Below are 72,089 nucleotides of genomic sequence, written 5' to 3' on the forward strand. Positions count from 1 at the left end.
CAGGAGAGAGTGGTGTCCTGTAAACTGAGAGAATACAGACTATCAAGGCAGCAAGAAGGTCAAAGTCTATGAAGTGTCAAAGAGGTCACGGAAAATGACTATTGAGAAAAGACTACTGCATTTCACAACTAGGAAATCGTTAACTTTGGATAATGCTGGAAGCCAGACTGTAAGAGTGAGAGGAGAGAAAATGGAGGCACCTATTATAGATAACCTTCTAGATGAGTTTAGTTCAAAAGGGCAGAAGAGAGATTGGATGAGAGACAGCAGGGATGGAAGAATCAAGTGATGTTTTTTTTCAGGATAGGGAAGACATGGGCATGTTGGCAGGCAGTAGGAAATGAGCCAGCAGCCATCTGACATTTCCCACCCCTGTCTTGCTGGAAAAGTCCCTGGCTCTAGTCATCATGTCATCATCTCCATTTCCTCCTCACAGCAGCTTTGGACCCAACCCTCAGAATGATTCCATTGTATGAGTTTTTGCCCTGACCAGGCTTCCATGCCACTTTTTGGCAATCTTACAATTGTGTTGCTTGTCCCATTAGAATGTATGCTCCTTGAAAACTTGCTTTTCTTGCATTTTCTTGCACTGATACCATGCCTGAAATAGTAAGTACTCAATTCATTAATGTTTTTGAAAATGATTTTGAAAATTTGCTTAGACTTACTCTATTATTCTGACTCACACAAAATTTAGTGCTGCTTAGTAAAAGTACTAAATTAACTCCATTTTAAGACCTATAACTAGTGTGTAATTTAGTCCCAGAAAGTTGGTTGGGGCACCTAGAGGTTAAGTGATTTCCCATGGTCACATAGCTATAGGCAGTTAAGTGTCACAGATGGGATTTAATCCAGGCATTCCTGACTACAAGGTAGGACCTCTATGTACCACTGGAAGCCCTTTCTCCAAATGGCTAATTAAATCTAATTAAATTAAGCAATGAGAAATGAAGGCAATGATGCCAAGATTCTGCCCTACTCCAAAAAGCTTAATAATATTAAGCAGGCTACAAGTACCAGATTATATTAAGGATGGTACTGAACATTGCACTAAAAGAAAAAGTGGTAAACTTCTGATTAAATATTTCTGCTTAATACTGAGCATGCAGAGAGGTGGAAGTTAAATGTTTTGTGACCTTGTCCTATCAGAAGATGATAATTTTTAAAAAGCATGGAGTGCAAGTAGGTAAGACTGTATTTAAAAAATAATTTAGTGCATTGTTGGCACGCAATATTAATTAATACATATATCATTACAAGTCCAGTAAACCAAGCAGTATTTAAGCAAGAGGCAGTATTGGATGGTGGACAGAGTGCCAGTCTGGGAGCAAGAAAGACTTGTCAACAAGCAAGTCACCTAATTTCTCAGTGCCCCAAGTAACTATGTGATTCACATGAGTTGCTGGTGTGCATGGACCATCTCTGTTAAGAGTCTTAAAAGAGTTGCTGGGGCACTGAGAGGTACCTTGTCCAGTGTCACTTAACTGGACAGAGCCAGCACATCAGAGGCAGAACTGAGCGCTGATTCTCCTTGATGCAGATCCCAGCTCTCATTCAGCCATGCCACAATGTCTCTCTAATAAAGAACTAACTACAAATTATTTGTATCATGGACCTTTTGGACAGCCTGATGAGGCCTAGGAGACCCTTCTTAGAAGGAAATGTCAAATTTCAGCTGGCAGCTAGTGAAAATAAATTCTTTTTTCCCATCCAACTTTATGGATCCCCTTAAATCTATTCCTGGAACTGTTTGAGATGGTCTTTTCTAGCTCAGTTATGTTATAAATAACAAACCCCTCTCCATATTCTTAAAACACTATAAGGTTTACAAAGGTCTTTTACCCTGAGGTTAATAGCAAAGTATTATTATTCTAATTAGTCATTTTAGTGATGAAGATACCTAGGCTTGGAGAGGTTTAACAACTCATGCATTACCACACAAGTAGTAGCCTGCTTACAGATTGCTTCTTTATGTTCTTCGGATTGTAATTCAGTTCTCCTGGTCCACCTCAAATATGGGATTAGAAATGCTTTTGGGACCTCTGGAAAGTCACTTAACTACTCTAGGCCTAAATTTCAGCTGTACAATGAGGGAATTAAGCAGTCTATCTCTAAGCAAGGTCTCTTCCACCTCTACATTCTATGATCCAAAATAAATATTTCATTAAGAGCAGAATTTAGACAGCTAACACAACTCCTGGGTATAAATTTACAAAAAAGTTCAATTAAAATATTCCCTCTTCAGCTTGTTATTTTTTTACACAATTTTAAGTGTACCCCAAATACTGTCTGAACTATCAATAAAGAAGAAAGAATCCTAGCCTAAGAGTCAGAATCCTAGGTTTTAATCCAGATTCTGCTAGCAACTAGGTTGTATGACCGTGGAATAAAATCATTTAGCCCTTTCTTCATTTGTAAAATAAGAATTGGGTCATATCTCAAATTTTATGAAACTGTCTTTCTGTCTGTGCATGTAACCCAGTGCTTGACACATAAATGTTGCTTTAAAAATGCCTGTTGATGATTGAATTCCTTCTTAAAGTTTATCAATTCTATAATGTGGGGAGAAACTGCAAACTAATCAGTTAAAAATGATTACTCTTTAGTCGCAATAAAATTTAGAACAGAAAAAAAATACACAACATGAGATTAAAATTAAGAATAGCATTAATCTTAAACAAAGAAGTTTTCCCATCAGTTGACTTTGATTCTGATAATCAACCTTCACCACAGAAAAATTCTGGTTTCGAAACTTAAAGTTTTAAAGCACACCCTAATGTACACATATCATAAAATGTGAAATGCTATTTTAACAAGTTTGTAAAGTTCCTTGGATTATAGTTTTACTAGTCATTCAATGTGAACAATATGTTTGTTTTTTTATTTTTCAGCACCAGCTACAATCTTGAAATTCAATTTTACAGGGCTACAATGTTAGTGATACTCTTTAGGGAAATCTTTTACTGTTTACTTAATAAAACTACCATTTGAGGTCAGCATTCCATAATAATGCTGCTAAGTAAGTTAATTACTTCTCCAAGCATTTTATTATAGAACGTTTTTGTCAATGTGAAATCCATAAAATTAGGGTTAACTATTAAAAGGTTAGGTATTCCTTTATTCTAACAGTGGAAAGATCTTCTTTGCTCTTTCACTATTAAGGGGAGAAATACTTTGTTTTTTTTTTTTAATAACACTAAAGCAAAATAAATGTTTTATAATGAGCAGTCTAGACAGCTGAAACTACTCCTGAGTATAAACTTACAAAGAAGTCTCTTATGCTCAACTGAAGTATTCCCTCTTCATCTTCTTATTATTTCTACAAAATTTTGGTCAATGCTAGAAATATATCCTGGTAGATTTTTGTGCCAGACAATTGCCGAAGCAAGAGGCCTAATTAATGATGTCAGATTAAAAAATTGAAAGCAATCAAAATTTACTCAATGTTACATTAAGAAAAGCTTTCACAGAACAATAGTGAAACAGTTCCAAAGGCTAAGAAAATACTGATATTTAGAGTACAAACCACCACAATGTCAAAACAGACAAAATTATTATGTGAGGCAACACTTGAATAATGAATACAACACATGAATCAGGATTGCTTCCTTGTCCTACTAAAATGAAATTTAGTCTTTATATTCATAACATATGTCTGGAATCTGCTGAAGTCTCATTTCATCAAGGGAGGTTGCTTCTTCCCTTCAATGGATCTCTGGTCCGTTGCTTCTTGAGCACACTGTGTTCATTGTACAATTTCAAAGTAGTGTAATATTGCCAAGATATGTTGAGGCATGAAGATGTATCCAGTGTATAATGCCATTCCAACAATGGAAATCAACATGGAATCTGAGTTGTAATTAAGGAAAACTATGAGATTGTTTCTCTTAGTAGAATCGAGAATTTTAACAGAGATAATTTAAAATAGAAAAATGTACAGTCTTAAAAAGTAAACTCAAAAAATTTTTAAATGAGGAAAGCTTTCTTTCTAAACTGCAGTGTTTCATACTGACATAATCACAAGTGGCAAAGCATCAAAACCAATACAAGATGTAACTTAAAGCAAAATTATGATAATAATTTAGACCATAAACACATCTTCAGTTTATGCTATGTTACTTCAATTCTCACTCTTTTTTAATACATTTCACAAGTACTGCTACATGGCAGCAAAATCTAAAATACCACTGACTGCAATGAACTAAAGATGGACATCACTCTGAGGGCCATGGAGAACCGTAAAGTGAATGTGAGCATACCATAAAATATAACCAATTAAATCTCCCAAGAAGAACAAGAGTAAAGGTTGTTATCAAGAAACTGAGGGAGAGGAAGAGAAGACAGGCTGGGCAGTAGTAAGGGGATGGCAAATGGTCAGCCAGAATGAGAACCTCAGGATGTCAGGAGAAAGCAAGGAAGGCCTTCAACAAAATGGATAGCCCTTCTGAGGCAAACTTTAGGGAGAACATGAATAAGTAAAAACTGTTGAGTATAAACCATCCCCATCTGATCTAACAAATAACCCATGCATTTTATACTTACTCCCTAAACCTGCCCCCAACAAAATTAGTTAAATCTACACAATGCACAAATATTACCAACAAACTTACGTAATTATTTCTTTCCTGGGTACTATAATAAGGGTGAAACAGGGGGCACCTCAGGGCCATAATCTAGGGATCATAAATAAGTCTAACTGGAAGAGACTTCAGAGACCACATACTCCAAATTTCTCAATTTAGAGGTTTGCAGAGAGGTTAAATGATTTATCCAAGGTCTTAAAAAACAAACAACATTTGATAATTGCTTTCAATACAGTTGATTTTCTTTGTATTTTATGTATTTTGAAAAAGATTCTAAGGGGGGTGAGAAAAAGGTTAAAAACAAACAAACAGACCAAACCCACTCTAGAACAAGCCAGGGTTCTTTTCACTGCCTCTCACTCTTTTCCCAGACAAAGGGTCTAATCTGGAATGCTCATCAGCTCCTCACCATAATGTGACTAATTGAAGTCAGCTCCCAGTTTCTTTTTGCTACACATACAGAGAAAGACAAATGTCCCCACAGGGAACTTCTACCCCCTCATGAGTAAACACAAAAATAATTCCTGCTCCCTGGACTCAGACCAGAATGGAAAGGTTCCACCAGAGTTACATGATGCCTAACAGTAGGGATGAAGGGTCCCTGATTCACACAGTCCTAGGAGCCAAGCACCTTGCCCTGTGTGAGGAGACAAAATTAGAGTACTGAGAGCAAAGCCTCACCACCATTAATTTTACTAAGTTATCAAATGAAAATGGAAGGAGAGAGAGAAGTCAGGAGTTATTGTTAAGAACATCCTGTCTCAGCTTCAAGATTGCTGCTACCTTCAGTATCCCTCAATTTCTGTCTGTTCATTTGTACTATCTATCCCAGTTCCTCTCTAGGGTTTCTTTATGTAAAGGTAACATGACTTATATCAGGCAATGCTAAATATCAACTACCCAGGTCCCATGCATGGGAGGGCATGTCAGCAATATAACACTAACAAATATGAAAGCCTATAGGTTTTATGAAATATTTTTGCAGCTCATAAGATTATGAACATACTCTCAAGGGGAAAATGCAATTAGAACCTGGAAACTTAAAAAAAAAACTTTTATTGAACTACTTAAATTCTCATAAGCTTTATGAAATGCATGAAGAGGGTCTAGGACAGACTGTTAGGGGGCATGTCATTACAGAAAGGCCAGAGTATACTTTTTAAAGACATGTTTTTTTTTTCCTATTATAAAGAGCCCCTCTGCCCTATCTTCATTTCTTATAAAACTATTCAAAGGGCCTCTGGAACCTTGGAGACAGTGGTAACTTCAACAGAAACAGGAAAATGTACAAGAGGGGAGGGTTTGGGGAAAAGAAAATGGGTTCCATTTTGGACATGTCAAGTTTGAGATCTCTCCAGGAAATCCAGTTTGAAATGTCCAACAGGTTACTAACTGGTGATGTGGGACTAAAACTTAGGAGGAAAACAAAGTCAAGTGTGTGTCCATGTGCAAACACACGTATGCAAACAGACAAACATGAACACACACACACACACACACTCAAAGAATAACAGTGAAATTAAATGCATAAGAGACCAGAAGGTTACCAAGAGAAAGTATATATAGGTAGTTTTGTTTTTGAACCTTTTTTGGGATCATGCATTCCTTTCAAAGTTGGGTGAAACCTATGGACCCCTTTCCATAAGACTACATAGAAAAACAATTTTTCTTAGTTATAACTGTAACAACAACAACAAACAAACAAGTTCACGGACAACAAGTTAAGATCCCCTGATAGAGAAAAGAGCCTAGGACAGACTCTCAGGGCACGTCTACAGTTATGGGTCTTGATGATGAGACAAATAAGCAAAGGAGTTAGAGAAGGAAAGGTTAAACAGAATGAAAAATAGGAGTGAACAGTATCTCCGAAATCTGCAGAGGCCAGAGAATCCAGGAAAAGAGGGGTGTTAAATGTCCAATGCGGCAGACAAACTGAGAAGGATAGACACAGAGAGAAGGGAATCTGATCTGGCAATTAAGAGACTACTTTTGGTAAGAGCTGTTTCAGTTGAAGGTCTGAAGCTAGAATGCAAGGCATTGAGCAGTTGAGAGGAGAATAAATAGTGTAGGCAGCTTTTTCTAGGAATTTGTCTGAGAAATTGAACAAAGAGGTAAGATGATAGCTTGAGGGCAGGACAGGTCTAGAAAGCATTTTTTATGGTGAGAGAGACTTGGGCCTGTTTGAGAGAAGTAGGGGAAGGAAACAGTAGACACGGAGAGATGGAAGATTTTTAGGGAACAGAATGATTGAAGTTATAATCTGTTGGAGAAGATGGGAGGGGACAGACCCAAACAGGCATGTAGGGAAACAAGCCTCTCTAAAGGGTGACAAATGATGTCAAGGTATTTTGAGATAAGGAGAGAATTCAAGGTGAATGCCTTCAGTTTTCACAGTAAATTTAAGAGATGATCCGCTGGGAGATGGAGAAAAGAAGTGTGAGGCTTAAGGAGAAAAAATGTTTGGAGCAGTTCCTATGGGGAATAAGCGAGAGAATCAATTAGGAAGGGGATGGAGAGAGGAGGGAGGAGGAAGAACAAGAACAAAAAGAAGAGAGGAGGAAGAAGAAATAGTTAACATTTAAATAGTGCCTCAACATGTCAGGCACACTACGAAATGCTTGACAAATATCTCATTTGATCCCCACAACAATCCTGGATGATATTCTTGTTCCCATTTTACAGTGGAGGAAACTGAGGCAAATAGAGCTTAAGTGACTTGCCGTGTTGGCAATCAAAATGGGCTCTTAGCACTCAGTTCATCCAAGTGCCCTTGAAGAGTTTGGCCTTTATTTCCTTGATTAAATTAGGAGTCCTTGATGACCTCCTTGTCTCAAGGAAAAGCCTAATTTACATGGGTTTGAGTTACATGTTTATGACATCAGAGACTTTTAGACAACGTGGGTTTAAGTCACCTCTTTGTGACGATTTTAGGTCATGTGGGTGAGTTGACCCTGAAACAGATATAAAACCAGGGGTTGGCTTTCTCTTTTTTGGAGTCTGACCCACAGCTGTGGTGGTGCTCGTGACCGTTATGAGCTCCCGGGCTGAACTTAGATGTTGGTAACTATGAATCTGTATTTGGTCTGTCTGTAGATGTTTGTAATTTGTTTGTATTTGCTCTGAAGTTCAGGGTGCTGGCTTTTTCCCCTGAACTAAGTGAACAGTATTTGTATGCTGTATTAAAGTAAGCCTGTTAACCCCTTAACGTTGCTTTCCTTAGTAAAACAGATTAAAAGAACCTGGGCTTTTGTAGCATTTTGTGAGCTGGTTGTTGTTGATTTTACACCCCCCCAGGAGCTGTTAGCCGGATTGTTGAAACAGAGTGCCATATTATATCACTAATAAAATCAGGAAATTAAGAGAAAAGAAAATGCTATTAACAGTAAAACAACAGATTTAATAACCAACTATTGTGATGCATCAAGACATAAATAGACTCTCAATGAAGATAAATATAAAATTATGTTTTGCTGAAAGGCCAATAAAGAGATATATAATGGAGTTAAACAGTCAGTAACTTACACAGAAGCAGCAGCATAAGACAAGGTAAGAAATGTATGCACTGACACCTACATAAAAAAAACCTACATATCATTTAGACCCAGTCCTGCTTCTAATGCTTACTACTTGTGGGCAAGTCACATAACCACTATTAATTTTAATTTCTTTACTTGTAAAACAAGAGTGTTGGACTATATAGCACCTGGGATCCTTTTTGGATCTAGATTTATGACCCTAAAAATGCCTGCAGAAAATTTATGGTAGGGTATGGCCAAGAATGGCACGGAATAGATTATAATTTCTAACACTAAGGGAGTAACAACAGTAATGATGCCACGGAGCCACTGAAGTACAGAAATAAAGGAAGAATATTTCATTCTCTGAAATAATTAGAGAAATAGTCAATACATAAGGTTAGATCAAACCATATATTGGATGTTTTTGACAACTTCTACTATATGTAAATATCAGCATCACCTAAATTAATTTATAAGTTTAATAATACCAATCATGATGCCAACTTCATAAAATAAAAACATGTAAACAGTCCAATGTATTGAGGGAAATTATTAAAAAGGTATAACAGTAAGGCAATAATAACAATGTAGATGGTAATTGTCAAAATGCCTATGTAGTTCTGTACCACAAAGCATACGAAACTCTCCACATGGAAGGTAGAAGCAGTAAACCATTTATTCAGACACCAGAAAACCATATCCCACAAGGCATTTATCCAGTCTATCACAGCAGTAAAACATTCCACACACAATATACAACAGCCTCACCATCCCAAGACCTCTCTGACCCTCTGCTGGGGTCTTCCCAAAGACAAAAGACAAACTCATAGTACAGCTAAGCCAGCCTGTTCAGTTCTCTCTCTCATTGAATATTAAAATATACTATATTAAATATTCAATTTTATTACATGTTATATATTAAATTATACTACAAAGCAGTAATTATCAGAGTTATCTAGTATTGGGTTTAAAAAACAGAAAGATCAATGAGAAAGATGAACTAGAAATAAGGGTACATAATAGTATCTGATAGATTCAACAACACAAAAAAAGGGAGAAGGAAATTGACTGGTTTTTTTTTTGGTAGGAGGAGGAGGAACTGGATAGAAGAATAGCAAAAGTAAGAATTATATCCACCTCTCACATCATGTACTAAATTAAGTTTCAAATGGTCAATCATCTAAAAATTTTTAATGTTCTAGAAAACCAAATATATAGAAATTTTTTAAAAGGCTACGACAATTGTGAAGGAGAAAATTTTTAGTTCAACTAAACAGAGGGCAAAATAGATTAACTTTAAAAGTTTTAAAAGATCATGAAAAATCTTTGCAATAAGTAATTCTGGTAGGGTTGAGATAAGATGGCGGATTAGAGGCAGCAACCTAGCCAAATTCTCCCACTATTCCCCTCCAAACAACTTTAAAATAATACCTTGAATCAAAATGTGGCTTGGCAGAACTAACAAAAGGGCAGTGTGAGACATTTTTGAAGCCTAAGGCTACTTAGGTAGACAGAGGAAGTCTGTGATACCAGGGTAAGGGCTGGCCTGGAGCACATGTGGGTTGAAGGCAGCTGCAATAGCAGTCGTAGCAGCAGCAGTTTCAGGCACTCAGCCTAGAAATAGTTAAGGGACTTGGACAACTGGCTAGAATGAAATTACAGGAGACCTTTGGCTGCTACTTACTGGCAACTCTACTGCTCATACACAGTTCTGGGTTGCAACTCTGGGGTGAAGAGGAATGTTTGCAGTTATTCACAAGGGAGCAGGGGCCCTCAGCACAGTCATAGGACCAAGAGCAAACTAGGACTTGTGATTGCAAGAGAACAGGGGCCCTAGTCATAGTTCCAAGGCCAAATGGAGTAAGAGCACTGGTGCTTGCAACTGCAGAAGAGCAGGAGCCCTTCCTGGGTAAAGACTAGAGCACAGACTAGGAGACCAGTGATTATACTTCTCCCCGAAACACACCACCTTGGAAGCAACGAAAACTTGCAGATCCCCAGAACTAACTCTGAAAACAGCAGCATGAAAAAGCCTGAGCCTTGAGACAGTGCATTCCCACACCCAGGTGAGTAGAACTCAACTTTAACATACAGTTCAAAGTTAAGAAATAGGTTGGAAAAATCAACAAAAGCAAACAAACAAACAAAAAAACCCTGACCATAAAAAGCTACTATGGTGGCAGGGAAGACCAAGATACAAATTCAGAAAATGACAACAATGTGAAAATAACTGCAACCAATGCTCCAAAGGAAAAAAAATGTGAATTGGACAAAAGCCCAACAAGAATTCCTCGAAGAGTTGAGTAATGCAAGAAAATTATGAAAAGAGCCCTGACATACTGCGCTTTTCTCAGCAACCTAAGGGGCAAGGACAACTCCAGGGGACTCACGATGGAGAATGCTATCTTCATCGAGACAAAGAACTGCGAAGTTTGAATACAGACTGAGGCACACTACATGCTCGCCTTTTCTGCTTCTCTTTTGTTTTTGTTTTTGGGGGTTTTTTTTTTTTGGTTCTGTTTCTTCTTTCTCATGATTCATTCCATTGGTCAAAATTCTTCTCCACGACTTGACTAGTGCATAAATTAATTCAATGCGAAGTTATACATGACAGTTATATGAGACTTCATGCCATCTTGGGGAGGGAGGGGGGAGGGAGGGGAGAAAAACTGGAACTCAAAACTATGTAGAACCGTGTGTGGTAAACTAAAAATAAATAAAGAAATTTATAAAAAAAAATATGAAAAGAGAATAAACAGCTTGGTAAAAAAAACAGCTTGGCACAAAAAATACTGAAGAAAATAACACTTAAAACAAAAAAAACACCAGAATTGGCCTAATGATAAAAGCATAATGGACCCAGTGGAAAAAGAGGCACAGAAGCTCACTAAAGAAAATAATTCCTTAAAAATTAGAATTGGTGAAACAGAAGCTAATGATTACATGAGATATCAAGAAACAATAAAACAAAGTCAAAAGAATGAAAAAATAGAAGGAAAAGTGAAATATCTCAACAGAAAAAAAAAAAAACCTGACCTGGAAAATGGATCAAGGAGAGACAATTTAAGAATTCATGGTATATCGGAAGGCAGTGGTTAAAAAAAAATGCATCCAGACATCATTTTTCAAGAAAAACTGAACCAATCAAGGAAATCTGTACCAATACCTTAGATCCAGAAGGTAAAATAGAAATGGAAAGAATCCACTAATCACTTCCTGAATGAGATCCCAAAATGAAGACTCTGAGGAATGATATAGCCAAAGTCCAGTGTTCCCAATTTAAAGAGAAACAACTACTGTGAAGCCACATTCAGAATCATGCAAGATTTAGCAACTTCCACATTAAAGGAGTTGAGGGCTTGGAATATGATATTCTAGAAGGCAAAGGAACTAGGATTACAACCAAGAATCACCTACTCAGAAAAAATGAATATAATTCTTCAGGGGAAAAATGGATATTTAATGAAGTAGAAGACTTTCATGCATTCCTAATAAAAAGACCAGAAGTAAATTGAAAATATGACATTCAAGCATATGATTCAAGGGAAGCATGAAAAGGTAAACACAAAAGAGAAAACATAAAGAGACTCAATAACTCTGAAGTGTTCACATTCCTACATGGGAAGATGATACGGTAATTACTAAGAACTTTATATCCTAGATGGCCGCGTGAAGGCAGAGTCTTACCGGAGCTCTCTCACAAGGTCTGTCAGATTCCCATAAAAAAGTGAATTTGAGCAGATTTGAGAGAGTCAGAAACCGCGAGCAGTCTGCGTGGGGCAAATTTCCGAGCCGGGAGAGTTTGAAAGGCCGGAGGAACGAACCTGCAGGCTCGGAGAGTGCTCGGTGCGGAGCTGCTCCAGACCAAGGCGGAAGCGGCTGGCCGGGAAATCCACGTGGGAGACGGGCTGGGAGAAAGCTGGGCGCCCAAAACCGGCGGAGATCCCCAGGACTCCCAACACAGGACGGCAGTCTGTGGGAGCGACGAGAGGCAGCGCAGCGCCACCGGCCATGAAAACACCGACTCCTGACGCTTGCAAAACCCAGGAACTCGGCTTCTTGAACTTCCGCAAGACTCAATGGCCAGGTAAACGGCTCTAACCCCTCCCCCCCTCACCCAGAGAATTCCTCGGGAAAAAAAAAAGAGAACTGAAACAGAGGAGAGAGTAGCAGGGCCTCACTGGACAAATACCAGCAGCTTATTAGTCCCAGAGGGGAAGAGTGGGCAGGGGTCAACGCCAGGAGCCCAGACGTAATCTTGCTCCCCCAGGGGAAGCGCCAGTCATCAGCTCAAACAACAAACAGCTGAGACCATTGCTGAAAAGCAAGTGCTGGAGAACACCCATAGGGAGTGAGACGCCAGGGAGCCAGACCCCTCCCCCACACCTCAGGAAACTGAAGGTTATAATTCTAGACTCACAACCCCCAGAATAAGAAAGCTGGGACAGAAAGCCCTGAGACTCACAGATAGAAATTCGTTCTAACGCCAGCAAAAGGCAATCCAACATGAAGAAGAACACAAAAAAACCGAGGACAATAGATTCTTTTTATGAAGACAGGCAGGATCAAAATATCGACATAGAAGAAGATAGCAATGACACGGTAGATACATCAGATACCTCAAAAGCTAATATGATCTGGTCTCCAGCCCAAAAAGCACTGCTGGAAGAGCTAAAAGAGGACTTTAAAAACCAAATTAGGGAGCTAAAAGAAAATATGGAAAAAAAATTCACTGATGAAATCAAGTCCCTAAAGAATAAGATTGGCGAAATGGCTACGGAGATTCAGAATCTAGAGAGAGAAAAGGATACCCTGAGAGGTGAAATCAACCAATTGAAAATGGAGGCTCAAAAGCAAAATGTAAACACTAACTCATTTAAAATTAGACTTGAGCAAGTGGAAGCTAATGAATCTATGAGGCATCAAGAAGTAATAAAACAAAACGTAAAGAATGAAAAAATAGAAAAAAATGTGAAATATCTGATTGGCAAAACAACTGACCTGGAAAATAGATCCAGGAGAGACAATTTGAGAGTTATTGGTCTACCGGAAATCCACGATGAAAAAAGGAGCCTTGACAGTATCTTCGAAGAAATTATCAAAGACAACTGCCCAGAGGTCCTAGAACCAGAGGGCAAAATAGTTATTGAAAGAATTCACCGATCACCCCCTGAAAGAGATCCCAAACTGAAAACACCAAGAAATATTATAGCCAAATTTCAGAGCTATAAACTTAAAGAGAAAATACTGCAAGCAGCCAAAAAGAAGCAATTCAAATATCGTGGAACTACAGTCAGGATCACGCAGGATCTCTCAGCTTCCACATTAAAAGACAGGAGAAATTGGAATATGATATTCTGAAGGGCAAAGGAGCTGGGACTACAACCAAGGATCAACTACCCAGCAAAACTAAGCATAATTTTCCAGGCAAGGCGATGGACATTCAACGAAATAAGGGAATTCCAGACCTTCCTGATGAAAAGGCCAGAACTCAATGGAAAATTTGATCTCCAAATACAAAACTCAAGAGAGTCATAAAAAGGTAACCAGGGGGAAAAACCCCACAAACCTCATTAACCAATAAGCTTAGGTTGTTTACATCTCTATGTGGGATTATATCATCTTATGTATGTTTTTTATGTCTGTATGTATATATATATATGTATATATATATATATACACATATACATATATAAGTCATTCTTGGGAATGGTACAACTATTGTGACAAATGAAAGGGATATACATAGGTTGTGAATGCCTGTATAAATTAACTGATGTAAAGATATAAAATATAAATAAGAGATATAAAGGGAGGGCTATGAGGGAAGTGGTAAGGAGGTTGTAGAAAAGGGTAAATTACACCAAAGGAAGTGGCAAAAAAACATATTATAGTAGAGGGAAAGAAGGGAGGGAGAAGAGCAGTATCTGAGCTCTACTGTCATCTGATCTAGTTCAAGAAGGGAAAAAACATACTCTGATAAGTTTAGAAATCTAACTTGTCCTACGGGAAGTGGGAGGGAAAGGGGGGAAAAAGGGAGGGGGGAGGGCAGAAGGAAGAGGAGAAGTAGCAAGTGGGTAACGGTAAGATAAGGGAGGGGAATAAAGAGGGAGGGTCAACTGAGGAAAGCGGCGGTCAAAAGCAAAACTTTGTTGGGGAGGAGAAGGGGAAAGGGAGAAATAAAAGCATAAACAGGGGGAATCAGGATGGAGAAAAAGACACAGATAGAAATCATAACCCTGAAGGTGCAGGGGATGAACATTCTCACAAAACAGAAGAACTTTATATCCTCATTACGGCACTTAGATGTAGACTACATAGAAAGATTGATTGCATTATGTTGGGATGATGTCCAAAAAAAGGGGGAGTAAGAATGAGGGATCCACTAAAAGAAAGGGGAAGGGAAAGGTCAAATGGAGAAAATTATCTCACATAAAAGAGGCACATAAGGAAGAACTTTAGAGTGGGGGGAAATGGTGATGGGCAATGCTTGAACCTCACTCTCATTGTAATTGGTTTAATGTGGGAAGAATATACATAAACTCAGTTGGGTACAGAAATCTATCTTCCCCAACAGGGCAATAGGAGGGGAAAGAGATAAGAGAAAGAGATGGAATACCAAAAGGGAGGGCAGATTAAGGGAGGCAGTATAAAGAAAGAGAGAAGGAGAAGAGGAGAGGAGGAGAGGGGGAGAGGGAGAGAGGGAGGGAGAGAGGGGGGGGGGAGAGGGAGAGAGAGAGAGAGAGAGAGAGAGAGAGAGAGAAGGATAAACAGAAGAAAATAGGATAGAGGGAAATTCAAAGTTAGTAATCATAACTGAATGCAAATGGGAATGAGTTTACCCATAAAATGGAAGTGGATAGCAGAATAGATTAGAAACTAGAATCCAATGATATGTTGTTTACAAGAGACATACCTGAAACAGAAAGACACACATAGAGATAAAGAGATGGAGCAGAATTTATTTCACTGCTGCTGAAGTAAAAAAGCCTGGGGTAGTAATCGTGATTTCAGACAAAGCAAAAGAAAAAACAGACCTAATTAAAAGAGTTAGGCAGGATTCAATGACCTAAGATAATTCCAAAAGACTCATGATGGAAAATGCTATCCACATCCAGAGAAAGAACTATGGAGTTTGAATGCAGATTGAAGCACACTATTTTCTCCCTTTTTTTGTGTGTGTCTTATTTCTTGTGGTTTTCCCCTTTGGTTCTAATTCTTCTTTACAATATAACTAATATGGAAATATGTTTAATATGGTTGTACATGTATAGCGTATATGAGATTGCCCCGTCTTGGAGAGGGTAAGAAAATTTGGAATTTAAAATCAAGTTGTGGGGGGAGTCTGATTTATGTTGAAGACGGGAGAAAACAGGGTATGTGAGAAAAGAAAGCCTGAGAAGTGTTAAGACCGAGTTCTCAAGGCTCTGGCACAACCTCTGCTCAAAAAAAGGCAGAGTTATCCGAGCAGAAAGACTTAAAGGTAACCGCTCAGGAGAAAAACTTAAAGGTACATGGGAAAAGTTCCTTTGAACTTCTCTGCACTAAAAAAAGTTTCAAGATAAGGAAGGGTTAAATCCTCCCTAAAGTTCAAAAGGGAAACAGCTAGAGAAGTATTTTAACCCTTTTTCTGCCTACATAAAGCAGAAAAAGTTTTTGTGTAATAGGACCCAACCAGAAAAGAAGTGAAAAGTGAAGATGTTTCATTCCTAATTTAATGCTTAAGATAAATTAGAGTTCATTTTACTGCTTGTCACTAAAGTTAATGGAAAAAGGAAAAGAGAGACTGTGATAAAAAGCGGAAGATTAGTAAATTAAAATCTTGAGCAAGCAGCTTAGAGTAAAAGGCTTGATAGCCTGAGTTAAAAAAAAAAAACCCAATAGATGAAGCTATAGAGAGATGGAAGGAATTATGCCCACCCACCCTTTGGACTAGACCTGTGAGTAGGTTATATTGATTGGCAAAAACAAACGTTCAAGTTAAACAGAATTGCTTCATATGTAAATTTTCTCAGATGTGAAGTTTATGTAAATGGTGATAAGATGAAGGTGGAAATACACCCAGCCAGAGTGGTAATTAATTAATTATGATTTTAAAGGTTTAAATACATGACATCTGTTTATGATATTGTTGTATTTCTAAAATTTTGTTACATTTCTTGGTAACAAATTAAGTTCATGTTGCTAGGTAACAACTGTTTGGTTCATCTGTGTTGTTAGAGAAACAATTTCTCTAAATGTTGTTAGATTGACAATTGTACTGTTAAAATAATGAATGGATTAGGAAACTGTTAAGTCATTTCATATGACCATATCTTTTAAAGAAGTTTAATTTAAGAAGTTATAAACCTCCAGGTTTTATAGCAGCAGTACTGGGATCCCTATTTGTACAATAAGTTGGGAAAAGCCTGGAAATGGAAGTTTTACTGAAAGAAAGAGAACAGTGGAGTCAGAAACTAGCTGACCTCTGAACCTGGCTTTTAAAGTCAGTAAGACTAATTTTTAATAATTGGCTTTTAGGATATTCTTCTAAAAATTAAAATCTGATTGTTAGGTCCAGGTAAAAAGCTTTAAAAGAAAAGGTATTTGTCAGAAACTGCTATTATTGTTAAGTTGTGATAACCGAAGACCATGGTGAGTTAGCCTCCCTGGACCTAGCTCCGACCTCCCCTCCTGTTGCCCCCCCTCTCACCTGCCCTTCTTGTGCTGAGTTCCTACTTCATGAGCCAACCGAGTCAGCTTCTGCCAGCCCTGACCCGGACCGCCTTTTTTTCCCTAGTCCCTGGTGTTTGGGCCAAATCTAACCCTCTAGCCGCAGCCTCTCTGGTTTCTATTCATCAGTATCCCATGTCTTCTGAAGCCCACAGTGGCATAGCTCTCTGCTTTTCTCTTCTCCAGTGACCTTCCCCCAGGACTCAAAACTGCTTTTCTAGCCTCCAGACAGATTCGTTCTCTTTCCTCAGTAGCTCTCCATATTTCCCGCCTCAAGGAGGCTGGCATCCTTGTCCTGTGCTGGTCCCCCTGGAACACCCCTCTGCTTCCTGTTACAAAGCCTGGCACTTCTGACTTTCGGCCAGCGCAAGATCTTTTGGGAGCCATCCTTACACCCTCCTCAGCCTCTTGCCACCCACCCACACTGTGTACACTGTCTTGGACCTTAAGGACGCTTTCTTCTCCATTCCTTTGGCTCCTGCAAGCCAGCCCCTTTTCGCTTTTACCTGTGTCAACCCTTCTTCTGGCTTCTCTGGCCAAGGTTGCCTCAGGGTTTCAAAAATTCCCCCACCCTCTTTGATGAAGCCCTCTACTGGAATCTCTTGCCTTTCCGGGAATCTAACCCTTCTTGCTCCCTCATTAAGTATGTTAATGATCTCTAGTTAGCTACATCCACTGAGGATGGTTGCTTTCAAGCTACCCACTTTCTTCTGTCTCTTTTAAATTCCCTCGGCTACCATGCAGATCTGTTGCACCTCTGTTTCCTACCTTGGACACTGCCTTGACGCTGAAAATCACTCTCCCTCAAGCTCGTATCCAGGCCATCCTAAACATTCCTGTTCCTACTACCAAGAAGCAGGTCCGTGAACTGCTGGATCCTTGGGTTTGCTGACCTTGCTAAAATCCCTTCACTCTTCTACTGCTGGGTCTGGCCCTCTAGTCTGGACCCCGGCGGAACAAAACCCCCTTGACCCCCTAAAAAGGGCCCTCGCCTCTGCCCCTGCATTTGCTCTCAATGACATCACTAAGCCCTTTCATCAGCCCCTGCCCTACCCTTTATAATTCTTCTGCCCTTAATCCTGCCACACTCCTTTCCTGACTCTGATTTTTCTGTCTATTTACAAAGAACGGGGCCCCCTCACATCTTCCAGTAGGACAGTCGGAGGCAGGGGGGAATTCCTTGCCTTCCTGGACTCTATTTGGTTCCCCTCTCAAGTTTCTCTTGTCCACTGCCTGGGCCATCAACTCGGCGATTCCCCTGAAGCAATTGGCAACCACGCAGCCGCTGCAGCTGACCGGGCAGCACCCCTCTCGGAAGCCACCCCCCTTCTTCTTGTTTCAGACCCCCTCCCCTCTGCCACCCCTCCTCCCTCCTATTCACCCTTGAATGATTCCTTCACGGCCAAAAGAAAAAAAGGTGGGGGAAGAAGGAATCCAGGTGGTAAGTTTTGGGAGACGGCCAAACTTTTGTTCCTGAGGTCTTGGGGAGGGATTGGGTGGGAAGACTCCATCGGATCACACCCTTTGGGGGGAAAGCTACTCAGGGACAGGTACTACATCCCCCACCTAGACAACATCCTTACCAGCACAGTCACCAGATGCGCATCCTGCGCCCAAGTGAGTGCAAAGCAGGCAGAGACAGCTCCACTGGGGGTGGGGCTGCCGGGGAAGCTGAACCAGGGAAACACTGGGAAATGGATTTTGCTGAAGTCAAACCACCAGCAGCAGGTTTTAAATATCTCTTGGTTTTTGCTAAAGAGACAGCCCCGGTGGTTGTAAAGAAACTCTTGAATGAACTGATTCCCTGTTTTGGCCATCCCCCTAGCATTGGCTCAGATAATGGCCCCAGCTTTGTTGCCAAAGTATCTTAAGGCGTGCCCACGGCCCCAGAGCTCTGGTCAGGTTGAATGAGCAAACCGCACCCTTAAAGAGTTTCTATCTAAACTTGTCCTGGAAACCCAGGAGAACTGGGTCACTCTGTTCCCCCTGGCTCTGCTCCGCAGCCGATGCACCCCTAATAAACTAGGTTTGACCCTTCTGAAATTCTTTTTGGGGAGCCCCCTCCTATTAACATTTCCCTCATTAAGTTCCTACAGGGTCTGCAACATACCCAGTCTCAGCTTCATAAATCTGTCCGGGAAGGCCCGCCTACTCCAACTTCTGACCACCTCCACCGCTTCCAGCCTGGGGACTCTGTCCTAGTCCGAAAACACACAGCCTTTGGTCTCGAGCCTAAGTGGAAGGACCCTTACACTGTCATCCTGACCACCCCATCTGCATTCAAGGTTAAATCCATTTCTGTCTGGCTCCACCACAGCCGTGTGAAAGCAGCTATATCTGCACAATGGAAGGCAGAGCCCCTTGAGAACCCCCTAAAGCTAAGACTGTTCTGATCTCCTTCTTAATCTTCCTATTAACCCCTTCCGTGGTCCCTGTCAATCCCCATGCCCCCAACCTAAGCTCTACTTGGGTAATCACTACAGGGAACAAACAGTCCTGAACTTTCCAAAGTCACGAAGACATACATCTCCCCCTCAATACCCTTTTTTGAGGCCCCACCAGCAGACGCAGGCTACCTGCTCTGTTCTACCTCAGGATGCCCAACCACATGTGACTGCCCTTGTGTCAGGGCCTACAACCTCCCCTCAACTGACCTTAGTGACTCCTTGTGTGTCCCACTGGGCAGCATTAGGAGCTTGAACCAACTCTTGGACCCATTACTCCGTATCCGTATAATCAAGTCCAACCCCTGGCACCCCAAACTCGATCTTATTGTCCTAAATCCTTTCGACCCTGCCTGGAGAGGCCCAGTCTCTCGGGTACTGGGACTCATTATTATCCCTTGGGTGACCATGGGGTTGCTACACGTGGGAGAGATGGTGACCCTGACTGTGACCAAGAAGCTTTTACCAGGTCCCGATCCCACTAGCCCAATAGGGAACCTAGCCATCCCTGCCCCAACACCTATTACTCAGGAACCCCACACCTATCAGGTTTCCTTGCTTGCCCTTTTATCAGCTGTTTATAAGACACTTAACAGCTCTAACCACATAGTGGGCAAAAATTGTTGGATCTGCGTGAAGCCCCAGCCTCCTTACTATGCAGTGGTGGCACTAAATGCCTCCATCACCCCTACCTCCAACACAGACAACTGCGAGTGGAACCAACCCCAACTCACCCTTGGGTATATACAGGGAACAGGCTTTTGCCTTACATCATCTAACACCACTTTATCCAGTTCTCAGTATGGCTCCATTTGCACACAAACAAACTCAGGAGATTCAGTCCTCCAACTCAGACTACTTCCCGGCCCCTCCAGGAGCCTGGTGGGCATGTCACAATGGCCTTACCCAGTGTGTCTCTGCTACTGTGTTCCTCAGACACCAACAACACCCAGAGGGCCCCCTGTGCATCTTGGTGACCATAATTCCCCAGGTTTCCCTCCTCCCAGGTGAGGAAGGCTGGCGCTATTTTTCCCCCAAAGGGCAACTAAGTTACTGTCAAAAGCAAGCAATACCACTCCTCATCCCCATCTTAGTGGGCCTGGGGCTTGTGGGCTCCGCTGCCATTGGGACGGCAGCCCTAGTCAAAGGGGATCTCAACTATAAGGCCTTAAGTGCACAGGTAAACACTGACCTCTCCCACACAGAGCAGTCCATCTCAGTTCTAGAAAAACAAGTGGACTTGTTGGCGGAGGTGGCCCTCCAGGACCGCAGAGGCCTTGACCTTCTTTTTCTCAAGCAGGGTGGCCTATGTGCGGCCCTGGGAGAGGCTTGTTGTTTCTATGCTAACAACTCTGAGGTGGTGCGGGAAAGCCTCAGGTTGGTACACCAAAATATTGCCAATAGACAGAAGGAGCTGGAAAACTCTGAGAACTGGTACCAGACCGTGTTCCGTACATCCACTTGGCGAACTACCCTGGTGACAACCCTGGCTGGCCCCCTCCTCCTCTTCATTATAGCTCTGGTTGTGGGCCCTTGCCTCATTAATCATTTTCTGCAATTTGTTAAGTCCCTCATAAACTCTGTTAAACTACTATTGATTAGGGATCTCCATTACCTATTTGCAAATCCCAGTCCCCCTGATTCTTGTGACAGATCCCCTGAGAATGTGTCAAAGAATTGACACACCTTTGAAAAGAAAGTGGGGAATGTTATACCCTGCTCCCCGCTCCAGTTTCTCCATCTTCCCCAGCTTACCCCACTGTTTGTACTCCCATCTCCACAGACCCCACTGTTTGTGTCCCCATCTCCACGGAAATCTAATTGTGTTCTTTCCCTTTAAATACTCTTTCTCTTCCTTTACTCAGGGCTGTTGGATTTGAGTAATTACTCCGAACAGTCAAGCGCTTCAATAAATCCACATCTAAATTTACATCTGGCTCTCGCTCGCTTTTTTTCAGCACAACATGATCAAAAAAAGAATCTAGACATCATCTTTCAAGAAATATCAACGAAGGAGGAGGAGCCAAGATAGCGGCTGGAAAGCAGAGACTTGTGTGAGCTCCCACCCAGGTCCCTCCAAAAACCTATAAAAAAATGGCTCTGAACAAATTCTAGAACTGCAGAACCCACAAAATAGCAGAGGGAAGCAGGGATCCAGCCCAGGACAGCCTGGATGGTTGCTGCATGAGGTCTATCCTGCGCAGAGCACAGGGGAGCAGAGCTCAGCGTGGGTGGCGGCAGGACCAACCAGACCAGGAGCCAGGTGGAACAAGCCCTAGTGCCCTAAATCAGTGAGCTGTGGCAGTCACTAGACTTCTCAACCCACAAACACCAAAGACAACAGAGAAGGTTAATGGGAAAAGCTGCTGGGACAGAGTGGAAAGAGTTCATGGTTCGGCCACTGCCCCGGGGCAGCAGAGGTGGTGCAGCTACAGAACTACAGGTGCAGTTACTTACCGCCCCAGGCCCACCTGGTGGGAGGAATTAAGTGGCTGATCAGAGCAGGAGTGCAGAGCCTGCTGAAGATTTGTGTCAGGTCCAGGTTGGCGGTTTTTGGGGAAGGAGGAGTGCTGGTGGGGCAGAGCTGGCTGTATAGAAAGAGCTCTGAAATCAACAATGCATCCCCTCAAGCTTGGAACAAAGTACTGTTTGCTCTACAAGCAGTCATACCCTGCTGAAAAACTCAAGGGTCAAGTAAGTTGGCTGGGAACATGGCCAGGCAGCGAAAATGCACTCAGATTCAGTCTCAGACTTTGGAATCTTTCTTTGGTGACAAAGAAGACCAAAACATACAGCCAGAAGAAGTCAACAAAGTCAAAGAGCCTACACCAAAAGCCTCCAAGAAAAACATGAATTGGTCTCAGGCCATGGAAGAGCTCAAAAAGGATTTGGAAAAGCAAGTTAGAGAAGTAGAGCAAAAATTGGAAAAGAGAAATGAGAATGATGCAAGAAAATCATGAAAAACAAGTCAATGACTTGCTAAAGGAGACCCCAAAAAATACTGAAGAAAACAACACCTTAAAAATAGACTAATTCAAATGGCAATAGAGCTCCAAAAAGCCAATGAGGAGAATGCCTTGAAAGGCAGAATTAGCCAAATGGAAAAGGAGGTCCATAAGACCACTGAAGAAAACACTACCTTAAAAATTAGATTGGAGCAAGTGGAAGCTAGTGACTTCATGAGAAATCAAGATATTATAAAACAGAACCAAAGGAATGAGAAAGTGGAAGACAACGTGAAATATGTCATTGGAAAAACCACTGACCTGGAAAATAGATCCAGGAGAGATCATTTCAAAATTGTTGGACTCCCTGAAAGCCATGATCAAAAAAGGAGCCTAGATATCATCTTTCAAAAAATTACCAAGGAGAACTGCCCTGACAGAGGGTAAAATAGAAATTGAAAGAATCCACTGATCGCCTCCTCAAAAAGATCCCAAAAATAAAACTCCTAGGAATATTGTTGCCAAATTCCAGAGCTCCCAGGTCAAGGAGAAAATACTGCAAGCAGCCAAAAAGAAACAATTTCAACACTGTGGAAAAATAATCAGGATAACACAGGATCTAGCAGCTTCCACATTAAGGGACTGAAGGCCTTGGAACATGATATTCCAGAGGTCAATGGAGCTAGGATTAAAACCAAGAATCACCTACCCAGCAAAACTGAGTACCATGCTCCAAGGCAAAATATGGACTTTCAATAAAATAGAGGACTTTCAAGCTTTCTCAGTGAAAACACCATAGCTGAATAGAAAATTTGACTTTCAAACAAAAGAATCAAGAGAAGCATGAAAAGGTAAACAAGAAAGAGAAATCATAAGGGACTTACTGAAGTTGAACTATTCTGTTTACATTCCTACATGGAAAGATGATGTGTATGATTCATGAGACCTCAGTATCATAGCAGCTGAAAGGAATATGCATATGTATATGTGTATGTATATATGTACATATGTGTGTCTATGTATGTATATAGGTAGGTATATATATCTATATATATATATATATATATATATATATGTATATAAGCAGAGCGCACAGGGCGCGTTGAATATGAAGGAATGATATCTAAAAAAATAAAATCAAATTAAGGGATAAGAGAGGAATATATTGAGAGAGGGAGAAAGGGAGAGATAGAATGGGGTAAATTATCTCGCATAAATGTGGCAAGAAAAAGTGGTTCTGTAGCAAGGGAAGAGGGGGCAGGTGAGGAGGAATGAGGAAATCTTGCTCTCATCGGATTTGACTTGAGGAGGGAATACCATACACACTCAATTGGGTATCTTACCCCACAAGAAAGAAGGAGGAAGAAGATAAAAAAGGGGGGATGATAGAAGGTGTAACCAGAATGGCCTTTGTTTTCTTTGGGTGGCTCAGTTTACCTCATTGGGCCTTGCTGGGCTTGCTGCTCCTCTTCCAGGGCAGGAAGCCCACAGACCATGCCAAGAAGCAGAGAACTTCCTGTGTGATGAGTCATGGGGCTGGCTGAGGGGAGGTGTTAACTCCAGAGCCATGCCTTATTCGGTGCTAACCTAGTCTATGCTGGGGGAGGGGCCAACTCAAGAACCAATCGGCCCTGGTCATTCAGGCGGCGAATGATGATGTCAAAAACTCTACAAGAGGGGAGAGCACAGCTTGAAGAGCCCTCTTTCCTTTTCCGGTTGGTGCAGGAACAGTGGCAAGTGTGACTCTGGGCCAGCCCTTGCTCTTGGGCCGAGCCCAGATGTTGGTAACTATGAATTGTATTGGGTCTGTCTGTTGATATTTGTAATTTGTTTGTATTTTCGTTTTGAAGTTCAGGGTGCTGGTTTCGTTTTCCCCCAAACTAAATGAATGTTCTGAACTTCAGGGTGCTGGCTGTTTGTTCCCCTGAACTAGCTGACTGTAATCTGTATTTGGCCTGTCTGTTGATGCTTGCCTGTATGCTCCCCTGAACTAACTGAATGCTGGTGTTTATTTCCCTGAACTAAATGAATGTTGTCTGTATGCTAACTGAATGCTGGATTAAAGTAAGCTGCTCAACCCCTTCACCGTGCTTTCCTTGTTTAAGCAGATAAAAAGAACCTGTGCTTTCCCGGCATCCCGGCATCCTGGCAGCCTCCTGGGTGCTGGCTGTGTGTGGGGGGGGGATCTTACGCCCCCACAGAAGCTGCTAGCTGGGTTGTTAAAACAGAAGGGAGGGCACACAGGGAGGGGTTAATCAAAAACAAACACTTTTAAAAAGGGCAGTCAAGGGAGAAAATTCAATAAAGGGGGATAGGTTAGGAAGGAGCAAAACATAGTTAATCTTTCACAACATGAGTATTGTGGAAGGGTTTTACATAATGATACACATGAGGCCTATGTTGAATTGCTTACCTTCTTAGGGAGGGTGGGTGGGGAGGGAAGAGGGGAGAGAATTTGGAACTCAAAGTTTTAAAAACAGACGTTCAAAAACAACAACAAAAAAGTTTTTGCATGCAACTAGGAAATAAGATAAATAGGCAATGGGGCGTAGAGATTTATCTTGCCCTACAAGAGAAGAAGGGAAAGGGGGATGGGAGGGCTGACTGGGGAATGGCACAATCAGAATACATGCTATCCTGGAGTTGGGGGGGAGGGTAGAAATGGGAAGAAAATTTGTAATTCAAAATCTTGTGGAAATCAATGCTGAAAACTAAAAATATTAAATAATAATAAAAAACAAAAAAATCTTACAGAGGTATATGTTGAAAACTAAAAATAAACACTTTAAAAAAAGAGATAAGCTGGGAAACTACATTTTGCTAAAGGGCACCACAGACAATGAATATAAATTTTTTTTTTTAGTGTTTCCCCTGTGAGAAACAAAAGAAGGAATTATTTACACAGGATTAACACTACTCCCACCTTTGCAGGAGTGATAACAGGATATAAGTCAGAGGTGACTGGTTTTAATTGGAGCTGTGACCTAGCAGAACCAGGCTTCTGATCAAGTAAAAGGTCAGAAGCTTGTAGTCATGCTTAATGAGCTGTTTAACATTATCCAATACACCCCCAGGGCAGAGCAAGCTAATTTAAATGCACATGCAATGCATGACACAGGAGAGGGAACAGGTCTAGAAGAACATGGAGCCGCAGCCACCCAATGGTGATGGGGGAAATTTGAATCGGAAACAGGAAATAAATAGCCTTGCATTTGAGAAAGTGTGTTCCTTTAGGGAGTTACCAATTCAATGAATGTAAAATAAAATAAGAGCTTTCCTAGCTTCACAACAAGTATTGTTCTTTCTAGAGCATGTACATCTCTCACATCCGATCAAGGCCTTTTTTTCCCTCTCAAATATATATGGAACTGAGTCCTTACAAAAATAAGAACTATTTCCCAATTACAACTGACAAATTACCAAAGGATATGAATAGTCAGTTTTCAGAAGAAGAAATCAAAGCTATCTATAATCTTGAAAAAATACTTTAAATTACTATTGATTAGAGAAATGCAAAATATAACTCTGTGGTACCACTTCATACCTATCGAAAATGACAAAAGCTGGACCAGATGAGGGAAAATAGTACACTAATGAACTGTTGGTGAAGTTGTGAACTGGTCCCACCATTCTGGAGATCAATTTGGAAGTATGTCTAAAGGGCTATTAAACTGCGCATACCCTCTGACCCGCAATACTATTCTTAGGTCTGTACTCCAAAGAGATCAAAGAAAAAAGAAAAGGACCTATTTATACAAAAAAATTCACTTAGAGGAACAAAAGGTCAACCAACTCAAGAAATAATAGAAAAGAGTGAGATGGAAGAGGGGCCTAGCAACACCATAATTTCAAAATTTACTACAAACCAGCAGTAGTGAAACAATTTGCTACTAGTTTAAAAAACAGAAAGGTTGACTAATGTAACAGATTCAGTGTAACATACAGAAGCTAATGAACAGTAAGTGATAAACCAACCTAAAGACCCTGATTACTCTGGACAAAAGCTGCTGGAGAAACTGAAAAGTTCACACTACATACCAAGATAAGCTCCAAATGGACACATAACCTAGACATAAAGGGTGCTATCATAAACAAATTAGAGGAGCAAGGAAGAATCATCTTTCAGATCTATGGAGAAGTATTTCATGACCAAACAAGGGATAAAGAGGATCACAGAAAATAAAGTGGACAATTTTGATTACATAAAATTAAAAAGGTTTTGCACAAACAAAACCAATCCAGATAAAATTAGAAAGGAAACAGGAAAACTAGATGTCATCCTTGACTTTCAGCTTCTAACATCACCACTGCCAATCAATCAGTTGCCAAGTCCTGTCAAAAATCTTTCCTATAATCTCTCTAAATTCCTCAACCACTATGATTACAGGCTCTAAATCACTTCACATCTGGACTAATCTAATAGCTTTGTAAATGACATCCCTGCTTCCCAACTCTAGTTCACCGTCCACTCAGCAGCCAAGTGGTTTTCCTACAGCAGTGATCTAACTTTCTCCCAATAAATTCCAATGACTCCCTGTTACCTACAGGATCACATATAAAATTCTGTTTGGCCTTTAAAGCCTTTCATAACCTGGCCCCCTTCTACCTTTCCAGTCTTCTTACACCTACTTTCCCCCATATTCTCTGCTGGAGTGGTTTCAGTAGTGCTGTTGTGGCTGCCCTACCTCTGCTGGAGCAGAAGCCAGTGCACTGAGGATTGGAGCTAGCCTGCCTGTATAGTTTTTTTTTTATTTTTTTTTGTCTGTATTTTGCAACGTGGGTAAGACGGAAATGTTTTGCAGAACTTCACATGTAAAATTAATATCATATTGCTTGCCTTCGCAATGGGTAGGGGAGGGAGAGAATTTGGAACTCAAAATTTTCAAAAATGAATGTTAAAATTTTTTTTACATGTAATTGGGAAATATTTAAGAAAATATATATTTTTTAAAAGAAACCTTTTCTGATTCCCCCTTAATGCTAGTGCCTTCTAAGACTATATCCAGTTTAGCCTGTAAATTGTTTGGCTATATTATTCCTACGAGTTTTCATTTTGAAATCTCTTTCAGGAGGTGATTGGTGGATTCTCTCCATTTCTATTTTATCCTCTGGATCTAAGGTATCGGTACCGTTTTCCTCGATAATTTCTTGAAAAATGATGTCTAGGATCTTCAATTTTTTTTAAATCATGGCCTTCCATTTTATACATAACTGTTTGTATGTGCTTACATACAAAGTCTCCTCCTTTAGACTGTGAAATCTTTGAGGGCAAGGACTGTTCTTTCCTTTCTTTGTACCCCAATGCTTTGCACAACTGCTTCTTGATTCAATTAATTTAAATTAATCTCCAAATGAAAAAAGGTCTAAGACTAGGAAGTTTTCTAAAGAAGCAATCTAACCTATCAACAGTTATATGAAAAAATGCTCCACATCACCAGAGAACTGCCAATTAAAGCAATTCTGAGCATCTACCTCACATCCATCAGAGTGGTAAAACTGACTAAAAAAGAAAACAGCAAATATTGCAGATGCTGTAGGGAAACAAGTTATCAACTTAGCTATTCTCAGCAATACAACAATTCAAGATAATCCTAAAAGGACTCGTGATGAAAAATGCTATCCACCTCAGGGAGAAAGAACTGATGGAGTCTGAATACAGACCAAAGCATACTATTTTTCTTTTTTTTTTTTGACTTGAGTTTTCTTCTATAAAATGAATAACTTGGAAATATGTTTTACATGCTTGCACATGTATAACAACCTGTATCAGACTGCTTACTATCTTGGGGAAGGGGCAGGGGAGGGAGGGAGGAACTAAATTTGGAACTAAAAAAAAAAAAAAGGATGTTAAAAGTGCTTTTACAGGTAGTTTGAGGAAAAAAAAATTTTATTTAAAACAAAAAAAGAAAAGATTATGCCTAACAACCCTTCTGGCTACTTGGATTTTAGACACCAATTTTCAGAATTAACCCTTTAGCAGCTTCCTAGGGGATTCGTGATCCAAGAGTTGACAGAGGTGCTGGCAATGCAAGGTACTCCCACCCCTGCTCATTCTCTTATCTTATAGCCCAAGCCTCCCCACTGTTGCAGTTTTAGGCATAGATTTTGGCTATTTTACGATATAGCACAGCAGAAAACGGAAGAGAAGGGTGGAAAAGAGACCCTAGTTCAGTCTTCTCAAAGCACCCCTCTCAGCATTATCCTGGGGAACCCCTCCTTCAAAGCCAGTTGATGGTGGGCCAGCTTATGAAGAAAATCAGTTGCAGGTAGGAGTGTTGAGTCCACAAGGGTCAGGTAAAGGTAGAGAATAGCTTCAACTGCAGTGGCCACTCCTGTCTCTCTACAGCAACAAAGCAACAAGTCACCCTTACTCCTTGACAACCTAGACATTATCCGATCCTAGGGATATAATAGGATTGTCAAGTTTGGGAAAAACTAGTAGTATAGTTTATGTGGCAAGTAATGTTTGTGAAGAAAAGTAATTAAAAAATACTGAAAAAGTAAGGGTCACTTGATTGTAAAGAACTATAAATGCCAAAGCAAGGAGTTTTCATTTTTTCCTCTAAGAAATTTTTTGAGATTTGTGAACAGAGCAGGGATAAGGTTTGACCTGTGCTTTAAGGTTATTTTGGAAGTTGTGAGAAGGATAGATTAGAAGGGATACAGTGGAAGCAGAAACATCAATTAGGAACCTATTATCTAGTAGGTCTCAAAGTGCCAATATAGTTTTGAAGTCATTGAAATTACTTCTTTTCAAAAACTCTGTAGTTAGAAAAACCCATTATAAATTCAGTGATGAAATTCATGTTTGCAGCAGTGCCTGAACACAGAATAGGCTAGAGGAACAAATTATTTAGTTGGAATTAAAAGAATAACTACACCAAAGCATCTTTCAAATTAGACATGCAATTATTCATGCCCAGGAAATGGTGTTGGGGCGTATATAACCAAAAAAATTGCTTGTTTGAATTTCAAAGTAACAATAAGTTTCTGAAACCTCAAAATACTTCATATTTACATGTGTGTATATATACATGTAGGTACACACATACTATATATATATATATATGTATTTTAAATCAACCTACAATAATATCATGTAACTCACAAAGAACTTGAAACCCAACCCAAGAGTGTAAATAGTTTTCTTATCTTTCACATCCAAGTTAAGAGACTGATAGCATTACTTTTCAAACTATTATCAGCAAAGCACCAAACTTGGCCTATCCCTGAAAATTTCTCAAAAGATAACTAAAAGGACTTAGGAGTTCAGGGTATTGAGAGGGTAAACAGAAAGGCCTAAAAATAAGTTAGTAACACTCTCTAAGACTGATGTGACATCAATAGATTTTCTTCTTTACCATTCTATTAATCCCATTAGCATGTAATTATAAATGAATTTAGATAAATAATTTATATACGGTAGTAATAAAATTACTTCAATACTCTTCTATCATGTTTCATATGTTCCTTTTAAAAACTAAGCCACTCCCAGAAAACCATATTGAAAACAACAATGGTATACAGAAACGAATGCCATCTATTTGCCACTAAGGCAGGACACAAAATAATTACATAGGGTGGTCAAGGAAATAAATGCCATCATCTGGAATAATCTTTCCTCTGGAAAATCGACACAATTGTCCACTTCGGTAAGACCTTTAAGGCATTATTAATTGCTAATTCTAATGCAAATACAGCTAAAAATTCCTTTCCAAACCATGTACATAAAATCTGGAATTTATAACTGATCCATCACAAAGATAAATCTAAACTGTTTCCCTTGGTCCAAATAGTCTGAAACTTGGAAAAAGGCAGATATAATGGACTTAAATGGTGTTGCACTACAAGACGAACACACACATAGGCGGAAAGCAGGATACCTTCAACCCAACTGCACGAATCTAAGCTCTCCACAGCTTCTTCAGCATGCATCTTCACTAGCCTGGAGACTTTTTCTCAAAGGTCACTGTCACCTCGTTCCCCTCCTCCCCTCCCCAATCTCAGCTGCATCCAGCACTGGGATGCACGCAAGCGCTGACACGTACCTCACCTCCCTCCCCCCCCCCCCACTCCGGCTCCTTCCCCAGGTAACCATCAATCTTTTCCACGCCCCTACAGGCCTACACTTGCCGTCTAGTCTAGATTTCTCTCCACAATTCTACCTCAGACCATCGGCAGTGCTCGCCGCCACTCGGCACCGGAAGTCTGGCCTCTTTAGGACCCATTACCTCCCTACCTCCCTCCCCGAATCTGGCTCTTTCTCCGCGCCCACCCACCCCCAAATCCCTCATCGCCCACCCCCGCAGCCAATCGAGCAGGATACTGAAGACAGTCCTCTCCCAGGGTTCCAGCATATAGAGCGCGGTGACGAGCAGATACTGGTAATAGAACCAAGACATCTGCTGCCAAGCTCTTCCGAGCGTTATGCCGGCCATCGGAGCCTTTACCGAGAAATCTGTCTTCCTCCAGGTGCCTCCTTCTTGGTCTATACGCCCACTCCCGCCAGCTAAGCGTGCTCTCAGTCCCTTTAGCCTACCGAAACATTACGTCACCCCGCACGCTCAGCTCCGTGTGCGAGCTGACGTCAGCCTCCCGTTCCTCGGGGCTCTTGATTGGCTGGACGGCTTGCGGTGGTTGGATAGCACCGCTTGCCCTTGCGCCAGTACTAAAGCTTCTGTAACCCCACTGTCTGGATTCCAAACTTCCCTCTCGCTGCGTTATCCCTGATTGTGCAGCGGCTGGAAGGGCGTCGCAGGGAGGACTCGGCCTTAAAATAGATGTGAATAAGAATGACCTAAACCACGGCTTCTTAAAATTTTTTCACTCTCTACCCCTTTTAGCCCGAGACATTTTTGCCCGACCCCAGGTATATAAAAAAAAGTATACGAATCAAACATTTACTGATAATAAATCATAAAGAAATTTATTTTAAAACAATTCTTTGGTATACATATAATTTTAGTATTTATTAAAGAAGAAAGCAAATCTGCATACTACTAAGAGGGATAAGACTGTTTATTTTTACATAAAGAATTAAACCTTGACGGAATATTTGATACTGCAGGACTTAGAGCATCTTCAACGTTTTTCACAGTTGATCAATTATTTATAATGCTCAATACGGATTACGGCACTTTGCATAAAAACGCAGAAGTATATTTAGGGCCATTTCAGAATTGTTGGAAATTCTGTCTTAATCTCAAGCCAAAATTCACTTGACGATTTTTTAAAGAAACTCAAGTTTTAAACCTGCGTCGTCGGCAAATTCTTCTTGCAAATTACTGATTTTTTTTTAAATTTCAATCGAGTATGGTTGATGAGCCCAACTTAGTTTTTTAGAATCAAAATTTGAAGGGAAGTATTTCTGAACTGTCTCCAGGCACTTCAGATGATCAATTATAACTCTTAAAATTAAATCTTTAGGAAGGTTATCCTCAATTGTAAAATCATCTGTAGCTGCAAACATTTCTAAGGAACCATTTTCCACCCTATTGTTCCATATATTAACTTTTTTTAAGTAAAACTTTCAATTTTACCTTTTAATATAAATGTTACAATTTTTTCCACAAACTGACAGGTTTAAATCATTGAGTTTTTTTTTTAAATATCCAACAAATAGCACAGTTTTGAAAGCCATAAGTCATTATGAAAAAAATGAACAAAATCAGATTTCTGCTCAGTCAAAAATATAGCAATTTCATTTTTCAATTTCAATAATCTGTTTAAATTTCATCCTCTTCTGCACGTAGTAATAAGCTTTGGTAACCTTTCCAAAGGTTTGAAAAGAAATGATTGTTAAGGGCATAGCTTTTAGTGAAGTACAACATCTTACTCTGGTGATATTTTTTTTGGCTACAAATGCGATGGACATGCAGTGAGTAAAAATGATATGTTCATTGACTCCAGCTTTTAATTTTTGCTACAAATTCAACATTCTGGCAGTCGTTGCTCCAGCACCGTCTGTACAGACTCCAATGCAATTTTTCCACTGTATACCTTCATTTTTGAAAAATTCATCAACTTTAAGACATATATCTTCCCCTCTTGTGTGTCCTTTCACAGGGCAATAAAACAATAATGCCTCATGTATGCTTAATTCATAAATATATCTTACATTAAGTAACCACTGTACCATGTTAGAAATATCAGTTGTTCCTCCTCCTCCTCTTCTTCTTCCTCTTCTTGTCCTCCTTCTCCTCCTCCTCCTCTTCCTCACCGTGACCACCATCATCTTCCTCCTCCTCCTCCTCCTGCAGCTGCTGCTTCTCACTCCCCCCCCCCCGTCCCTTCCCCCCAGAACGCCCCCCCCCTTCCCTTGGAGCAGACCATACTGGTGCCTCTTTTGTTAAGCGGTGGCTGAGGAGACCCCCGGACTCACCACGATGGATGAAAATCCGAAGGAAGGAGTTAAGACTGAAAACAACCACGTTAATTTGAAGGTGGAAGGACAAGATGGTTCGGTGGTGCACTTTAAGATTAAGAGGCACACACCATTTCATAAATTAATGAAAGCCCATTGTGAAAGACAGGGCTTGTCAATGAGGCAGATCAGATTCCAATTTGATGGGCAACATATCAATGAAACAGATACACCTGCACATCTGGAAATGGAGGATGAAGATACAATTGATGCATTCCAGCAGCAGACAGGAGGTGCTTACTAAAAAGAATCTACAACTCCTCTCCAGAACTGTGCTCCCAAAGAAAACAATACATTCTCAATTAGAAAACCAAGATTTGGTTCATCCACACCCTGGCTGCTATTGTATACTTTTCTCTCTTTTTTGATACCCTTCCCCCATTCCTTTATTGTACATAAAGGAACTGATGTATGTGCACAGGCATAGTGTATATTTTCTTTTTAACTAAATGGCCCATGGTATGTTTTGATCAGTATCAAATGGAGATGGGGAGGGGAAAAAACAAGCTGGTTCTGTGAAAATATCCCTTTTCTCCATTAGTGGCATACTCATTCAACTTTTATCTTTATATTCCAGTAAGTTATTTTGCTGTCACTGTTTAACAGCAATAACAACAGCAACAGCAACAACAACAAAATCCACAAAAGAATCCTTGCATTCCTTGTTTGATTGGATAATTTCAATGTTTTTTCCTTTATCATTGTAAAACCAAGGACAATTTTATAACTTTTTTGTATGTAGCTGTTACATGTAGGGCAATCTCTGTCTCTTAGTAGGGATAAATTACTATAAAGAAATTGATCCTAGATAGTTTTCCCTTCAAGTTAAACATCTTGTTGTTTAAATAAACTTCTTGTTTAAAATTAAAAAAAAAAGAACTATCAGTTGTTTCATCTAACTGAATTGCAAACTTTGGGCTGCCTTCAAGCCTGGTAATAAGCTGCTGGAATTGGTCGTTACTAATTTCAAAAATTCTTTTGGAAAAAGTATCATTCAATAAAGGAATTTTATGTATTTCATCTCCATACTTTTTCCCATGAACAATTTCTGACATTTTAATAGCAGCAGGTAACAGGAGGTCTCCTATCATGTAGGGCTTTTTAGCTTTTTCAATTAAATAAGAAGTTTCATAAGTTGCAAGTAAATACTTTTCATTTACAGGAACAAATTTCTCAAAACATTTTCTTTATTTGAAGATTTTAAAAGTCTTTCAAAATATTCGTTTGGTTTATTGCAGTACGCTGTATGCTTGGTACTAAGATGTTATTAGTTTGTCTGGTTTCATGCTCTCCTCAGCCAAAACTTCATTACAAATTAAGCAAAGAGGTTTTTCCACACCATCTTCATTATTAGAAGTAAATTCACATTGGAAAAATTATTCGACATATTTTCTTTTTCTTGTCAAATTAGGTGTACTACAACCTGGTAGCAAAGACTCTGCCACATTGTCATCAGTATTTTTACCACTTCTGTCTAAGTTTAGCCACTCATCCATAACTGAAAAATATTTTTGTCCTAAAATATAAATAAATATTGCTAATCATTTCTCAAATACTAGCTTTAGTTTATGAAATTACATTTGGGCTTAATTTAAAAAAATTGATGCTCAAACTTACACATACAGCCATGGTGGTGGAGAAATATTATTAAAGGTCTTTTGTCTTTACTTGCTGCAATTAAACACTTATATTTCTGTAAAAGAAGGAGATAACAGCAATTTTAAAAATCAAATATTCTAACACAATACAATCCAAAGATATACTAATTTGACACTTACATGCTGAGGAATGACAGTAGGGAAATGTTAAAAGTCTTTATTTTCTGTAACTAAAATATTATGTTTCTGTGACAGCAGAAAACTTTGTACATACAGTAAAAACACTGCAATTCATAACATACAATTGTCTCAAATCTGAGCCAAGGTGTTTCTGGCAATGTTCGTTAGTGTTGTGGGGAGTGATGGCATGTGCAGTGCAAAGTATGCATGCTGTGTGTTTAAAACCAAGGCTGCAGTGAAGTTGCACAATGCAACTCCAGCAAGCGTTTCCAGAAACATCTAAGATTCATTATGTGTTTGATTTTGAATTAATTTTTGGTCATCGCATGTTCAGAAACCTTTTACTGTTGCCAAATTTTTTGTGCCCCCCATATTCAGTTACATGACTCCATATGGGGTCGCAACCCACAGTTTAAAAGCGCTGGCCTAAACGAGACTTAGCTCAGTAGAAGGGAAAATTTGATAGAAGTTAACTGGAGAGGAACATAATGCTACAGAACCAATGGTCACCAAAGTCATGGTCAAGGATGACCAAGGGAGAAGAACTGGTAGTTCACTCCTGAGTATGGCCTGGCCCCGTAAAGTTAAAAGGCAAGCTTCCTTAGAGTCAGGATGTAAATCTTAATCCTACTTGTATCACCATTACAGGAGTCCTGTGACTTGGTATACATGCACGTGTGTGTGTACATATATCTATATACATGCACATATAACTACACACACGTATAGATATGTATATATGTATGTATGTAGTGTATATATTATATACATACATATACAACTATACAGTATCTACCTGTTCTTAAATTGTTTCAGCTGTGTCCAACGCTTTATGACTCCATTTGGGGTTTTCTTGGCATTTCATTCTACAGCTCATTTAATGGATGAGGAAACTGCGGCAAACAGGGAAAAGTGAATTGCCCAAGGTCATATAGCTAGTGAGTTGTCTGAAGCCAGATTTGAACTCAGTTAGAAGGGTCCTCTGACTCTAGGCCCAGCATTCTATCCACTGTACCACCTAGCTGCCCCTAAGCATCTACCTACTTTTTTAAAAAAATAATTTATTTTATTTTTAGATTACAACACTCAGTTCCACAAGTTTTTGAGTTCCTAATTTTTTCCCCTCCCTCTCCTACCCCCTACCCCCCAAGACAGAATGTAATCTGATATAGGTTCTATACATACCTTCACATCAAGCTTATTCACACAATAGTCAAGTTGTAAAGAAGAATTCTAATCAATGGAATGAATCATGAGAAAGAAGAAACAGACTCTCTTCACTTCTCCTCTAAGAATTTGGATGCTATACCACTTGGTGCATATATGTTTAGTAATGATATCATTTCACTGTCTATGGTGCCTTTTTGCAGGATATAGTTTCCTTCCCTATCTCCTTTGATTAGATCTATCTTTGCTTTCGCTTTATCTGAGGTTAGGATTGCTATCCCCTGCTTTTTACTACTTCAACTGAGGCATAATATATTCTACTCCAGCCTTTTACCTTTACCCTGTGTATATCCCCCTGTTTCAAATGTGTCCCGAGCTAAAAGACTACTGAACCCCCACTTTTGGCAACTCCGTTCCAGGGTTTCTCCTAGAGCAGTATTCTCTGGGTTATTAAAGGGAGGGATAAGAGCTCTAAGAACTTATTTGGTCATTGTGGCTCCCTGAAGCTCAAGAAGGTGAGTTTCAAACCTTTATACTATGGGCTGATAGCCTAAGGACTAACAGCTACTGCTGCTACAGGCTCTGTGCGTCTGTCTCGCCCAACTCTGACAGACTCCTGTCCTGTGCTGAGAGGCCCGGGGATTGCCAGCATAGCTGGCAGGCTGGGCTTGCTCCATTCCAGCATGGTGCTCTGGTATGGCGGGATGTAGTTCCACACACCCAGTTCTCTCCTAGTCCGGTGAGATAGATTCCTCTCTTTCTGGACTCTCCTGGCTTGGAAATATGCCACACTGTCTCCTAGTGGATTCTACCTCTCTCAAATCTGTTCAGATTCGTTTCTCAAGAGGTATCTAAAAGAATTTGTGAGAGGGCTTGGGCATGTCCCTGCTTTCACTCCACCATCTTGGCTACATCCCCCATCTACCTACTTTCTACTTTTGAAAAGCTACATTTATTTAAGTAGAAGATCATGGGAAGGGAAAAAGAGCAATGGTCATCCATGGCTTCAAGTCCAACCAAGCAAACTTGACATCTATATTCCTTTTCTTATCCTGATAAGAACTTTCAGTGCCCTAGGATTCCCAGCTGCAAAATGAGCAAAAACCAAAGCAGTATAAAATAGAGATAAAGGGCATATAAGAGATCTGAAAATGTAAAAGTTAGTTTACATGTATCATATATATACATATATACATATATGTATATATATATAGAAAGAGAGAGAGAGAGAGAGAGAGAGAGAGAGAGAGAGAGAGAGAGAGAGAGACAGATTTTCTGGAAAGGAATTTCTTGAACTATCCTAATGGAAAGTGTCTGTTGTGAGGAGGAACTGAGCTACTTATGCAGGGTATATGGAGCCCTCTGAAAGAGCAAGAAACTGGGCCTGAGGAACAGCCAGAAAGGATCAGCCAGAACTATGTCCAAAACCAGTTCATTCTTATCAGATTGGTCTTCCTGGAGACCAGATCCAAGAAACTGGACCAGGGAGCCCTGCTCCTTTCCAAGATAGCATCAATTGTTACAGACACAGCTTCTGGGAGATTGGACACCTGATGTGGGCAGTCAGGTGCATTTTGATGCAACTGTTCATCAGTAGGGGCCACTCTCTCAAACTGAGATGAGAGAGTTCCATTTTGTCTAGTGGGGACAGGTTGAGGGCTATTTGGGTCACGAATAGGTGCCTTGCTTTTAGTGACAGAAAATCATCTGATCCTATGATCAGCACAGCATGGTTGGATCCCTCAAATATCCAAACTGACCTTAGACTTACTCCCTAAACTCTGCTACTTTTGTAGCAAACAGTTCCAATCTGTTTTGTTTTTTAGCATATATCTCTGATGGGGATTGACATGCCCTGCAAACTATATACCTGGGAGGCATCAGCAAAATTCTTTCATTGATCTTGACTCTCAAGGGCAAAGCCGTTGATTATCCAGTCTTGTGCTCTCCAGGCCCTAGATCATTTGGCCAGGCCCATGGCCACTGCCTAGGAACTTGTATAGATGAAGATTCACTCTACTACATTTTTCAAGCTTCTGTAAGGGATGATCGAATTTTGTTTCCACAGAAATCATACAGACATAATTTATAAACCCTAAGGAGTCATACTTATGGCTAATGTATGAGATAAACTAATTGTAGAAGAAAGCAGTGGGAAACGTTGATTGAACATTTCCTTCAGTCAGGATGTGGGCACCTGCTTATCAGCATATCCAAGGGCGAACAACTCCTTTGTTGTTGGTCTGATCATACTGATGAGGACACTGAGGCAAACAGGGTTAAGTGACTTGTCCAAGGTCACACAGCTAGAAAGAGTCTTAGTCCAGATTTGAACTCAGGAATATGAGTCTTCCTGACTTCAGGCCCAGCACTGTGTAGTCTAGCTGCCCCATCAGCTCTACTAGCTGCCCCCTTTCATTGCACAGTCCCTGAAAGCTAAGAGCACTGTCTGTAGCTGTTGAAGACAGAGGTCCAGTGTGCTGTCCAGCAGGAACCAAGTCTGAGAGGCTTGGATCTCACATGGCATGAGCTTTTTGTTGGCTCTAAACCATGAAGCTTCAGAGAAGCTAGGGCCAATCAGGTTCATGAGGGAAGAAAGTTTCACCAGGGAAGCAGCTAGGGAAAGTGGTATGGAAGGATGTTGTATAGAGGTTGTGTGTAGTGAGGAAGCTGTACCAGAGTAAAGGAAGCTTTCTTAAGAAACTTAAGAAGGGGTAAGGGGAGGGTAAGGGAAAGAAAGCTGGTGGGAATAGGGTTGCTCAAAGTACATTAAGCTAAAATAACTTAAGAGACATAGTACTGCGTTTACAATGCAAGAAGGAAACAAATCCAAGGAAAATATAATCTTGCTTTTTAATATCATAGAAAGGAAAACCATCAAATGTATTGGTAATTCAGGTGAGACTTTTTTTTTTTTTTACTGTTTTCCCTTTTGGAGCACTGAAGTAATCAAGTGCCTTTGATGAGTCTGGCCTTTGTTTCTTTGATTAAATCCAGGAGTCTTTATGACCTGTTTACATCAAGGGAAAGCCTAGTTCACATAGGTTTGAGTCGCATGGTTGTGATGCCTGAAGAAACATCACATGGTTTTGAGTCGCATGGTTGTGACACCCTTTGACCCTGAACAGGGTATATAAACTCAGAGGTTAGTGTTTTGTTTGGGGCTCTTATTCAAAATTGCAGTTTACAAAATGTCAAAAATCAGCTACATTTCTGTATAAAAATAACAAAATCCAAGAGGTACCAAAAGGAAAGAAAATCTAATTCCAAATAACTGTAAAATACATAGAGTATCCAGGAATCAATCTACCCAAAACCAGAAAATACTTGGATAGATTCAATTACAAAGTACTCCTTAAAAAAAATAAAGAACAACTTAAATAGCTAGAGGAATGATAAAAAATTTTGGCTGGGTCCTACCAACATAATATAAATGACAATATTATGGCAAATGACATGTTAATTCACACGTTTAATGCTATACCAAATGCATACTTTATAGAACTTGATAAAATAATACTAAAATTAATTTGGGAATTTTAAGGGAAATTATGAAAAGAGGTAAGAATTAAGAGGAAATATTAAACTATATTATAAAGCAGCAGTTATCAAAACCATCTGATATTGTTTAGAAATAGATCTATGAGAATCAGAAACAATAAAACTCAATAAATCAGTGCTTAGTTACTTAGGAAAGACTTCTTATTTTGTAAAAACTACTTCAAAAACTGAAAAGCAGTCTGGCAAAAATAAGTCTTAGATCAGTGGTATAAAACTCAGATAGAAAAAAACATGCATATGGATCCTTGAGGGCAACATATTGACCTAAAAAATCTCATATTAACATTATCTGTGTTTTATTGCATTTTCATTTATTTTTAAAATATTTCCCAGTTATGTTATAATCTGATTTCAGATACTCAGTTGTGTAGTGGAGGCACAAGAGGCCCACAAACCATGAATTTGACACCTTAGATCAACACTTAACACCATTTTCCACAACACATTCTAAATTGTTACATGGCATTAATATTAAATATCATACCATAAAACAAATGAGAAGAGAAGATCCTCTTGCAGGTATGGGTAGAAGATAAATTCTAAAAAATGCTAGAAGAAATTACACAAGATGGGAAATGAGTCATAGATAACTTCTATTATAGTAAATTGAAAAGCTTTTGCTCACACAAAATTAATGCACCTAGTATAACAAAAAATATTTGTATCAAATTTCTCCGACAAGGGTTTGCTATTAACATATATTAAATATGTTAGATCATACATAATCTATAAATATATAGATTAATATGTATATGTATATTATTACATGCACATGTATAATATGTATGGATACACATATGTGTGTGTATATAATAAGACCTTCATCATTGGTGAAGATGAATACCCTGGCCTGATGAAGGGTGGAGTTGGCTAGAGTAGGAGAGTAGGAGAGCTTTAGCCTTCTTCAAGACTCTTTAAGCTTTAAGTTGCTTTGGGTACTTCAGGCTTCCAGCTTCAATGACAAAGACGATGGAAGAGGCTAACCCAATTTCAGCATGCTGAAGGAAAAGGATCTAGGAAGACTTGAGAGGAGATGGCAGTCTGTACTTTGTCCCTATCCCTAGCTTTCTATGCTAGAGACTTCAGGGAGTTTCTCCTTAAGTAAGGTTTAGAGCCCTCTCTCTCTTGGTTAAACTGAGTTATCTCACTCTCAGTGGGAGAATCCCTTTACTCTTATATTATCTGGTATATATTTTCCTCTCTCTGTATATCTTCTCTGATTTCTTTTTTTCTATGATTGGGATAGATGAGTTTCTTTGCTATTTGCTATGTGTGTTCCTTGTGGAACTGGTATTAGGTGGAAAAGGGCTCTAAACCTTGAATAGAGTTTAGAGACCCCTTTCCCAATAATGAGAAAAAACAATCAGAAATTAGATTGAACCTGATCATATCACCTAGACCAGTGTATCAATAATTGAGGTGGGACTTTTTTACTCTTTTCTCTTTTGGAGCACTTAGGTAATCAAGTGCCTTGATGACTCTGGCCTTTGTTTCTTTGATTAAATCTGGGAGTCTTTGATGACCTGTTTATATCAAAGGAAAGCCTAGTTCACATAGGTTTGAGTCACATGGTTGTGACACCCTTTGACCCTGAACAGGGTATATAAACTCAGAGGTTAGTGCTTTGTTTGGGGCTCTCATTCACTGGAAGAGTGTTGTGTGATTTTGCCGTGGCCAGCAAAGTCAAATGGGGAAGCAACTGCGGGCTGATTGGGGTTGAAAATACGGAGATGGGGTTGCTGTGAGCAGGTCAAACAACAGAGCCGTTTATTCAGTGGGAGACAGGGTCTAATATACTAAAGTAAAAACACTACATACATAGTAATGTACTAGGGCCCCTCAGTCTTTGCCCATCAGCCAAGATCCTGTTTTTCTGAGACAACTAGAGAAAAACACAAGGTCTGCAAATATTGGAGCAGAGGTCAGCTTGACCCTGAGAAAATCTTGCAGACTGTGGTAAGGAAAATAACAGGTGTCAAGGCAACAGCCATGGGCCATGGTGAGGGGAACTCAGGGGCCCATAAGAGGCCAAAGGTTCTCTTCATGATTTGACCAGACAAGACTTGAGGAAGCTATTGTTAAGGACCACCCCCCCTCCAACCCACCCAGGCTTGAAAATCCAGATGTTGGTGCTTCCCTGGTAACTATGTACTGAGATGCTGAACAGCAAGCTAGAAGCCTGTCTACTGGTTTGTGTTATTTGATCTGTTGATGTTTTCTGTTTGTAATTTCTGTTTGTATTTGCTCTAAAGTTCAGGGTGCTGGCTTTTCCCCCTGAACTGAGTGAATGATATATGTATGTTTGATTAAAGTGAGATTGTTAACCCCTTAAGGTTGCTTTCCTTAGAAAAGCAGATCAAAAAATCTGTGCTGGCAGCCTTCTGCGTGCTGGTGTTGTAGGCCTTATACTCCCACAGCAGCAGCTGCCCTAACATTGTTGTTACAACCAGGCGTGGGGAACCTGTGGCCTCAAGGTCACGTGTGTTCTTGGGTATGGCCTTTTGACTGAGTCCAAGTTTTATAGAACAAATCCTTTTATTAACAGGATTTGTTCTGTGAAGTTTGGATTCAGAAAAAGGACCATGCTTGAGGACCTAGAGTGCCACATGTGGCCTCAAGGCTGCAGTTTCCCCACCCCTGCCCTAGACTAACAATATTTAAGGAAACAGATGGATACGATTCCAGATGGAATCCTCTTTCTGAGTGGAGCACAGAAGCTTTTCAGCGCAATTTCCTGCTCCTACTGATGGGGTGCTTGGGTCCCAGCATTAAGATCATGTCACTGGAAGCCTCCCAATTTCTCAGTAGGCCCCTGTCCTATGAGAAAATTTTCCCTTGTTGCAGAACACATTCTGTTATCAGAATAGACAGAGACTTGCCTGGCCCAAAGATTTTTGTCCCTGGCTGGCCCAAGGATTCTTCCTCTTGCCAGATTTCCAAGGTCCATGCCTCCAACAACTCCCTCAATGTCTGGTATACTCCCAACACTTTCCCATCCATAGCTCTATATTAGGAAGGCAGAATTTATTATTTCAAAGAGAATCTCATATGTGCCTAAAAGGTCCGGAACCACAGGATATAAGGAATTCTCTAGGCAGAAGGCAGGAGAACTAAAGCATGTATTTACACTCCACAGTAATAAGCCCACAAACCAGCGTCCCCATTTTGATATTTTCATCAAAAGCTTCCAGGCCCAATAAGTCCGCGTCACAAGGGTAACCAGGAGGCCACAGAGAAGCGAGATGGTATAAGGCAAAATCGCATACATGCGTCCGCTCTACGGTAAGAAGATTACCCACTAGCCTCCAGTCAGCTCTGCTACCGGCAGCTCAGCTTCGACTGTAGGCGTCTCTGGCTCCAACTGGAAAAGGAAGAGAGGATCTTCAAGCTGTCCTCTCCCCTCTTATAGAGTTTTTGACACCATCAAACGCCGCCTGAATGACCAGGGCCGATTGCTTCTTGACTTGGCCCCTCCCCCTAGCGTAGATCAGGTTAAAACACCTCTCCTCAGTCAGCCCAATGACTTATCACACAGGAAGTTCTCTGATTCCTGGCACGGTCACTGGGCTTCCTGCCCCAGAAGAGCAAGCCCCAGTGTCCAGGGAAGCTCAATGAGGTAAGCTGAGTCATTCAAAGAAAATAAAGTCCATTCTGGTTACACTCCACCCCTCACAATGTTCTAGGATGCACAATCCAATCATAATTCAAATTAAATTATATATCCTAGAACATTGTGATCCAATTATGTAGGAAACTAAAACATATCATTCACAATAGAGCAAAACATATCATTCAGTGACATTCCCAAATATTGGTTTACGATTCAAATGTGATGCACCCGTAGATCCCAGCCAGATAACCTCTTCAATCAATCATCCCAAAATAAGTATTAATAATTCAAATGTCCACCCCTAGATCTTTGTATCCATTACATAGGATCAATAATATCATAACAATAAAACAATATAGCAAGGATAACACAAAATAAGTACACAGAACACTATCATTATTCCCCCCCCCCTCAAACAATTGGGGCTCAAAATCTTGGGGTAAGGGGTGAAGGTCTCATTTTCCATAGCTTCTTCTTGATGAAATTGGATGTAGAGGTGTCCCTGCCCCAAAGAGTCCTATTCCAGAGTTCAGTTCTTTAGCGAGCTGGCAGGAATTCCAAGAATGCTATGTGCTTAGGCAGTCACCGGAAACTGCAGGGTGCTTAAACCTGCAGGAGACAGAACTAGCAACAAGGTTAACTAAAACAGAGAACAAAAAGAGTAGGCAAGTATGGGCTATTATCCTTCAAATAAAATCATCTCCAGTTTAGTTGAAATTTCAGTTATGCAGAGATCCAATATCAGAGCCAAACTCAGATGGGAAATGTTTCTTTTTAAACGGAACACAATGAGGAAACTAAGCCAAGAAGATCCCACCCTAGATGGAGACCAGGATTGTCCTCCCAGCCTTTCCCTAGATGTACAAGCTTTCATCCGTTGATCACACAAAGTCTCCTTCCCTCTGAGTGGCTTGTGTCAATTACCATCAGCCATACCTGTGGGGTCTGTGAATCTAATATTATAGCCCTATTCACGGTAAAATATATGGTTCAGGGGTACGATTTGGTAATTATCTTCCCCTGAATAGACAACTGTTACAGTGTTGTTCTTCCCACGGGCTATGACTTCTGCACTCTTTGGAATATCATCTGGGTTCCGTTTTACCCATACCTTAGCTCCCAACTTTATTCTATCAATGGAGCAAGCCCCTTTTGCCCCTCTAGTAGTTATTTTGGGAGGAGGGTCAGTTTTCACAAAGGGTATTTTTTCACAGGGGATAATAATCACTTGAACTATCCTATCATTCCTACCAAATTGTACAGGTTTTTCACCCAAATTCTGGAGTGTCACAACAATTTCTTTTTGATAATTCGAATCTATCACTCCAGCCAATACATGTACTCCTTGAGCTGCTAATCCTGGTTTAGGTAATATCCGTCTAAAATGATTCTTGGGGATTCTTATACATACTCCAGTAGGGGTTTTTCTTATCTCTTTCCTATTCAACCTAAAATTCTCTATACAATGTAAATCATATCCTGCCGAACCAGTTGTTCCTGGACATGGTAGGGGGACATCTTCCCTCACAGTCCAAAATTCAATATTTTGGATCTCACGTGTTTGCTGTTCTCTAATCTGCAAATTTGGGGTCATCATACTGGCTAGAGGTGTACTCCCCCCTAAGGGCCTATTATTCAAATTACATAAGGCAATAGACAAATTATCCTTCCAATGTTGATATGAATTATTAGAGCTTAATTTTCTCAGCTGTTCTTTCAACAATCCATTCATTCTTTCAATCAGCCCAGATGCTTGTGGGTAATATGGAATATGATATATCCATTCTATATTATTCAACACACAATATCTTTTCACTTCTTTGCCCTTGAAATGTGACCCATTGTCACTTTGAATCTGCATTGGGGTTCCATAGTATAAACTTACAATATCTAGGGTTTTACAGGTGTTTTTCTGAGTTGCGTCCTTATAAGGACAAGCCACTAGTACACCTAAATAGGTGTCAACACACGTACATACATATTTACATCCTTTATCCTGGGGTAGTGGGTCAATATAATCTATCTGCCAAATTTGGGCTGGAACTTTTCCCCTTGCTATTTCTCCAGTTAGTATCTTAGGAAGAGTTCGTTCTTTTTCTAATTGACATATAGAACACCCCTCTGTTATTTGTTTTAACAACGCATGAGAGATACTGATACCTCGATCCTGTGCCCATCGGTGGGTGGCCTGGACCCCTAAATGGCCGGTGGTCTGGTGGACCCATCTTGCTAAGGCTGAGTCATCAGTTGGAGTTGGAGTAGGGACAATACATTCAGTGGCAATCTTTGCTAGTCGATCCGCGTGTGCATTGTACTCATGCTCTGGTGTGGTCAGGGTCGCGTGAGCATCAACATGAAAAACTGACAAATCCGTAACCAAAGACATGTCCCATATATTTTCCCATAACTCTTTACCCCAAACTTGTTTGCCATGAATCTCCCAATTCTGATTCCTCCATATAGGCATCCAAGTAGCTAATCCATTAGCTACCGCCCATGAATCAGTAAATATATGACACTGTCCTCCCTTCTCCATTCTGAGGCCTGATGTACTGCCATCAGTTCAGCATATTGGCTACTTCCCTCTATCCCAGAACTTTCCAGAGTTCGCCTAGTACAGGGGTTATAGGCTACTGCTTTCCAATGTCTCTTCTGTCCTAAATATTTTGCTGTCCCGTCAGTAAACCAAGCATGTTTCTTCTGTTCTACATTTAGTCCACCATACCCATTATTCCATTTCACTAAGGATGGCACCATCTGTTGCTTAGATTCAAGGGGTTTTTCGTTTCTCTCAGTGCCAATGTTCGCCACCGATTCATGTAAAGCAGAAACTCCACTTTTGCCTGCTCTGGACCTATTCTGAATATACCACTTCCATTTGATTATGCTTGCCTCTTGTGCATGTCCAATTCTGTGAAAAGCTGGGGTACTCATTACCCAAGTCGTAATTGGAATTCCAGGCCTTAATATCACTTCGTGACCCAGGGTTAGTTGCTCAGTTTCTACTAAAGCCCAATATGCAGCTAACAGCTGCTTCTCAAAAGGTGTATACTGCACTCCAGATGAGGGCAGTTTCCTTGACCAAAAGCCTAAAGGTACACTTTGGCTCTGTTGTTTTTGCCACAGACTCCAATTTGCATAGTCATCTTGTACAGTCACTTGTAACTCCACTGGCCCATTTTGCATAGGCCATAAGTCCAGAGCTAATTGTATAGCAGCCTTTGCTTCCTCAAAAGCTCTACTTTGTTCAAGGCCCCAATTGAATTCATATTTCTTTCTGGTGACTTTATACAAGGGTTTTAAAATTTGTCCCAAATGTGGGATGTGGTGTCTCCAATAACCAAATAGCCCTATGACCTTTTGGGCCTCTTTCTTATTAGTAGGGGTGGGAAAATCCTGAATTTTTTGTTGAGCTTGTGGGAGAATTTCTCGCAGTCCTCTATTCCACTGTATCCCCAAGAATTTTACAGTTTGAGCTGGCCCTTGAACCTTTGCGGGGTTGATTTCCCATCCTTTGCTTTTCATATGGTCAATTAATAATGCTAAACTCTCCTCCACTTCTTTTATATTCTTTCCCTGTATCATGATGTCATCTATGTAATGTGTAAGCTGTACACCAGGTAGCTTTAATTCATCCAAATGCTCAGCTACAATCCTGTGGCAAATAGCTGGGCTATGAATATATCCTTGTGGCAGGCATGTTAATGTATACCGTCAGCCTGGCCAAGTAAAAGCAAACTGGTTCCATTGCTTGGGGTCTATTGGGATCGTAAAGAAGGTATTGGCCAAATCAATAACTGCATACCAAGTCCCTTCATGTTTTTGTATTCTTGCTATTAAAGTAACCACGTCTGGAACAGCAGCATACAAGGGAGGAGTCACTTTGTTCAGCTGTCTATAATCTACTGTCATTCTCCATGTCCCATCTGACTTTCGGACTGGCCAGACAGGGTTGTTCCATTGAGTAGTTGTAGGGACTAACACTCCTGCCTCAACACATTCTCTTACAGTATTGGCAATTTCATCTTGCCCACCTGGTACATGATATTGCCTCAAAGTAATTACTTCAGAAGTTTCGGGCAAAGTGATTGGATCCATCTTGATTTTCCCCACTAAGACTGCATTAATGCCTATTTTCCTCACAGCAAATTGGTATTTCCCTTCAGGTAAATTTAAGGTCATACCCTTCAAAATGTCTATTCCAATGATGTATTCAGGAATAGGCACAACAACCACACTATATTCTTTCTCGGGCAACTGTCCAATTTTCATCATCAATTTAACTTGTCTGGCTGATATTTCAGTCCCTCCTAGTCCTGTGATGGTAATAGGAGTTCCATGGCTGAATTTGTCTGGATTCCCATAGATAAGGGTGGCTTTGGCCCCAGTGTCTATTAATGCCCTAGTTACTGTACTTGACCTATTTTTCCAATATATGGTCAAGTTAATATGAGGTCTGCAATCCAGCTTACGTATTTCCTTAATTTGGGCTGGGGCCTGGCCTGTTTCCTAGTATTCCCTAGCACGTGATTCACTTGGGTATGAAGGTTCAACATCTGTAGCATTTGCAGGAGCAGTTCTTATTTCCCTATCTCTCCTGTTATCGAGTCCTTTATCTTGGTACATCCTGTACAATTCATTGGTTGGAATGCCATCTATCATTTCAAAACCTACCCCTGCTCTCAATAGAGCATTTCTTTTCTTGTCACTCCATTTTGGTGCCAAGTTTGCTGGCTATTCACCCTTCTCTCTCGAGGAGATCTATCCCTTCCCCAGTCTCCTAAATCATGTAACTGTAAAATCTTATTTATCACCTCTGTAAGATGGCTCCCTACTTCACCAAGTAACAGATTCAAAATTAGTTGTTTATAAGCAGGGGGAGCTGTCCTAATTATTAAATTCCTATGAGGGATTCCTATGTGATCATTGTAATATTTGTCTGCATTTCCTGTCATAATAGCTGTCTTTATTACCTCCTCCTTTAGTCTCATGATACAATCTTTAAGTGAATACCAGGGTCTGTGCTCAGTGGGCCACATAGAATCATTAGTATATCTCTTATTGCATCCCACAGCAGCTAATGCCAACAGAGTAGTCCTGCTAGCATCATCTCCTTGCTGATGATGTTCCCTAATAGCTTGCTGAACTAGAGGATCATGGCTGATACCTATGAATCTCATACAGTCCCTCTTATCTACTAATATTCCACTGGCCCCTTGATCACTGAGCCTTACCATCCAAGATATTAATGGTTCTCCTACTCTTTGGCTGAATCTACTCAAAATATCTGTGACCTCTTGTGGTGAGAAATCTTCCTGAAATTCCCTCGTAACTAAATTGCCACCTCAGGTTTCTGTCCTCCTCCTCTCTACGGGACGAATGCTTGTCTGAGTATTTAACCACCTCCCATTCTCTGTGCGAGGGATGTCCTGAACCCTAGTAGCGTTTTCTGTCTCAGCCCCTAACATTGTCTCATTTTCCCCCCATTTGCTTCCCCTGCCACCATGGCAAGGACAAAGCAGGCAGTCAGGCTTGGTCTGGGCTGAGTTGGGATGCACTCTTGGCTTATTTGGCCTCCTGTTGCTCCTAGCCACATTAATAGAAAAGTTTTCATCTGAGTCAGTGGGTTCTTGAGCAGCAATTTGTTCTCCTGCTATCTGAGATTCCCCTTCTTGCTGTGGGGTAGGAGTGCCCCCATCTCTTTCACTTAACCTCAATCTTTCATATACTAGCCGGTAGGCTGATAACACTATCCAGCTTTGCCTAGATAGTGATGCCCCTGACTGAATCCTAACCTCTTGTAAACACCTTTCCAAATCCTTAGGATCTCCTCTCTGTAGCCTTGGTTCCCAGTTTTCACAGGGTCTGGCTTTTTTAGCCAGTTCCTTTGTTAAGGAGGAATAAAATGGATCCTCCCACCCTGGGATATTCATCTGTTCCTCTGAAGTTCTTCTGCTTCTGAATAGAGATCTTATACCTAGCGATCCCATCCACCTCATTGCCAAATATATTAGGAAGGCAGAATTTATGATTTCAAAGAGAATCTCATATGTGCCTAAAAGGTCCGGAACCACAGGATATAAGGAATTCTCTAGGCAGAAGGCAGGAGAACTAAAGCATGTATTTACACTCCACAGTAACAAGCCCACAAACCAGCGTCCCCATTTTGATATTTTCATCAAAAGCTTCCAGGCCCAGTAAGTCCGCCTCACAAGGGTAACCAGGAGGCCACAGAGAAGCGAGATGGTATAAGGCAAAATCGTATACATGCTTCCCCTCTACGGTAAGAAGATTACCCACTAGCCTCCAGTCAGCTCTGCTACCGGCAGCTCAGCTTCGACTGTAGGCGTCTCTGGCTCCAACCGGAAAAGGAAGAGAGGATCTTCAAGCTGTCCTCTCCCCTCTTATAGAGTTTTTGACACCATCAAGCGCCGCCTGAACAACCAGGGCCGATTGGTTCTTGACTTGGCCCCTCCCCCTAGCGTAGACCAGGTTAACACACCTCTCCTCAGCCAGCCCAATGGCTCATCACACAGGAAGTTCTCTGATTCCTGGCATGGTCGCTGGGCTTCCTGCCCCGGAAGAGCAAGCCCCAGTGTCCAGGGAAGCTCAATGAGGTAAGCTGAGTCATTCAAAGAAAACAAAGTCCATTCTGGTTACAAGCTCCTAAAGACACCTGGACCCTTAGATTCCCTAATTAATATCCCTGGCATTCCTTTCCCATGGCTTTTTCCATGTAACCCCCAGCACCATCCTCACTCTCTCACAGATTTCCACAAAAACCCTTGCCTGCTTTTGCTAAAGCATTACAATAAACTTTTTGCCACTTAATTAAGAGAAGGTTTGAGTGTGTGAATTCATTACAGGCAACTCTGCTTTGGAGTTCTTGAGGTCCCAGCACCTCAAAACCTCATCACTACTCTGGGGGAATTAAAGTCTGCTTTGAAGAAAGATTGGGGAGAAGATGCAGAGGTGTGTGTGTGTGTGTGTGTGTGTGTGTGTGTGTGTGTGTGTATTCATGCATGCATGCACCTTTCTCCAATGCATAAGTGATCAAAAGATATTAACAAAAAGTCCTCCAAAGAAGAATAATTATCTTATACAAATGAGGTCTAAGAAGAAGAATCAATACAGAGAAATTAGATGGTGGAGGAGGACTGGTACATCTGGTAACCCACTTTTGTGGAGAATGATTTCAAAAGGGAACAATACATAGGAGAATATGAAAGTCTTCTAAATTCAGAAGAAATAAAACAGTAAGGGGATAGGGAGGGGGGAGAGGATAAGGGAGAGTTCTTTAGAGGGGAGGGTGGAGAATAGATTAAAAGTGTGTATAGAAGGATGTTTAGATTAATGGGAATGGGAGGATAAGTGAGGGATCTTTGGAGGGGGGTGTAAGTTAAGTAATACTAGGGTAAGGGAGTGGGTAGAAATAAAGTAAAAGTCAGGAGGGCTTGGAAATAAGAGATATGCTCAAACATAAAAACAAAGATTAGGAGTAGACTCTGCTAAGGAAAGTATATGTTTATATATCTATGTATATATGTATGTATGTATATATCTATAGCTATCTGTAGTTAATTGTAGCCTGGGCTGGGGAGGGGGAAGGGAGGGAGAAAAAAGAACAAAGTAACAAGTGCACAGCAGAGAACAAAAGAAAACCTTCAAGGAAGCAACGAAAAGCTTTTAACACAATGGATAGTATTTAATATACAGGCTTTCTTGAAATGGAAATTTATTGTTATAAATTTTTAATCCTCTCACATTCTGCTGTGCACATGACATGGTTTTTTCTTATTTTATATTTAAATTTATAATGTTTCTTTTTCTTTTCTTATATATTTAAGTTTTAGTTTTCAAGACTAAAATAAAAAAAAAGATAAAAAAGAAAGACCTTGATAGTGTCACTGTAATTCCCCTTCTGACTTCCATCTGAGTACTTGGCTTATGTGAATTCTCCATAAAATAGTCTTGTAGGTAAACACACATTTGGCATTCAAATACTATGGCCAGCCTATCAGAGATATGTTCTTTGTAGTAGAGTTTGAATGCTTGGCAGTTTAGCTTGAGAAAGGACCTTAATGTCTGGTACCTCACCCTGCTAGGTGATCTTCAGAATCTTCCAAAGACAATTCAAACGGAAGCAATTCAGTTTCCTGGCATGGTGATGGTAGACTCCTCAGGTTTCATAGGCATATAACAATGAGGTCAGCACAGTGGCTCTGTAAGATCTTCAGTTTGGTAGTTAATCTAACCCCCATACTTTCTTTCAGAGCCTCCCAAACACTGAGCTAGCTCTGGCAATATGTGTGTCAACCTCATCATCCAAGGTAACTGAACTTATCCACTTGAATGCTTCAAGATTTCTCCATTTTCTGTAACTGATGGTTTTATGTAAGGATGGTGTGGTGCTGGCTGGTGGAGAACCTGTGTTTCCTTGGTGTTAATTATGTCAAAATTAGCACAAGCGGCAGAAAATTGATCCATAATTTATCACATCTCAGCTTCAGAGGCTGTACTGTGTGCACAATCATCTGTGAACACTATCATTTGTTACAGTCTCCTCTGGGGGTCCTTGTCCACCAAGGACCTGTCTTGGTACGCAATGAATGAGGCGGGAGTCAAGGTGAAAGCAACTCCGATTTATTGGGAGAAATCATCCATTTTTATAGGGTTTGCACTACGTGAGCATAAGCAAGTGGTCAATGATTATGATGATGACAGCATGGGAAAGAACAGAAATGTTGCAGTGTGACAGTATGGGAAAGGACAGAAATGTTGCAGTACAGGTATACTGTTGCACTATATTTCAGTATGGGTATCGGCATGGGCGTGGGAAGGATCAGGACTGTTACAATGTAGTACTGAGCTACAGGGGCTACGTGAGACACGAGGCAGGATGTCCCTGTAAATTATCAAAGATGTCCCAGTTAGTAAAGTAACAAGGCACTGCGTTAGGCAATGGTTCAAGAGCATTAGGTAATGGCCAACTGGGTCCCTCCTTCTGGGCTCGTGTGTCCCTTGTGGACAGGCTCTGCCTGGATGTGTAGGTAGACTATAGGGGCTTCCCAAGGGCAGAGGCCCTTCCTCTGGGCACCTGCTGTTCCACTCCTACTAACCCTGTCTGGTTTACCCAGGAAACAGGCCAAGTGCTAGGGTCCCAACAGCCCTGGGGTTGGCACCTTATAATCATTAACCAACTCTCCCTCCACTTTAGTCTTGGCTTGTAGCCTTTTCAAATTGAAAATTTATCATCAGTGCAGTAACTGACCTTGATGCTGTTTTTTTCCACATTAAAGGCATCTGACAACATTGCTGAAAGCATCATGCCAAACAGCATGGGAGCAAACATACGGCCTTGATTCAGTCTATATGTGACTGGGAAAGCATGAGAGAATCATCCATTACCAGAACCTGGGTAAGCATGACATCATGAAGTTAATGTATAATACTAGTAAAGTTCTCTGGGCAACCAAATTTTGACATAATTTTCAACAAGCCCTCATGACTGACAGCATCAAAGGCCTTAGTCAGATCAACAAATATTATGTATAGACTTCTGTTCTGCTCCTGGTATTTCTCATGGAGTGGTCAGGCAGCAAATACAATATCAACTGTTCCTCCATCCTTTTCTCAAGCCACCCTGGCCCTCAGGTAGATGACTGTCTTCCCTGTGAAGGAACAGCAAGAGAGATTCCCCCTTCAATTCCCCCATCACCCCAATCCTCCCCAACCTTCCTTCCAGTCTCCCCCCTCCATGAGTGTCACAGGACATTCTATTTCCTTTCACTTTATAGAGATGGACAATAAAGGCATCTTTGAATTCCTGGAGGATAACCTCCTCTTGCCACGTAACCTAGAAAATTTCAGTCGGCTTTTGTATGAGCAGTGGACTCCTTGCCTTGTAAGTTTCAGCTGGAATAGAATCAGTACCAGGTGCTTTGCCACATGAGAGGAACCTAATGGCATTCAAAACCTCTTCAGTTGGAAATTTGGCTAGAGAAGAATTGGTCAGTGGCTTCAGCACTGATTGATGACAGTCTGTCGAGAACTCTATGGAAGTATTCAGCCCATCTCTCCAGGATCATGTACTAATCATTGACCAATGTGGCTCTATTAGCATTGAGTAGTTGAGATGCATCATAGGTCTTGGCCCATAAATTGCTTTCAGGGTATCATAAAAGCACTTTGGTTTGTTCCTATCGATGTAAAACTGAATTTCCTTTGCATTCTTGCTTAAGCTAAGAATTTGCCACTCCCTAAGTTCCACTTTTACTGTACTTTTGATGGAGTTAAATGCTGCCTTCTTAGAGACAGATGAACTATCCTGATGGTAAACCCTGTGGATTTCTCATTTTTTATCAGCTTCTGAATTTCTCCATCATTTTCATCAAACCAATCTTGATGTTTGTCAGTATTTTCTCCCAGATGAGCAAATGCTGTGCTATACCTCAGATCTCTGAAAGCTGCCCACTCCTTTTCTTCTCTACTGTTATCAACCATGTGTTGGCTCAGCTTTCCTTCCAAGTTAGCAACGAACTGTTCCTTCTAGGGAAAAAGAGGTCCAATCTGTTGACATTAAGTCTGGTAGTTGTCTTGCTTTGGGGCTACTGCTTTTGTTTGATGCAAATATTTAGTTTGGAGAGGATAAGTCTATGATCAGTGCAGCACTCTGCACCACACATCACCTGTGTCACTCTCACATCCTTATAATGACATGGTCTATTAAATGTCAATGTTTTCTGTAAGGGTGCATCCACAGAGTTTTATTGTGTTTAGGTAAATGGAGTGTTGGTGATGAGGAGGTCATGAGGTGCACAAGTCTTTAGCAGTAAGTGACCCTTACTGTTGCTGTTTCTGACTCCATTCCTTCCAAAGACTCCCCTCCATGTCCAGTAGTCTGTGCCTACTCTTGCATTAAAGTCATTCAGAATTATAAGCTTGTCCTCTTTTAGCACATTGATGATGAGGGTCTCCAGGGCTTCATAAAATTTTTCTTTGACTTCATCAGGGTTTGTCATGGTGGGAGCATGTGCATCAATGATGGTGGCATGGCATTTTTCTGCAACTGGCAACTGCATTGTCATGAACTTGCAATACACTCCTTCAGGGAGGCATATAAGCTTACTGACTAGATTAGTTTTGATTGGAAAACCTACACCAGCTTCACTGCTCTCCTTTTTATTGTAATCACTCTAGAAATATGTGTATCCAGCTCTGACTTCAGTAAGTTGGCCTTCATTTGCCAGCCTTATTTCATTCAGAACCACTATTTGGATGTGATGCCTGCTGAGTTCTCTTGCAATAAGAGCTGTTCATCTTTCATGTTTGCTGACTTTTGTGTTGCTGTGTTGTCCATAAGCATGCGCACATTTCATGTACCTATGGTGAGTGGAATCATCTTTGCAAAAGTCTTTGTACATTTTTTGTGTGTGTGTATTGACTACACATTGGGATCCCCACCTGCTATGGTAAGTTGGCCAGGATTGGGTGAAACAGACAATTTTTAGGGCATCTTTTCTAGCCCCTTCCTCACACCAGGGGGTGAACAGGATGGGCCTTTAAAAAAACTACTCAGATACCCCTGCGGCAGTCAAATCCCACTGCTGCTTCAGTCCAGTGAGATGACGTTATGGCCCGGGCTTCCTGTGTGCAGGAGTGTGACTACAATTCCCAGTGTGTCTGCATCTATTGTTTTGTCACTTGCCTGTCACTCAGGACTTTGAGATAGGTAAAAATGGTAAAATGGTATGGATGATGTCTTTTGATTCCCGTATAATTTGGATTTAAGTGAGGCAGAGTTGCAGGATGTTGTTGGCCTCACTCTCTCTTCCAGAGTCATTGAAGTCTAGCGGCAAGGCAAAGTCAAGATGACTGGCAATGACTTGGGATGCAGTGGATGAGCTTAGTGTCTTTGATTTCTAACCAAGCACTCCACAACACCTGCAGAATCCACCTTCCAGAATCCCATCTACTGGGAGAAGTCTTCACCCACCCCACCTCCAACTCACCAAGGGTTGAGACCCCTCAGTTACCTTCAATCTGGTTTAGCCCATCTATCAAACTGGTTTACTGGGCCACTGTGCATGCTACAGCTTCTTGGAGTCACAGGTGTGAGTCAGGTGAATCAGGCAAACACCAAAGGTGGAAATCGGCCCTCAAAAAGGCTTGGCAGCCCTCACACTAGAGTACTAGTCTTCCCTGAACATACGCTATACCTTTAACATGTCATTAAGTAATTATAAAAGGGAGTTTTAGAAAAAAAACCTGGGATAACTTGCATGAACTGAAATAGTATGACAAAAGCAGAACCAGTAGAGAACAATTTCTACAATAACATTTAGAGACAAATCATTTTAAAAGACAGAACTCTGATAACTGCAGTAACTAAATATGATTCCAGAGGGCTAGTAAAGTATGCTACCATTCTCCTGAAAAAGAGTTAAAGTACTCGAGATGAGAGAAATTATTATTTTCTATTATATATTATATATATTTATTATATTATATTAATAACCCATTATTAATTAGGATCCAGGCTTTTTCGCTCTATTTTCCCATTCAGGAACCAGCCCCTGTAAATCAGTCAGTCTCTGAAGGACATTGCTGATAGATCAGATTGCCCAGATCCTCCAGGAATGAGCTCCTCAGGGAACATGCTCCTTGATCTTGGGCAGGACTCTACCCAAGTGGAAGACATTACCTCTGTTTAGAGTGTAACAGAATCTAATCCAGGTGAATTCCAGGCCTAAAGCTTTAAATCTATGCCTTTGCACCCCTCTGTTGGAGTTTAGGGTGACCCAGCTCATGAAGGAGAAAACCAACCAGCAGCGGTCTGGGTAGAGATGGATTCCTGTTTCCAGATTGCTCATGCTCAAGTCATGTTCTTAGCAGGAGGAGCTGAAGTCTTTTAGCACACCTCCTCATTTGAAAGTCCATTCCCTCCTTAATTGTTCACCAGTTGGGGTTGATTTTCACTTGTTGGGGCACTTCCTTTTCCAAAGGTATTCCAGCACTCAATGATTTCCATGGTTTTATCATTGGTTACTGGGAGAAACCACTGACCATCAAATTATTGGTTATTTGCCAGCCTGATTAATAAATGGATCATTAATTACCCAGAAACTCTGTCTCTTCAGCTTTTCATTCATCTCAAAGATGAAAAATGAGATATTGTTTTGAACAGACCAATATTTGGAATTCCATATGAACATGTATATATTCATAAATATGTTCCCCTCTTCATAAATTTGAATACAAAGGTTTTCTTTTTCTTTTTTTTTCCCCTACTGGAAGAAGGAGAAAATAGTTTGTGATAAGGCAGGGACAGAAAGAGACAGAGACAGAGACAGATAGACACAGAGAGTGATGGAGAGATTGAAATAATATTAAACACCCAGAAGAGAAGGAAGACAAGAAGGAAAAGCAATCTAGCTTTGAAAGTTGCATTTAAATTTATTATATATGTAAAAGAAAAAGCAACGCAAAGAGATTTGCAGTTTCACATACAATTCTTATTTTCTGTTGTACTGTGCATATGGAAATGCTAATGTTAGTTGTTTAAATTCATAATAAGACAAAAGGAAAAAAAAGAAAAGCAAAGTGGCCTCTCTCCGAAAAAAAAGGAATGAAAAGTTATTGAATTGTAGCTCCCAGCAATTCCACTGGTATGCATACAGCACAAGACTGTCAGTAACAAAAAGAAATGTCCTTTAGGTATCTAAATATTAACAGTAGCAGCTTCCAAGTATAATAAAAATGTGGAAATAACTAATTTCTATCTTTCAGGAAATGGCCAAATTGTGAATCAATTAAATAGAATATTACTGGAACACAACGAATAACTAATGTGAGAAATTAATAGGTATGTGGGATGATTTGTCAAAACTGATGGAACACAAAAAAGCAACCTCAGGAGTACATTGTACACAATTACTGTAGTACAAATGAATACAACACAAAATGCAACAGAATTCAGATCAATTGAAATAACCAATATTGGTTTGAGGTTTGAGATGACTGATACTGGCCCATATTTCCTTTCTCTCTGTAGAGATGGTCAACTATTGCTACAGAATATTGCTTGTTGTTAAGTCAATGTCATTGGATCAGGACCTTTTTTGGAGGTAAAGTTGGATATTATAGGAAATTATGCCATAAAAATATGCATCTATTTAACAAAGATGATGGAGTAGAGGTAGTAATCCATGTGGAGTCTCCCAACAATACCCTCACAACAATTTTAAAATAACATGTCAAATCTATTCTGGAGTGGTGAGAGACAACAAAAAAAGAGACAAAACATTTTTCCAGCCCAGGACAACTTAGGAAGTCAGATGGTGAGGTCTGTGACACAGGGGTAGGGGCCAGCCCGGAGTATGTGAGGTGGTAACATCAGTGATGGGCCTTGAAGGTGGATGCAGCAGCAGCAGCAGCAGCAGCAGCAACTTTGGGAGCTCCCAGCCCAGTGGTGGTAAGGGGATTGGATGCCTGGTCAGAAAGAGATTACAGGGATGTTGCAACAATTTGACTAGCAGCTGCTGTGGGGGTGTAAAACCAACAACAACCAGCTCACAAAATGCTGCAAGCCCAGATTCTTTTGATCTGCTTTACTAAGGAAAGCAATGTTAAGGGGTTAACAATCTCACTTTAATCCAGCATACAAATATCATTCACTTAGTTCAGGGAAAAAGCCAGCACCCTGAACTTCAGAGCAAATGCAAACAAATTACAAACATACATTTATAAACAGACCAAAAATGATTCATGGTTACCAACATCTGAGTTCAGCCGGGAGCTCAAAAATGGCTGACTCAGAGTCACACACCACTCCTACTGCAGTTCAGAGCTCTGAAAAAGGAAAACCATGTGATTTACCCACATGACCTAAAATGGTCACAAAAATGCGACTGAAACCAAAGTGGTCTAAAAGCCTCTGATGTCACAAATACGTCACTCAAACCCATGTAAACTAGGCTTTCCCTTGAGGCAAGGAGGTCACCAAAGACTCCTAATTTAACCAAGGAAACAAAGGCCAAACTCTTCAAGGACACTTGGTTGAGTAAGTGCTAAGAGCCCATCTTGATTCCCAATATAAGGGGACCCTGAGCTAACATTGGGTGCTAGACCAGGTGCTTTTGACAACTCCATTACCCATGTGCAATTCTAGGTTCCAGTTTCATGGTGGAGAGAAGAGCTTGTAGTCAGTCACAAGGGAGCAGAGGTTCTGATCACAGTTCCAGGGCAAAAAGGAGTACTGCAACTTGCAAATGCAGGGGAGCAGGAAACCTGGTCACAGTTCAAGGGGAGGAAGGAGTGCTAATGCTTGCACTTGTAGGGGAGCAGGGGCCCTTCCTGGGTAAAGAACAGAGTATAGACCAGGAAAGCATTTACTACACATTTCTCAGGACAATACTACTTTGGAAGTACTGAAAATTTGCAGACCACCAGAACTAGCCCTTGAAAATAGGAGCTCAAAAAAACCTGAAGCTGAGGATAACCCCCCTCCCAGTCTTGCCTCCTCTCCTCTGCCCCTCACTCTGTCCCAGGTGAGCAGAGCCCAACTTTAAAATAAAATTCAAAAATAGACTGGAAAAATGAGGAGACAGCAACAATAACAACAAAAGAAACCTGATCATAAAAAGATATTTAAAAATTCCCTGAAGAGAACTCCTTAAAAAGCAGAATTGGCCAAATGGAAAAGAAGGTACAAAAGCTCACTGAAGAAAATAATTCCTTAAAAATTATTGGGCAACTGGAAGCTAATGAGACATCAAGAGAAAATAAAACAAAGTCAAAAGAATGAAAAAAATAGTAGAAAATGTGAAATATCTTATCAGAAAAACAATCAACTAGAAAATAGATTGAGCAGAGATAACTTAACAATTATTGGACTACCTGAAGATCATGATCAAGAAAAGAGCCTAGACATCATATTTTAAGAGATTAGAAAGTAAGACTGCCCTGACAGTCTAGAACCAGATGGTAAAATAGAAATTGAAAGAATCCACTGATCATCTCTTGAAAGGGATGTCCAAAAATGAAAGTTCCCAGGAATATTCTAGAGTTCTCGGGTCAAGGAGAAAATACTGCAAGTAGGGAGAAAGAAGGGGCAGTTAAGTGGCAGAGTGATTAGATTGCTGGGTCTGGAGTCAGGAAGACATGAGTTCAAATCTGGCCTCAGACACTTGCTAGCTGTGTGACTCTGGACAAGTCACTTAACCATATTTGCCTCAGTTTCTTCATCTGTAAAATGAGCTTCAAGTCAGATTTTATACCCCCACTTTCACCTTAATCTAGACTTCTTAATTCTTCTTGACTTTCTTCCATCGGAGTGGTACCATCTACATATCTGAGATTGCTAATGTTTCTTCTGGCTTTTGATTTGTCCAGCCTGGCATTTTGCATGATGTATTCTGCATATAAGTTAAACAAATAAAGTGACAATATTAGATATATTGTATTCTTTTTCCAATTTTAAACCAATTAGTTGTTTTATGTTCAATGTTATTTTTTGATCGACAGACAGGTTCCTCAGGAGACAAGGTACTCCCTTCTCTTTGAGGACTTGTTACACTTTGTTTTGATTCACACCGTCAAAGGCTTCAATGTAGCTAAGGAAGCAGAAGTAGGTGTTTTACTGGAACTCCCTTGTTTTCCCCATAATGTTGACAATTTGGTTTCTAGTTCCTCTGCTTCTTTGAAAGCCAGCCTGCACTTCTGGAAATTCTCAGTTCAAATATTGTGGAAGCCTAGCTTGCAGAACCTTAAGCATAATCTTGCTGACATGTGAGATAACTGCAATTGTTTGGTAATTTGAACATTTTTTTTAGTTATCCTTCTTTAGGATTGGGATGTAAATTGATCTTTTTGAATCCAGTGACCTCTGTTGAGTTTTACAAATTTGCTGGCATATTACACTTTAACAGCAACATCTATTAGGATTTGAAATAGCTCAGCTGGAATTCCATCACCTCCACTAGCAATGCTTCCTAAGGCCCACTTGACTTCATTCTCTAGGACACAACTTTATTCTCTACATCAGTAACCACGCCATTGTGTTTATTGGTGTTGTATAATTCTTCTGTATCTTATTGCCACCTCTTCTTAATCTCTTCTACTTCTGTTAAGTTCCTACCATTTTTTTGTCTTTTATCATATCCATTTTTACATGAAACATTCCTTAATATCTCTAATATTCTTGAAGAGATCTCTTATCTTTCTCATTCTATTGTTTTCTTCTATTTCTTTGTGCAGCTCATGTAAGAAAATCTTTTTACCTCTCCTTAATAGTGTCTGGAATTATACATTCAGTTAGGAATATCTTTCCCTTTCTTTTTTTACCTTTTGCTTTCCTTCTTTCCTCAGCTATTTGTAAAATTTCATCAGACAGCCATTTTGCTTTCTTGCTTTCCTTTGTCTTTGGGATGTTTTTTGTTGCTACCTCCTGCACAACATTACTAACCTCTGTCCATAGTTCTTCAGACACTCTACCTATTAGATCTAATCCTTTAAATCTATTCATCACTTCCACTTCATATTCATAAGGAATGTTATTTAGGTCATACCGATACAATCTGATGATTTTCCCTACTTTCTTTAATGTAAGTTTGAATTTTGCATTTGGAAGGTCATGATCTGAGCTACAGTCATCTCCAGATCTTGTCTAACTGACTGTATAGAGCTTCTCCACCTTTGACTTCAAAGTATAATCAGTCTGATTTTGAAATTGACCATCTGGTGATGTCCATTTGTAGAGTTTGGGTTCTTGAAAAAAAGTGTTTGCTATGACCAGTGAGTTATCTTGACAGAACTCTATAATTCTCTGCCTTGCTTTATTTTGAGCCCCAAGGCCAAACTTACCTGTTATTTCAATTATCTTTTTATTTCCTATTTTATTCTAATACCCTATGATGAATGTGACATCTTTTTTGGTGTTATTTCTATAATATGTTATAGGTTTTCATAGAACTGATCAGCTTTGAACTCTTTGGCATAAGTGGTTGGAGCATAGATTTATATTAATGTGACTGAATATTTTGCCTTGGATTCGAACAGATATTATTCAGTCATTTTGGTAGTGTCATTTTTGTAATGTAATTTTGTATGTCATTTTTGTGTGTAATTTTTGATATGGCCCCAAAGATCCCTTCTAGTTCTAAATCTAACCTGTAACCTATGGTCTATAATATGCATTCCTGTAGAGAGGCAACACTTGACCTAGTGGCAGCTACCACAAATTACAGCCTTGGTGGCTATGATGGGAAGAAAAAAATCAATTTCTCTAGCAAGACGCACCAGTCTCTAGGGTCTCTTCTGTGCTTCAGGGAGAGAAGACACTGGGAAACAGATTCATGGCCCTTGGAAACTTTTTCCTTGGTTGGACTTCGAAGTGGCAGAACCAGAGAAACTTCGGAGAGACAATTGGTTCTTTATTGTCTCAGTTTGGTAATAGGAAAATTTGTGTACCTTAACATGTGCTTTCTACTTATTCGTGTTAATAACTTATTAGGAGAGAGTCTAATTTTTTTTGGTGTGGAGAGTAACTGTTTGGAACAAGAAGAAAGTTGTTTAATACAAGTCATCTGAACTGACGAGTTCACTCTAAATATTTAAGAGCTTCTGCAGTGTTGCCAAACCCAGTTTCTTCTTTCTGCCTTTTTCAAGGAAAGCCTTGAATTTTTCAAGAGTGGCCAGAGACCTACCTGTCAGGTATGTTATAGTGGAGATTCTTGTTCAGGTATGAGTTGGACTAATTGGAGATGTCTTTCAGCTCAGAAATTCTGTGGTTGTATATATTTCTTTACAATCAGAATCACTAACTGAGATAAAGGGGGTTAAGTTAAATACTTGCCACACTTGTAGAATGGTATTTCTAAACATCAGATCCCAAAACTTCAATGGCTTACTGTTGTCCATATTGAAAAATCTCTAATACTCAGTCTAACATTTAAATTCCATCAATATCTGGCTGCAACCTCATCTCCCACTGTTCCCAATTCAATCTAATAAACATTAATTTAATACCTACTATGTTTAAAGGCCTTGAATACTGTTCTTTCTGACTCCCAGATCAGCACACTAACCATTATGCCACAGTGTCTTTCAGGTTTCATTAATAGATGTCCTAAGTATCCAGAACCATGTTTAAGTCCTCCAATATGTTCTCAGGGTCTCAGAGTGAGCTAAGGTGACACAAAGATTCTGCCTGCAAAGAACAAATTCTGGTAGGACCAACCAAATGGGAATAGAGGATATAGACCCCTTCAAGATGTATACAGGATAGAGGAGGATAGATCCCATGACAGACTGCCTAAGTACAGCAAAGCTCATCATTAGTATCCTGGCCAGGAGGTAGTGAATTCTTTGATCTTGGTGTATTGGGAATTAAGATGGGCTCTTAGCACTTATTCAACCAAGTGCCCTTGAAGAGTTTGGCCTTTGTTTCCTTGATTAAATTAGGAGCCCTTGATGACCTCCTTGCCTCAAGTGAAAGCCTAGTTTACATGGGTTTGAGTGACTGTGTTTGTGACATTGGAGACTTTTAGACCAAGTGGGTTTAAGTCGCATTTTTGTGATGATTTTAGGTCATGTGGGTGAGTCACGTGTGTGACTCACCTTTGACCCTGAACAAGATATATAAATGCAGAGTCTGGCTTTCTCTTTCAGAGCTCTGAGCTGCAGCAGGAGTGGTGTGTGACTCTGAGCCAGCCTTGTCAAGCTCCCAGCTGAACTTAGATGTTGATGGTTCCTTGGTAACTATGAATTGTATTTGGTCTGTTCATAAATGTATGTTTGTAATTTGTTTGTATTTGTTCTGAAGTTCAGGGTGCTGGCTTTTTCCCCTGAACTAAGGGAATGATATTTGTATGCTGGATTAAAGTAAGATTGTTAACCCCTTAACGTTGCTTTCCTTTGTAAAGCAGATCAAAAGAATCTGGGCTTGCAACATTCTGTGTGCTAGTTGTTGTAGTTTTACACAGTCACAGTAGCTGCCAGCAAGATTGTTGCAACACTTGGTGACCCATGAAACAGGTTAAAACGAAACACAGTTATCACTCAGTCCTGGGCAGCCACTTCCACTTCTGTAATGATAGTGATAGTATAAAAGAAGGAAATATGTGTTCCAAATTACATAGTTCCCAGTCTATCTCCCAAAAAGGATTTAACTCTTGGTTCTCAAGGTATAGACTTAGTAGAACAAAGAAGGAGATGCAAATCTAGCACAGAGCCACAACCGTAGAGTCATTCTCATTATCCGTGCAACCCAACGATATCCAGAAATTGCATATCAATGGAAAGATGGTCCCAGGTTCTCCTCAGAGCAGAATCAAGGAACTGGTTTCATCATATACCCAAAGGCAGTAAGGGAGATGATTCCATGTGTCACTAGGCCAGCCTACTTTGCAGTGCACACATGACTGTAAGGAAATTACCACCATGAAGACAACTATAGCTTCTGACCAAAAATCTCTGGCAGAGAATGATGAACTTGAGAAATGCTATGCAGATCTTGTCCAGGTCCTCCAAGTCAAGAGACTCAACAATATCAAGACAAAGGTGATGCATAAGATGAAGGTGAAAATTATTTTGGAAAATAGAATTGAGAGCAACAAAAAGAGAGAACAAGGGTTTGTATTCATATCAAGAAAAATGGACAAAAAGAGATGTCAGAGGTGTTTGATATCACAAAAGATATTCTATGTCTAATCAAGGCAGGCTTCTCTATCCACAGAGGTCAAGGAAGGCTTCTCTCTGTATCCATGAGAGTTTCACCAAATGTTCCTATTCACATAGGACCCATTACTAATTGTAGCAAGTCCAGGTATACTACAAGGGTTCCTCGGTGAAATCCACAGAAATATAAAAGAGATTGCTCTGACCATCTGCACTACAAAAACAAAATGAACAAAAGCACCTATTAATCAAATTTTAGCACAGGCAAAACTATTATCAATAGGTGCATTTTGGGCAGATCCTATAGATGAATAATGATCTGGACACAGAGGTGACTCATATGACCAATAATGGATCAAGAATAAGAGACAGGAGTGGCACAGCCAAGATGGCGCTGTGACAGCAGGGACTTACCGGAGCTCTTACAAATTCTGTCAGATACCTCTAAAAAAGTGAACCTGAGCAGATTTGAGAGAGTTAGAAGCCATTAGTAGACTGAGTGTCGCAAATTTCCAAGCCAGGAGAGTCTGCAGGGTCAACAGGATGGATCTGTGGGCTAGGAGACACCTCTGGAGAAAACCAAATGGGGATAGAAAGGAATATACTTTTTTCTCAGCAGTACATGGCACATACTCAAAAATTGAATATGTAATGGGGCATAAAAACCTCCCAATGCAGTGCAGAAAGGCACTATAGATTAGAGAAATGCAAATCAAAACAACTCTTAGGTACCACATTTCTCCTGTCAGAATGGCTAACATGACAAAACAGGAAAATGATAAATGCCAGAGAAAATGTGGGAACATTGGAACATCAATACAGTGTTGGTGGAGTTATGAACAGATCCAGCCATTCTGGAGAGCAATTTGGAACTATGCCCAAAGAGCTACAAAAATGTGCATACCCTTTGACCCAGAAATACCACTTCTAGGGCTGTATTCCAAAGAGATCAAAGAAGTGGGAAATGGACCAGTATGTACAAAAATATTTATAGCAGCTCTTTTTGTGGTGGAAAAGAATTGGAAATCAAGGGGATGCCTATTAATTGGGGAAAGACTAAAGAAATTGTGGTATATATGAATGTAATGGAATACAATTGTGCTATAAGAAATGAGGAGCAGACCGACTGTATTATAACCTGGAAAGACTTATATGAACTGATGCTGAGTGAGGGGAGCAGAACCAGGAGATCACTATACACAATTATAGACATATGGTATGTATAAGGACTAATTTTGATAGACTTGGCTCTTGTCATCAATGCAAGGTTCAAAGACAGCTCCAAAAGACTCATGATGGAAAAAGCTATGCACATCCAGAGAAAAAAATATGAACTCTGAATGGATACATTTAGCAATATTATTTTTTAAATATCATATTATTCAGCCTTTTCTCTTGAAAATTCCATGTAACTATATTATGAAGGAAGAATTCATGATTTCAAAGAAAATCATGTATATGCCTAAATGGTTCAGAACTGCAGGATATAAGGAATTCTCTAAGTAGAAGGCAGAAGAATTAAAGCATTTATTCAAGCTCCAAAGTAGCAGACCCACGAACCAGTGTCCTCAGTTCAATATCCTGGCCAAAAGCTTCCAGGCCCAATAAGTCCACCTCATAAGAGTAAGCAGGAGGTTACAGAAAAACATGATGACATTAAACCAAATCATATTTGTGCTTCCCACCTCTGGTAAGAAGATTACCCACTGGCCTCAAGCCCTTGCTCATCACTCTCCTGTATGCACTCGGGTCAGCCCTGTTACCAGCAGCACCTGCTTCTTCAGTTCCTTTGGCTTCGGCTTCAGCTTTGGCTGTTGTTGTTGCTGTTGCTGTCACTGTGGCTTCTGCTGGCTCTGACAAGTCTCAGTCTCCAAGCTGTGTTCTCTCCTTTTATACAGTTTCAGATGTCATTAAGCGTTGTCTGAGCAACCAGAACTTAAGCTCCTAAGATTGACTCTGGTCTTAGCGCCTCCCCTTAGGACCCTGGGAGCTTCATGCCCACATGCGCTTAGCACCTAGTAATTAGGGGTTTGGGGCAAACTTAGGAGCAAAGATCTAATCAGACCTGCCTAGCTGCGCCCCCCCCCACCTTAGTCGGCCCCACCTGGGGCCCCACCTTAAGGCTATTCAAATGGGCGGGAAAGAGCTTCTTACATACTGATTGCCTTAACAATAACTGAATTACTATTGCATGAATTATTTCTTAAACTTCTAAAGAATTTTGTTTTTCTTTTCTGATTTTCTGGAAAAAGTTTGAAATGCTCAGTTTTCTCTGCAGGCCTGGAGGGAATTTATGAAATCCCTGTACATTATAATCTTCTCACTAATCACTTTATTTTTATTCATCCCATATGAAAGTCAACTAAGATAATTGCTATTAAAATATTCTAAATACTTTTAAATTAACTTGATTTGTATTCGGTGTGCATCATTAGCCTTCAAAGAATGCAAATGTTCAATTAATATGGCGTTTCCTTAAACCAAAACATGATCGTGTGTGTGTGTGTGTGTGTGTGTGTGTGTGTGTGTGTGTGTGTGTGTGTATGGGAGGGGGGGGCGGTATATGTGTGCACACGTGTGTGCCTGGGTCTTCTTCTATGTTCTGGGCTGGACCTACCTTAGGTCAGTCTCCTGGTACTTTATGTTCAAGAGTGGAATGAAATGACACATTCAACAGGCCATTCAAAAGTTAAAAGTAAATTCCATTAACTGTTACAAAAGAAGAATATTCAACAAGGATATGAATTAAATGCACCTCAAACTGATTAAGCTGAGCGAATCTACCTTGCTTTAGTTGCCCATCATTTTTTACCAGCTGTAACCAGAATGGCCTTTGTTTTCTTTGAGTGACTCAATTTATCTCAGTGAGCTTTACTAGGTGCTAAGCCCCAGACCCAAACCCCATTAGGTGTCAATGTAATCCATGTGGATGTGAATCTCCCAGGGTCCCAAGGGGAGGGGCCAACTCAAGAACCAATCACCAGAGCCTGAGCTCTGGTGATTCAGATGATGTCTGATGATGTCTAAAGCCCTATACGAAGGGAGGACAGAGCTATTGGTGTGGGGCTCTGGAGATGGTGTTGATGAGGAGACTCCGGGCAGCTGTAGCTAAGGAGCCCTCCAGCTTGTAAACCCGGATGTTGAAACTTTGTTGAACTGTGGTAACTATCTGTTGGGACTTGAATCAGACAAAGTCTATTGATGTCTGTAATTTGCATTTTGTTTTGAAGTTCAGGGTGCTGGTTTTTTTCCCCTGAACTAACTGAATGATATTTGAATTAAAAGTAAGCTTGTCAACCCCTTCACCTTGCTTTCCTTAATTAAGCAGATCGAAAGAACCTGTGCTGTTGGCAGCTTTCTGGGTGTTGGCTGTGGGTGAATCTTATACCCCCACAGAAGCTGCCAGCCGGGTTGTTGACACACCAGCCAAGCATCAGAGAGCACCAGGAGCTCCTTATACCTGTTTTACACTCCAATAACTGTGGAATGATACACCCCTTTGGTGGCAAGATCCTTTTAGAGTACTTTAAATCCATTATTGTTTCTAGTCAATCCTGAATTCCAATATTCATAAAGCCTAATACAGGCAGCATTAAAGGAGGAAAACTCAAACTAAGATAAAAATAAAAGAAAACAGTGTAACAGCTCCCTAAAGGATCTTCTGATGATAGGAGAAGAAAGGCCAGAAATTTCAGGCTTCGTTCTCCTTCTTTGGAAGGATTTGGTCCTGTCCCTAAACAAGTCTATTTGGAGGGTGATGCCAAATCTTTGTAGTTTGACGTGAGTTTCTCAGTATAAAGAGTTGATCACAAAAAGAAGCAGCACAGGAACATCAGGGCTACTGCAAAGATGATATCACTTCTTGTGTAACCACCAATTCTCAACACAGGTCAAGAAATGACCTTTACTAAAAACCACATAGTGTTTTCTGGCCTCCTCCTCACTAGAAGCCCCAAAGGGGGAATTAAAAATATTTACCCATTAGTTTTTTTTCTGAGGCATTCTCTCTTTCATCTTCGGAGGTGGTAAATACTTTCACCTTCCCTTCATTGCCAGAAAGCAAGCCACCTACCAACAATTTCACCACTTTGTCTTCTATGCCCTCCCTGTGGAGAAATCCACATTGATCAGAGGTTTTGTACTATCAATAACGTGGAAAGGGCCAATCAGTTGTATATTAGAATATAAAATAGGCTATCTGACTTTTTTTTTTGTCACTTTCCATTCTTCCTTCTCTGGGCCCCCACTTCCCTTGGGAAACTGTCAACTGATGTCCCTTGCCACTGGGACTCCCGTATCTGCCTACCGCTTTCTAGCTACCAACACTGGAGCTTGGATCTCTGCTCTTTTGTGCTATGGCAGAGTGTTTACTATAAATTATTGGAGTGCCAGTGCTTAAGTCTGACTTTAACCCTCTTAAGGTAGACCTGAATCTGTTCTATCCCCTGCGTTTAGGGCAAGTGTCAATTTCCTACTCCTAGGCCAGGTTGGAACCTGCTATGCAGAAAGTTGGTGCTGATATCCACTGCTACTTGCCAGCAATGCTGTGGATGCTTTTACTGCTGGGGCTTGAATCTGTGTAGCTATTTTGGGGATGACTTCTGCAGACCAAAGTCTCACTGCTCCTTTCTAGTCTCTCACAGTAAATGAGGTCTGCCAAGTCCAAAGGATTCTGGACAATCAGGTTAAGGCTTGGGTTCCCCATCCTGTCAGTAATCATATTGCTGATAGTTCACCCCTACTGAGGGAACCATTTACATCTCAGACTCGCAAGGTTGCCATCAGGACCAGGAATGTCTAATTCAGGATTGCTCTCCTCTGTTGTGGGAAAGACCCAAAGCAAAACAAAAAGAAAGAAGACCAATACGTAATCCTATCTGGCATATTCAAGAAATAGCCATTTATGTTTTGGTACCTAAGGTTTGAGCTCTACAGAGGTTCTACAGAAATTCTCTGAAATTTTCAGAGAGAAAGAGAATTACAACTCACAATTTGGGAGTGAGAATAGAAAGTTTTTAGACTGATGTAGCTGTTCTAGGAAAATTAAGTTACAATTGTTTTATATCCATGTCCCCAACCCCATAAACATATCTGGATTCCTAAAGAGAATTAAACATTGTCCATTTAAATGCTTCCTTAAATGGCTTGCACTAAAGAAAAAAAAATCAAAGTAGAACAATTCCATTTGTCTTCTCAAATGCCAAATTAAACAAACAAACAAACAAACAACGCTTCAAACAATTCCTTCAGCACAATTTTTAAACTTAAAATCCTAGGAATTGGTCTTGATTTGCTACTACTCAGTTGGCTAGCTAAGTCCATACACATAGGGCTAAAGAGTTTTTATTTAGTTGCCTTGCCATTTCCCAAAAGTGATAAAAACCAATCAATTCTTTCCTTATTTACATACAAATACAGCTTCCGATTGCCTCCGGGAACAAACACAAAATGCTTCTTCCTACATAGCCTAGCTCCCTTTTACCTTTCCGGTTTTTTACTCCTTACTGTCTAGCATGGATTCTTTGATCCAGTGAAACTGACTTCTTGGCTGTTTCACAAACAAGACACTGTATGTCAGCTCTGGGTATTTTCTCTGGCTGTCTGCCATCAGCACTCTACTTTGCCTACTGACCTCTCTGTCTTCCTTGAAGTCTCAACTAAATTCCTTTAAGTCTCAACTTTAGTTAGTCTTTCCTAAGCGCCCTTAAATCTAGTGCCTTCCTTCTTCTAATTATTTCCCATTTATCCTGTAATTAGTTTCTTCTTTCAGTTGCATCTGACTGTCAAAACCCATTTGGGGTTTTCTTGGCAAAGATACTAGAGTGGTTTGCCATTTCCTCCTCCAGTTCATTTTACAGATGAGGAACTGAGACAAATAGGGATTAAGTGACTTGCTCAAGGTGACATAGCTAGTAAGTGTCTGAGGTCAGATTTGAACTCAGGAAGATGTGTCTTCCTGACTTCAGGTTTTGCACTCTATCCACTGCACCGCCTGTCTGTATATAGCTTGCTTTGTACATATTTCACATATTTTCTCTCCAATTAGATTGTAAGCCCCTTGAAGGCAGGTAATGTCTTTTGTTTCTTTTTGTATCCCCAAGTACCTGGCATATAGTATGCACTTAATAAATGTTTATTAATTGATGGACTGATTTCAGTAGGCCTCCCCCAAGACAATTAGAAGTGATCACCCCTTAACAATGCAAAGGCATCTATTCATAGTGTGTGGGATGGATTTTACGAATCCAAAAATTAACAACAGAGGCATCTCAAGGTGAAAGTAGAAAGGAAAATTTATTACGATCCTGCAGGAAAGGGCAACCCGGACATCGAGAGGACTGGGGGTCCTCTCAGTGTCAGAGCGCACTGGACACAGAAAATTGGGGTGTTTATATAGGTCCCTAACCGCAATTCCCCCTCCCAACCTCCTTCCTCTCAGCTTGCAGATGTAAGCTTTGAGGGTACAATCTAGATGCGATAAATCTACCCAGGGACAATGGCAAGGAACAAACAGTATGGTTATTTTTACAAGCAGGAGACAGTCATAAACTTCCCACCATCCTTGTTTCATCCTACTATCAATCTCAAGGTAGTAAATCTGTCTTAAATGACAATGACGATTAAACAAACAGTTCGGTTATCGGTGACAGGCAGGAATTAGTTGTTAGTTACCTAATCCTGCACATCTATATTGCACCTGGCTTTTCAGCTTTCCATCCATTCTTCCCCAAACAGAGGTTCTCTTATCTTGGGGTCAATGTACAGGGGGTGAGTATCCTGTGTCTTATCCTTATCCTCAGAGAATTTTATGGTTGCTGACTTATTCACCTCAACCCTTCTTTCTTTCAGGCCTCTCGCCATTAGGTAAATACACAGGACCTGTTCTTAACCTCGGGGGCCTTACGGTCACTAGCTAGGCTTGTGGAAAGGAAAATATCTAAGTAGAGAAATGGGACTCACTATCCTACTTATTTCTATTTATCTAATTTGTTCCCTTTTATGAGAGGTCTTCACTCGTCCCACACAATAGCAATGGCATTCTTCCAAAATTTTCCTTTTCAGAAAAGGGGAAAATCTCTTTCGTTACCAAAGAATTCCAGCAACTTTAGAGGTAAATCAAAATTTGAGGAAATCCCCCAGTACGACGTGGAGAACACTTAAATTACCAGTCTGTACTAACTAGCAGATCTAAAAGATACTTTATTATAATTATCTTCATGCTAGAATTCTTAAGGATACAGAGGACATGTATATCAGTCTTTCCTTGCTGAATGACCACAGAAGTTTGCATTCTAATATCTTCAGCCTGGATTTGGCCTTGCAGTAAGCAGCTACTATCTCAAGATGCATCAGCAAATGCACCCCCAAAAACACAAAGGACAATTTGGAATCACTTTTCTGTGAATTGTCTATCTGTTACTTCAATGAAATGATTCTATTCCAAACCTGTATGACTATGGCAACTGTTCCAGCCTAGACTTGATTCAGATCAATCTCCTGGTAGTTTGTGTTTAATGTTGGAACAAATAACACTCTCATAGGTCATTTAACAATGAACACATAGAGATTTATTTAGCCATAGAAGAAAGCTATTCAACTTGAAGCTGATTCAGTTAAGTGAAGCTCTCTTATCCATCATTTTCCCATCATTTTCCACCAGTCAAGCATTAGAGTGCACCTAAAACTCATTGTAGATGTTTTGTACCTAGGTGACTAGAAAGTGATGTCAACAACATAAGCCTTTAGTACCTTAAGCTAAGCAAGTTTCAGGAATGGTTTCAATTCTTTTCAAGGAAAAATTAACTTTCTTGAGGGAAGAGTTTAAAATATTGCTCCTACCACAGTGTATGTGTGCTTTATTTTGTAAATCTATTCTAATTTTGTCTTTGTTTGCTATTTGGGGATCTATGTTAAAGTTCTAATTATAACTAAATTTCCAATTTGACAAGCATTTCCAGTGTCAACAGGTGCTAAGCATTGAAGTAAGCAATGCGGAAACAACAACATAAATAAAATAGTTCCTTCCATCAAGGAACCTGAATTGTAATACATGGAACAAAATTTACAGAGATAAGTAAATACAAACTATATAAAAAGGAAAGACAAAGTAGTTTTGATAGAAAGCCTAGGGAGATTAGGAAGCTAAACTGCATCTTCTATGGAGCTAGTGCTTTTAGAAGTAGGAGAAACATAAATAAATTCCATGAGAAAAAAATCATAATTATAACTTTTCCATATTTCATTTATTTATAATTTACCAAGTTAGTTAGGATAATTTTAATTTTTGGTTATGTAGATTATAGAGAATAAACATTTTTTTCATTACTCTGAGAAAAAAATGAAAATAGGAAACACTTCTGCACCACTGATGTGAACACTGATAAATTGTTGATTCCTATTCTTTTAATTAGGTTATAAAGCATACTTATATAGACTATTATTTCTATTATACAATTTTGATGAAACCTAAACATGATTCACAACTAAATTTTATTTTGGAGCTTTTCCCAGGTTACAATTCTAGAATGGGGGCAAGAAAAAGACAGGAAATGATCAACTTTGTGGTCACACTCTTAGAATTGGATATAGTCTCCAGGAACTCAATCTTATAGGGCCTTGGGCTATGGGTAACAATATTTTTGATGACTTTGACTATTTCTACCTTTAAAATG

At 40.2% G+C, this 72,089-nt stretch overlaps 1 protein-coding gene across 1 annotated transcript; it reads right to left on the reverse strand.

Annotated features, from left to right (window-relative positions):
• Positions 1–2,585: 2,585 nt before the first annotated feature.
• On the reverse strand, positions 2,586–30,748 carry LOC118843339 (serine palmitoyltransferase small subunit A). Its single transcript, XM_036750938.1, has 2 exons — positions 30,529–30,748; positions 2,586–3,849 (listed from the first exon to the last, which is right to left on the reverse strand). The coding sequence occupies exons 1-2, from the start codon at positions 30,638–30,640 to the stop codon at positions 3,746–3,748; spliced, it is 216 nt and encodes a 71-aa protein (XP_036606833.1). The 5' UTR covers positions 30,641–30,748; the 3' UTR covers positions 2,586–3,745.
• Positions 30,749–72,089: the final 41,341 nt, after the last annotated feature.

This window comes from Trichosurus vulpecula, chromosome 3, assembly GCF_011100635.1.
Source record: "Trichosurus vulpecula isolate mTriVul1 chromosome 3, mTriVul1.pri, whole genome shotgun sequence".
NCBI lineage: Eukaryota > Metazoa > Chordata > Mammalia > Diprotodontia > Phalangeridae > Trichosurus > Trichosurus vulpecula.

Bases quoted from the DNA above. Each gene is read 5' to 3' on its own strand.
- LOC118843339 (XM_036750938.1), bottom strand. From the start codon at position 30,640: ATGGCCGGCATAACGCTCGGAAGAGCTTGGCAGCAGATGTCTTGGTTC. The intron at 3,850-30,528 runs GTATCCTGCTCG...ATTACAACTCAG, and splicing joins CTGGGAGAGGACTGTCTTCA to ATTCCATGTTGATTTCCATT.